The 72,089-nt window shown below is 46.7% G+C and overlaps 1 long non-coding RNA gene across 2 annotated transcripts; it reads left to right on the top strand.

Annotated features, from left to right (window-relative positions):
• Positions 1 to 25,381: 25,381 nt before the first annotated feature.
• On the top strand, positions 25,382 to 56,250 carry LOC146059542 (uncharacterized). 2 transcript variants are annotated; one of them, XR_014470269.1, is made up of 6 exons: positions 25,382 to 25,655; positions 26,849 to 26,977; positions 42,602 to 42,890; positions 50,523 to 50,740; positions 53,026 to 53,334; positions 54,567 to 56,250. It is a non-coding gene; the product is annotated as an uncharacterized LOC146059542 (long non-coding RNA). The 2 variants fall into 2 exon arrangements; XR_014470270.1 differs by lacking the exon at positions 53,026 to 53,334 and having other exon boundaries at positions 25,384 to 25,655.
• The last annotated feature ends 15,839 nt before the right edge of the window (positions 56,251 to 72,089 follow it).

The raw sequence follows: 72,089 nt of genomic DNA, 5'->3' as shown, positions 1-72,089 counted from the left end.
CACTAATAGGCACTGTAATATGGTTAGGGTTAGGTAATAGGTTATGATAATGTAGTATACCTCCGAACATTTCCATTTAAGAAATCGGGATGCTCGAAAAAAGGGGCCTGACCTTTGACATAGTGGCATGGCCTAGCGGGGGATGCAGCGGCCGTAGGCCACACCCCCCTTTTCCACCACTATGGGGCATGACTGGCACTGAGTAAGCTGCTGACCATGCTCCCAGACCCTCTGCCTCTCTAATTAGACGATGTAAGCATGCACACAGCGTCTATTCCCCACTCTTCAGCACTGGGCTGGGGGGACCCCAAATGTCCCCTCCCACCGTGGGACTCTGCCAGCCCCGGGCAGGATGCGGGACCTTCTCAAAAAGCAGGACAGTCCTGGTCTTCACCTACCATTGAGATATTTCTGATTTCTCCAACTTCCCATTCCCCCTTACTGACCATCACCTTCTCTCCTATGCCACTCTGCTTCTCCATCTCCACCTTCCAAAACTACAATCACTAAGTGTAACGTTGAAACCGCCTCCCTATCCTCCCTCTTCGACTCACTTCTCTCTCCTATTATCTCTCTCTCATGTCCTGAACAAGCCACTTCCGTATATAATGCTTTTCTTACTTCTGCTCTTGATTCTGTTGCTCCACCAACCACTATTTCGAACACTTCAACCCTGGCACACCAAATGCACAAGATACCTTTAAAAATGCTCACGTACTACTGAATGACATTGGAGGTAATTGTGCTCTAAGGCAGACTTCCTCAAACATATGCTTTCATCCTTCAGTGCTGCCCTTTCCCTTGCTAAACAGTGATACTTCAAGAACCTCATCTCCTCTCAGTCTAAAAACACCTGGCACCTCTTTGCCACTGTCATCCCCTCCTCTACCCATCACCTCCTCCCCTCTTCACTCTCTGCTCTTAACTTTGCCACTTACTTTCTATCCAAAATTGACTCCATATGTCAGGACATCAAATCCCACCAGGATATCTGCAACCAACCACTTTCTCTCCCTGACAATCCCACCTCCTCCACTCTGACATCCTTCTCCTATGTATCTGGTGTGTAAAGTCAAGGCTCTCCTCCCTCACCACCTCCCCATATGACCCTATCAACTCCCACCTCGTCTCCTTCCATTCTCCCACTGCCTGTTCCGTTCTTGCAAACCTCTTCAATATATCTCTTATCGGGTACTCCCCCCCTCTGCCTCAAAGCATGCTCTTGTCTCTCCTATCCTTATTCTCTCTCTAACTACTGCCCCATTTCTCTCCTCCCTTTTGCCTCCAAACTCCTTCAGCGTATTGTCTACAACCGCCTTACTGCGTTTCTTTCCTTCCACTCCCTGCTTGATCCATTCCAGTCTGGCTTCCATCCCCTCCACTCCACTGGAACTGCTCTCACTAAAGTCTGCAATGATCTTCATGCTGCCAAATATAAAGGGCACTACTCTCTACTTATTCTTCTTGACCTTTCTGCTGCTTTTTACACTGTTGACCACGTTCTCCTTCTCCAAATCCTTCACTCCCTTGGCCTGCTCTCTCCTGGCTATCTTCCTACCTCTCTGACTGCTCCTTCTCTGTCTCTTGTGATGACTCCACCTCCCCTGCTCTTCCACTGACAGTAGTTGTCCGCCAAGGCTATGTTCCCAAAACTTTAACCGGGCCCTCAAGACTCACTTCTTCATTACATCTAACTATTTCTCATCCTAACTCTCTGTTTATGATCACTTCTATCCCTGCTGTGTCACCCCTAGTTTGTCTGCCACTTCCCTTTAGAATGTAAGCACTAACAAGCAGGGCCCTCTCGTAGAAAATATCTCCACCACTGTTATAATTGCGTCAGTGTCCGCTGCTGCAATTGTCATCTATTTACCATTTACTTGTCCTAATTTGCATTTGTACTGTAAATCACTATTTTCTTGTGTTTTTTTTTTGTGCACATCTATGTATTATATAAATTATAATAATGATAATAATAATAATAATATAAAAAAATGTGGTATAGCAATGTAGGCGTTCCACCTTTTGTGGAGGCATTTCCAGAGTTTTTTTTTCTTGAGAATCCTTAACTACTTAGGGGTTAAATAATTCATAATATTTCATGAGAATCAAGGCTGAATTTTGTACGTGCCCTGCTATAACGCCCACCCATCTTAGGCTCCGCCCGGAACTTCTGGTGCAGCCAAAAATCTCACGCCACAAATGAGCTGGACCCCCGGATGAAATGAGAGCATTTTGTCCATGCAGGTTACTTTCCTCTTAGTAAGTTCCACCCATGTGTTAATTACTAAGAACAAAAGAAATAGGCGTTGGACACATTAACATATTGGCATTAATGAAGTGGTGAGTTTATAATATTCTTATTTGAACAGAGAGATTTTCAGCTGCTGATCCTAACTCCGTTGGGTTTTTCCCTCAGGAAGTGTCTCTGCGCTGTGCCAGGGAAGGGAAAGGAAACTCTGCCCTATCCTCCTAGTGACTCATTATATAACCAAGGAAAAGATTAAAAAGCCCAGCAGCCGGGGGAACGTGGAGGATTTGTCATTGTTCTAAAGTCTGCTTCACATATGAACGGACCTGTGGGAACGTTCTGCCGCAAGCCTCATATCAACAAATCAATAGTCATTTTCATTGAAAATTTTGTCAGTTCCTTAAGGCTACGACCCAGCATTTATTGCAGAGTCACAAAAGGCAATGTACTGTATTGCATAATGTAGCAGCAGCAGAGGCAGGCATATAATGGGTGCAGGGTGTGCGGTGGCCTAATCTCAAATCCACTAACACTGGTGGCACAGAAATAACTGGATCCTGTAACATCCCTGGAGATCACATTACAGTGCTCTAACCTACTCTACAAATGTGGAGGTGAGAGAAGATAGGGGGGGGAGATTTTGGCGCCCCCCTAAAGTAAAGTTAGGAACCCCCCTGCTTTACCCCTCCGCATCTGTGGGCGGGACCCGCAGATCTACTTGTCTGCATCCCGTCACTCCTCCTGGCTCCTAGATCTGCAGGTCTCGACTCCCGGCCACAGAGGCGACAGCAAGTGGTGGGAAAAGGGAGGTCCCGGCAGGTGGCAGAGTAACAATAGCCCCCACAGATCCCTGGCGCCCACACTTACTCACCGCCTTCCTGCCACCGCAGGGTCTGCGGCACTTTTGTTATGCCACTGGGGGAAGGGAGGGGGGGCTGGAGAGGGCCACACGGTCCCCTACCTAAACCTTTATTGCAGTAATATCCCTTGATACAAATCTCCCACCGGTAAGGCATGGAGATGTCTCTCTGGGTGGACACTTCCAGTCTGCTTACAGACATACACACTCATTCCTTAATTATATTATGGGGGTCATTCTAGTTAGCACACTCCCCAGCATGTTCGCACAGGGGAGCAAAGTTTTCTTTCTGTGAATGCGCATAATATTTTATGCGCAAGTGCAGGGTCCCTGGGTAAATGGACTTGTCCATTCACGAAGGGCAGTGTGGGCGGGGGGCATGAGGAGGCAAGCTCAGGTGTCACACATGAGAACACACTGCATTTCACGGGCATCCCCATGGGTGTTCACATAGGAATTCGGGTGGGAGGAGGTGTGCCAGGGGCGGGCGGCTGCTGTCTCCTGAGCCGCCCTGTCTCAACTAACTTGTGTGGCCTGAAGAAATCTTTAGATTGTCGGCGACCATCAAATTATTTCTCGGTAAGCTGTGACCTTCGCAGATAGACCTGGTATATTCGGAGATAACGCTAGGGGCGTGGCCTAACGTTATCTCCAACTGCGGCAGCCTGCGCCGGGGAGATCCGCGGACTACCGCGGCTGAAAACCGAGTGCAACCGCTCCATCAATTGGTGTGTGTGAGACACCTATTTCTTGCAAAACATCTGCAGTGTTTATACCGCCACTGGGGGTATGTTCATTCTTGCCTGACAGTGTTTTATGTGTGTGTTGTGAATAAAACTTTTAAAAACTTTTTCATGCACTATGGAGCGCCTTCTCTCATTATTGTTATATATATATATATATATATATATACAGTGGTCGAAGTGGGGCGGTATACGGGGGTATGCCATACCGCCACTTTAATCTGAAGATAAAAAAAAAACTTTTTTCCCCCCCTCAGGATGCTCTCTGATCACTCAGCAGCGCATATTGTGCTTTTGTAATACCCCTGTACAACGGGGCAGTCTGGCAGGGGATATATATATTAGTAAGCCCGTTCAAAGCAAATGCTTCGCAAGCTACTCCACTTCCTTGTTATTGCCTCTGTGTTTGTGCATGTGTGAGAGAGATATATAGTTTCACTCTCTGCCAACAGATGGCAGACACACAAACAGACACTATACATATGTATATATATATATATATATATATATATATATATATATATATATATATAGATGGTAGTGACAGCTTTCTCAGCATCGGTCATCATCATAAACCCCCCCAGACAATCTTCCCAATAGTTCCCCCTCCGAGTCTGACAGGCAAATTACTCCCCCTCTTTGCCTTTAAAATGAAGCTCTTCACTGCTGCTCTGTTTGATTAATCCCATGCTCTCAGAGTTGCCCCAGTCTAAAGAGGATCTAGGGAGATATTTTCTGTGCTGAACGGGGCAGAAAACAGAAATCTTGGCTTTTGGGGTACTCAATCCCTTCTCAACAGGTAAATGCCGGACAGCCTTTACTTCATAGTTATCTCTCCAGCATCATCCCCACCCATGTCTCCCAGATACAGTATATCCACCAGTGACTCTTTAGCCTCAAGCCTAGCCTCTCCCTGAAGCAGAGACAGGCAGGAAAACCATTTCCCGTCACCGTGCTGACGGGTAAGTGCGTGCGTGTGAGATGCTCGGGCATCCCCGTCAGATGGACCGCCTGTCCACCATCCTGCACCAGCTCAGGTAATCTGGTGAATCCTCAGGCTGGCTGGGAGGCGCTCCATCTAGAACTCCCATTGACACATAATGACACACCCATAAGACCCCGAGTGTTCCCCTGCTTCCTCCCCCTGACTGCCCCTTTCCCCCCCTCACCGTGCAAACACCTTGCGAGTGTGAAACCTGCCAAACGCATTCGCACATGGGGGTTGCACATACGCAGACAACTACCATTGGCTGGGGGGGGGGCAGGTTCAGTCCAGCCCACAACAAGTGGATCTGAATCTCCCAGATAGGGCTGATGCGACTTGTAAAAAACGTAAATTTCAACTCCCCTATCTCCAAAGGGGATCCCCCCTCCAGCACTGTGTCAGTATCATTTTAGCAGATTTCACTCTATTTTTTTTTTTTTTTTAAAGATGAGATTTCCCGTGTCTTCTCCCAAGGTGGCCACTGTCACTCAAAAAGCACTGAATGGCGCAATCAGACACTGATGGACTTTGACCTTGGAGTTCAGCTTGTATCTCTGCGGAGGTCATTCTTGGCTCTTGTCTACAATTCTCACTATTATTCTGTTTAATCTGAGCTCTATTTTCCCCTTGTGACCGTGTCCAGCGTGATTGGCTACAGTCCCACGGACTTCTTATTAATTTTTGCAGCTGTAGTAACAGGAACATCAGGCTGCCTGAATATGGTCTTAAACTCCTTACCTTTCACGTGCTTGTCTATCATTTTCTCACTGATTTTCGATGTGGTGCATATGATAATACCAAACATCGGAGTGACTGCTTTTCCCCATTGGAATTGGCTGAATGACTGGTTAGAATAACTGGCTTCAATGTGACCGGCAGTGACTTCCTATTGGAAGTCTGACCTGCCAGTCACTCAAGGCAGTCCCATTGGGAGGTGTTCCCTCCCTCCGGGATGCCTCTCTGTGCGCAACTGTGGGGCAGCCCCAAAAACGGGTTCTGCGCATGTCTTTTTTAAATGAATTAATTGTTTGGTATCACACTATGCACTTTAGAAATAGCAGACAGACTTCTATTGGGCAGTATGTAATCACTTTTGCTGTGTTATTATTATTTTTTTCTCTCCAGGCATCAGTGCAGCAGGACACTTCCGGTTGCCTAGCACCTGTCTGACAGCATTTGCCGGCTGGATCATGTGACTTCCCGCTGACTGAGGCTCCATCTTTTGCACCTCTTAGGGGGTCATTTACTAAGATGGGAATTCTATTAGCATAGCATGGATGGTGTAATGGTTAGCATTGCTGCCTCACAGCGCTGGGGTAATGGGTTCGATTCCCACCATTGGCTCCCTACAAAAGCAACCCTAGATTTAATGTGTGTGCAAGGTAGGGAATATTGGGGCAGATGGGGAGCGCTTCCTAAAAAAAACCGCCACCACTGTCTCTCCCAGGGCCGGGCAGCGACGCTGAGCACTACTGTGGCAGCGACGCTGAGCACTACTGTATATCAGCCGCTGCCCGGCCCTGCTCCAGCCAGCACCCTGGCTGTGTGCGGTGTGACTCTAGCAAGCCACGCCCCACACAATCGGATGGTAGGAGGCGGGGCCAGGCACTAAACAGCGCAGACAGTGGTAATCCCGAGAATTTTTCAGGGCTTGCCAGTCTGGGCACTGGAGCATAGCCCGGAAAATTCTCGGGAGTACCACTGAAGGGGTTAATACACCCAGACACGATGACAGGGTTGCACCTTGATGAAGGTTTCATCATAATTCTGTACGTTGTAGGAAGGTATCCTGGCATTCTAGCTTCATACACAGTGCCAGACCATACGCACCATGCAGAGCCTCTTTCCTGCAGAGATTCTGTTTCAGGAGCATTCGTCTGTGAGCGGGAACAACACTTGGCTGTCACTGGACTCTCAACCACAAATAAACACACAGGCACAGGAGGCCATTGTATAACATTACATAGCAGACCAGTCACTTCCCCGAGAGCTGCCAGTTTGCCTCCACATTGGTGTTATCTTACATGCAAGTGAAGTCATAGGAGGGAATACCACGGGATTTTCTCACCGCTCGCTGCGCATTTCACGTCACACCTCATACATGTGTCACGATGATTCTAGTGTTAACATTTAATCCTGTCCTTGTCTTTTAATGGCAAATGTTACAAAATACAATTATAGTGTTGCACACGTTTGTCTGTGCCCAAAGTCAGTGTCAGTGCTAGGAAAAGTATACACAGAGGGATCCATCCAATTTATACCTCCCAATAGACAGTGTTGCTGAATCAGGACTTCTGCGCTGGTAAGGGGGTGTGACCACTTCCAAATGGGGCGTGGCTTTGAGGTAATGCTATGATCTCTGTGATGTCACTGTGGAGGTGTGCCCAGAGCTCTTGGAGCTGCTGGTATTGCTCCATCCCCCTCTGTCCCCTGTGACTAGGCGATGTGTCTTTTCACTGCTGAGCAGATCAGCTGAGTGGCAGCTTCTCTAACAGCCGCAGGCAGTGCTTGATTTACATACATTAGGTTGATGAATAAAGGGCAATAGGGCTTAGGTTGACACATAAAATAGGTCGACATGGCTAAGGTCGACAGGGTTGGACAGTCGTCACAAACATTAGGTCGATAAAGGCCGAAAGTCAAAAGGCCGACATGAGTCTTTCTAGTTTTTTTCCCCCAAAACAGGTGGGACTTCATACCCTACCATCCACTAGGGTGTGGAGGGAGAATATAATAGTTTGCCAAGCACAGCAAGGCACCGTGCCCGAAGCATGGCAACCGCAGCGATCTATGCGAGGGGACTCCGTACACTTATACGGTGTCCATTTTGCCTAATGTTGAAATTCGGGACAATGAGCATTACAATTTGTGGTAAAATATGTAATGGGGATTATGACATGTGGTATAATATGTAATGGGCATTACAGTGTGTGCTATAATATGTAATAGGCATTACAGTGTGTGGTAAAATATGTAATGGGCATTATTGCATGTGGTATAATATGTGATGGGCATTTCAGTCCGTGGCATAATGTGTAATGGGCATTACGGTGTGTGGTACAATATGAAATGGGCATTACAGTGTGTGGTATAATGTGTGGTAGGCAATATTGAGTGTGGCATACTGTGTAGTAGGCATTACGTGTCAATTTTTGCCCGCAGTGCCTGTCTGACAGCGGGTGGCAGTATGGAGAGGCTGAGCAGCTCCCTACACTGCGCACACACTGTCCTCCTCCTGCGACCTGCCCCCTTTTCCTCACGGACACTTGCGCTGAGGTATGTAGCGCTGTCTGTGAATGCCTGGATGATATGTCATGTCCAGATCCGCCCCCTACCCATTGCTCCCTGCGCCTGTCAGCTGTCAATCAAATGATCACTGAGATACTCTATGCATACATGTACATGCACCAGAGATCCTCCATAGGATCGCATGTTGCATACGCTCCCACAATTGGGCTGCAGCTTGCTGCAATGGCAATGTGAAAGGGCGCAAAATTTATGGTTTGCAGGAGGGCTCCGGACACCCTAGCACCGGCCCTGCTCACAGCAGTGAGATGTGAAATGTCAGCCACATGCGATGTGAGAGAAGTGCAAGAAAAATGTTGTTAGCAGAATCATACAGAAGGATGTAAGTGGGCAAAGTTAAATAAGAGATGCTTTTAAAAGGGGTCAAATCCCTGATTGTACTGTCAAAAAAAAAAACTAATAAAAAGAAAAAATGTAAAAAGCTTATGAATTTTTTTAATTACAAAAGAATTAAACAAAAAAATGCAAAAAAAAAGTGCCTGTGGGATAATTTGAGGCCATTTCAAATAAAAAAAAAGATTTTTTAATTGGATTGCAAAATACAATGCAAATTTGTGGAGAAAACATCACCTTGCAACTCACACTGTATAACTTATTATTCCACTCCAGTAGAGGGGACAATAACACTCCCCCTCGACTTGAGTGTTTTTTCACCGCTCTAAACATTTTGGGGGCGTGTACTAATCGGTGGCCACTCCTCCCACCATTAGTCTACACCCTCCAAATCTTACCAAGGCCCGGCATACCTCTCGGCGGCCTTGGCCATGATGATGCGATTTGCAGCGAATGGCACCTTTACCTCTGCTCTCAGCACCATGTGGGAGGGTGACCTGCTCTACCAGGAGTCCAGGAGTCTGAATTTGCTGGGCACAAATTATATCTTTGTCGACATGGAATAGGTCGACACATAAACATTAAACAAAACTTTTTCACATTTATTTGGTGTCACTGAGCACGTGGACCCATAATTAGTGCACCACGTATCCTCGCATGGCTAGTGAGCCACATTAGCATTCCCAATCGGAGCCCAAATTGAAAAAACAACAACAATTGTAACAATTGTGACCTTTTTATGTGTCGACATCTACCTTGTGCATGTCGACCTTATGATGATGACCTATTGACTGTCACACGCCGGACCCGCCACGCCTCTGACTCCCCCATCGGTGGGCCCTTACCATCCCTGTCTGACGCTGGATAATATCTCCCTCTCTGTACCTGTACCGATGTGTTACTTTAGGATGGTTTCTGCAGTAGAACGTACGTCAAACAAATTAAAAATGAAACCATGAGTCTTTTCTGTGCTATAACTTGTCTCTAAAAGGCTGAAACAAAATATCACAACCCGGGGAATAATTCATACAGTATATTTATGTAGATGATAAGGGACAGTTTAGCTTAGCGAGTACATTACGGTGGGGAACGAAACAGTGGCCAATGTTCTTTACAGTAGCTGCACGTTCCGTCGCTCTGCGGTTACCCAGTAAGCCAGGCGGCTCTCATTTCCTCATCGCATTCATTCATGTACTTAAATTGACATCACTCTGTTGCCTGATGACACCAGATCGGGTTTCCTACCAAACGTCAGCCGTGTACTACGCTTAATGCAGATTACCAGAATCGTCCCAGTGTATGATGTAAATCTCTCTGCACTAGCCGGTAACAGGAGACTAATGGAAACATAATGATGGTACGGCAGGATGTGATAAATGTAAAGGGACACTACAATTTACTGAGGTGGTGAGGTAGAGCCGGGGTTCTAGGTCGCTATGGTTGTTGTGTATGCTGGGGCTGGGACAGTGATGAGGCGCGAGGAAGGTCATAGACAGGGTAGTTCTGTAACATAGGGGCAAATTCTGCAAAATAAATGCACTTACGCAGATATAACGCCGGATACGCAGCCCCCAGCTTCACCAGAGTAGGAACCTAGGGGGTGATTCAGGTTTGATCGGTACCCAGCATATACGCATGCGCAGACCCGCCCCCTTTTCGCCAATCTCAATTAAGACGGTCGGCGACCATTGGATGATTTTTTTGCCTGTACTGCCACATGCGAATGGAGGTGTAATCGTACATATCCATCTGCATGCAGGTGCGGATATTCGTTAGGCAAAGTGGGGCGGGCGTTCGGTCCCCCGGCGGGCAGCGTTTACCTGCTTGCTAGGCAGCGAAAGAACGCTGCTTATCGAGCAGCTCTGAATCAGACCCTTTGTTTATGGCAAGTCACATCGTCATCATCAGTGTGCATGGGCAAATGATTATAGCAAGTGCACTATGCGTAACTAGATACATGTGGGCCCCATAGCAAAAGCTTGTATGGGCCCCTATTCACACCTAATGCTGAAACATGTATATAGCCAGTGGCGGCCTGTACCTTTTCGGGGGAGGGGGGCTGCCTCTGGCCACAGCCGGGATACCGCGATGCAGGCACCTCACTCCCCCCCCCCCCTCAGTCGTGGCCGCCGCTGGTCCTTACAGAGTGCCCGGCGTCTGTTCTATGGTGACAGGCGCCGGGACTGGCGCATGCTCAGTACAACCATATGTACTGCGAATGTGGCCAGCGTCTATGGGCTGCTTTGGCAACAGCCCATAGAAGGAATCATGGTCCCGGCGCCTGCACAATACAAATGACAGGCACCGGGACCAGCACGTGCGCAGTACCGATATAGGTACTGCGCATGTGCAGTCGGCAATTCCCTCCCTCCGGGACGCCTTTCACCTCCCAATGGGACTGGCTTGGTGACTGGCAGCTCAGACTTGACTGCATCCGGCTTCACTACAGTGTCCGATTTTACCTGGGGGGCTGCAGCCCATAGGTAAAAACCGCAACTGTATATAGCACATAATTTGACAGGCAAAGTGGGCCCCTCAGCCCTGGGCCCCATATCAGCTGCACCCCCTGCACCTATGGTAGTACGCCCTTACATCATCATCATCCCATCACTCTCCTCTGGACAAAATAGGAATTGCAGGGGGAAAGGGGCACGATGATGCAATCATGGCTATGATGGTTTTCACTTCAGGAATCTTCCGGAGGGTGCTTAGCAAAACTGTCCAATATCTAGTTCATCTTCTCTCAAAAAAGTTTGGCATTGTTCCAAAGAGTAACTTTAGGTCCACACTGGTGTCCCATGAGTAATATGGTCTTCTGTGACCAGGGAGGTCAACTGCTGCCACAATCAATGGTTTTACTAACAAAATTAATGTTGGACACTCCCAATTAACCCTATGGGGTATATTCAATGCGGCCGGCGAGGGGGTTTGTATGGCGAGGACCCCCATAGAGGGAGAACCGTGACTGCAAGGGGCTTCATTGCGCTCCCCCCGCTGTGCAGTCAGGATTCCGACGTCTGAGTAATGACTGTCGGAATCCCGACTGTCGGAGTATTATACCACACCCCCGTATTCTATGTTCCGGGAAAATCCTCGCCGTCAGAGGGCGGCAAGGATTCCCTGAAATGACAAGGTTTGCCGCAAATGCAGAGAGCCCGCTGCATCTAGCCAAGAACCTTGCTGTATTGACGACCGCACTCGCAGTTTCCACCTCGCTTTCGAAACAGCAAGGTGGACACAGAGAGTGAAGGTGGGTGGGTTGATGATGGCTATGATGGCAAGCAATAGGCACTGCTCGTCTAAATGGCATTGAATATACCCCTTTGAGTGCCAAGTGAAAATTGCCAAGCAAACCTTTTTTATTCATCATAATGACCTGTAATGTTACCTTATATAGGAAATATAATCTTTTTTTACACAACATTCTTTAAATTTGAATTTATATAACAAATGTGAGCTATACAGGCTTCTTTAGCGGATATTTTGCACATCTCTCACAGAGATGTTGGCACTCGAAGAGTTAAATAGTCTGGTGCGTTTTATTGGGTGCAACCTCTACGGCAGGCATGTCCAACGTTGGCCCTCCCGATGTTGTGAAACTACACATCCCAGCATGCTTTGCCACAGTTTTGCTATTAGAGAATGCTAAAACTATTGCAAAGCATAATGGGATGTGTAGTTTCACAACATCTGGAGGGCCAAAGTTGGACATGCCTGCTTTACGGAATCATGAGAGAAAAACCAATGCCTTTCTATAGAGTTCACTGCCAAGTACGTGTGATTCATTTAATCTCCCAGAAGAAGATTGGGACCAATTCAGCTTCAGCATCAAATCTGCAAAAATCAGTGCGCAAGGCCTTAAACTGCGGGTGCTTTGTGAAAAATACAACCGCAGTCTAGGGGATGACAGGGGGTGTCAACAAGGCAGTGACGAGGCAGGGACCAAGCATTTTTGGGCATGGTCACTGGAGGGCGGCACTGAGCCCCCGAGGAGGAGAGGTACCATAGAGTACCATAGAAATCAGGATGCGCCACGGGGACTGGGAGCACGCCGCAGTGTCGCCCGCACCCCCACTCCGTGGTGCAGTATCGTCCGCACCCCCCGCCCACCCGCCGTCTGCCGTCCGCTGAAATCTCCCCTGCAGCGGGGACTGGGAGCAGGGGAGAAAGGTAGCTTCCCTCTCTCCCCCTGGACACGGGGGTTGTGGGTGCACGCCGCAGTGTCACCCACACCCCCACCCTGTGGTACAGTATCGTCCGCTGCCCGCTGAAATCTCCCCAGCAGCGGGCGGCGAGCGAGCGGGCAGGCGGGCGTTGGGATTTGCCTGGGGCAGGGGGGGGCTTGCTTCGGCCCTGGGCATGGTCCTGTCAAGAGAGGAGTATCCGGACCGGTTGGGGCATGGGGTGCGGAGCTCACTTGCTGCAGCATTGGATGCAGCTGATGTAACACAAAAAATGTCTGTGCAGCCGCAGCACAGCCCGGATTCTACCGGTAATGTGCATTTGCAACCAATCAGCTGCTCTGTATAATTTTATAACATGCAAATTATAGATGTTACGTCAGTGCTGATTGGTTGCCACGGGCCACTTCTCCTCTGGCTCACTGCTCCTCCCTTATCACTGCTTCATACAGCTAACCCACAGTTTCTACAGCATTGGATGATGAGTGCCCAGGTACTCAGCTGTCACCAGGGATGTGAGGCTTCTGCCACCCTAAAGCAGGATGGTTGTAGTGTGTCCGGTGCACCTCTGCATGAAGTGCGGTTCACATCTCCATACTGTACCCCTGCGCTGTTGTTTTAACACAAAGGGCCTTATTGTGGTTTCTTTGAAACCAGAATGCGCTCACACGGGGACCGATGGTGGCGCATACTCATTTCTGGGCATGTGTATATGCAGGGTGCGTGCACTCACGGCAAACACCCAGGACAGTGGGGGGGGGGGGGGGATGCAGAGAGGGGTGTGGGGCAGCTGGCGGCCCCATTAGCATATGGAAACCGTTCCCATGAGAATGCTGGGCGTTCTCATGTTAATGAGGCCGCGGCGCGGGCGCGGCGGGTGGGCATCACCGGATGTCAGCTGCCCGCCCCATTTCCTTCCCAGCATGCACGCATATGTAAGTGACTTGAAAGTCACTTTTATACACGTGCACCGTCCACATCTTTCGATGGCCGGCGACCATCAAAAGAAGTGGGAGGTTCCCTCTTCCCTGTGAATGGATTCGCAAACCCCTGTGAATAACCCCCAAAATATGAAGAGAAATCGGACTCTGCGGCTGTTTTATTGCATTTAACAAGAAAAGGGAGGCGAGCTGCGGAACTGTGTCACCAGCAATCACACGGTGGCATCCATCTCTCTCTCGCAATGTTATTGTAAGCTAGAGTGACAAAACCTCACCAAGACCGGGACACAAAATATTTACTTTGCCGTTCCCGGGAACAGATTACTTGTGCTTTGGTGCATTTTCTGTGCAGAAGGCGAAATGTTAAGTGTTCTCAGATGCAATATCTAATCACAAGTTACAATGTAAAAATGTACGTCCTATGCCAGTGACACAGCACATGCTGTACTCACCAGCGGGACACGGAACAGCACTGGATGAAAAGAGTTATTATAATGTGACATTTGTCCAACTTATACCCCTGACTCTGCTGAGCATTCCTCTGTTTCCATTTCCTTAGCCGGTAACATATGTTCTCATAAAACGCCTACCGAGAAGTACGTCTGCTGTTGGTTTACAATACTGTACGTGAACCAGGGTTTGTTCAAGTGCATTCCTGGAGCTCGGATCTCTGCAAAAACTATTAAGGCTTTGGGTCTCAATTTGCGCACCTCAGTAACGCAGTTTGTGGATATGCTATGGGAATATTTCTCACCCTGTTCAGTCTCGGAAGTACATCTAGCATGGCAAAGATATTCTACATTTGGGAGTGAGGTGCAGCGGGCTTCCTACGTCCAACAGTAGCTTATACATATTGGAAAGCAAGCATCTACAAAATCCCGACAGGGTCAAAATCCCGACATATAGAATGTACAGGTGAAAAATTCAACATGACTTTCAGGCGACAGGTCGCGAGGTCGACATGGGGTTTTTTCACTGTTTTTTTTTACCAGAATGTCGACACAGTCGACATGGACACAGTTGGAAGTGAACCGCAGCCCCTCGCATCGCTCGCTATGCTTCGGGCACGGTGCCTCGCTGCGCTCGGCACACTATTTTATTCTCCAACCACGCCCTAGTGGATGGTAGGGCATGAAATACCGCCTGCCGGCACATGTCGGGTAAAAAAAAAGTGAAAAAACCCATGTCGACCTCGCGACCTGTCCATCGAAAGTCATGTTGACTGTATCACATAAGAGGCTATGGCTCTTGGCTTGTAATCCAGAGGACTGTCTGTACTTCTATGAATTGGGCACTACTCTGGGAAGTCACATCATAGAAACTGGAACGCTTGTTCCGGATCAGTGATCAGCAATGTTGCAGTGAAGATTCTATTATGTGATTGTTTGTTAAGCACTTTGATTACCTCTTTTCAGTCCGCATTATGTTTTCAAATGCGTGTGCCTGTATATGTTTGTAATATACTTTTAAAATCACAAATTGTGGGACCCAGTACAAATAAAAATATAGGATCTTCCCTAACCCAGTTTTAGCTGCTGCGGCCAGGCACCGGCTCTCTCCTTCAGCAGTGCTCCCCTTTTCTCTGTTCCCAAGTGCTGCTGGTTCCCGGCATGAGTCTGGGCCATCGCATAGCATCAAGCCGGCTGCTCAGAGAGGGGGGCTGTCTATTGCCAGGTAACTGGGACACGGGTTGCTCCATGTCTTTGGCTGTCTGCCTACCTAATCTTTCCTGCTGCTATGTGCACTTGTTGCCTGTTCCAATTAATTGCCTGTTAATGGATCTCCTGTGATTAGATGGACCGTGTTTTAAATTCATTCCTGGCCAGCACCTTCCCATCAGTGATAGTTAGTAGCTTGTGTCTGCAAACTACCCTCTTGCTGGTTCTGGTCCATTCTGGACAATTGGATTGAATCCTGGATATCTTGCCTGTTTGATCCTTGTCTTGGATTTTTTTTGCCCACTTTGTCCTGCACATCTGAAGAGCTGACCTGCAATCTCTCAGCTCCTGCACATCTAAATGCCTGCAATACTCCAGCTCCTGCACATCTAAATAGCTGGCCTGCAATTACCTCAGCTCATGCACATCTGAATAGCTGCCCTGCAATACCCCAGCTCCTGCACATCTGAAGGGCTGACCTGCAATCTCTCAGCTCCTACACATCTAAATAGCTGACCTGTAATTACCTTAGATCCTGCACATCTTAATTCACAGGCCTGCAGTACTCCAGCTCCTGCACATCTGAATAACTGGCCTGCAATATCCTACGGCAAGGACAACTACATTATGTTCAAGTGTTGCCGAGGGTGCTGTACTGTACTGTAAGCCCTGACTGTACTTGCTTTGTGTTTATTGTGCTGGAAGTCGCAAGTCTTGGATATGTAAAGTTCCATATAGTGGTGCAAGTTTTTATAATACGCAACGGGACAAATTTAATGCAATGTGGATACTTAGCATGCACAAATTGACTTGTGTCCAACATTAAATGTTTGAATGATACTAGTGGATCACCAGGCGCTGTTAATTAGCTGCTGTTCACGAGTGGTGTGTGAAGTCTCTCTGGAAATATGGCTATAAGAGAAACGGGGTTTGAACAGTGCTGGGTTTCGCTGTGTAATGGTACAAATACAGATATATTGTCACATCAATATTTATTCTATACATAAAAACATGAGGTATCCTCATAAATTAATAAAAATGGTATGTGTACACATATATATAACAATGAAAAATACAATGATGAAGTGCACAATTTCTGGTAGGTGTTGGTAAGAATATTGGGTGTAACACCAGCAGGGGCGTCAAAAGCTAGGCCGGAACCTGGTAAATTAAGGAGGGGGGTGGCTACCAGAGGGGGCATGGCCTCTGGAGGGGGCGTGGCCACCCCCCCATGAAAAAAATTACACAAGAGGTAGAGAAATAGCAAGCTGCTACTGCATTTGTCCCTCCCCAGCTCACCACACTGCTCTGAGCAGTCATGGTCAATTTCCCAGCAAGAGGTGAATGATAGCCCTAGAGTAGGGTCCGTCTGGTAATGTTTAGCAAGATGTCCTCGCAGTGATGAGTGTACTGTTGCACAGAGACGGTCATGGATGTAGCAAAGACCTCTTGAATGATGCTGGTCCGGAACCAATTGGGTGTGAAAAGGCTTAACGCGTTTCGGTGTGGCAAGCTCACACCTTCTTCAGGCGCTGAATGATCTGAGAGTCTCTTGGATCCCTTTAGGTCAATCATTGATTCATAGGTTTGTGTGTGTGTGTAATTACGAACATATAAATAACAATCACAATAAGACAGTGGGAAAGATGTATTATTAAGCCTGTTAAAGTGATAAATGCACAAATCAGCTGTGTTTAAAAAATGACAGTTAGGAGTTGATTGGCTGGTGCATTTTCACCTTCCACTTTATCACCTCTTTATCACTACTTTATCACTTTACCAGGCTTAATACATCTGCCTCCGTGTTGGCTATTTACAGTGTATAAATCTATTCATAAATTCTAAAATCAGAGTAAAAATGTATAAAAAAAAAATGAAAAAGAAGATTCCTTTATCTTATAGCCATTAAATGTATGAATACTTTATTAATAAATAAAACTCAGTTTTCAGAATCTGCCACCAGACTCTCCTAAAGGAGCCCACACACGCACCGTTGCCGGCGGTGCGATGCTGTACGATGGGGTGCGGCACCTCATCGTACAGTACAAAAAGTATGATTTTCATAAATTCTAAAATCAGAGTAAAAATGTATAAAAAAAAAAAAATGAAAAAGAAGATTCCTTTATCTTATAGCCATTAAATGTATGAATACTTTATTAATAAATAAAACTCAGTTTTCAGAATATGCCACCAGACTCTCCTAAAGGAGCCCACACACGCACCGTTGCCGGCGGTGCGATGCTGTACGATGGGGTGCGGCACCTCATCGTACAGTACAAAAAGTATGTGCTGCACATACTTTTTGTACTAGCTTTTTCTAGCATAGCATCGCATCGCATGCACATCGTATGCACAAGGCATATGATGCGATGCTATGTGTGCTAGTTAAGCCCACAACGCACTCCGGGATCGGTGCGTGTGTGGGCTCCATTAGAAATGAGACAGTCATCAATCACAGAATATTGCAGTAGAGCGTGTTGCCTGTTAGTGGATGGATCATGTATGTTTTACTCATTAAAATGCTGCTGTTATCATCGTATGGGACTGAAAGGTTTTCTTTCTACAGTTACAAGTAAAAGTCAGGATTTCTGTGAATCCGCCCACATGTATATCACTCCAGTGTAATTGATATTAGTGGTGAACTTTCCTTCCACTCTTGTTGTCTAATATCTTTTCAAGACGTGTGAAATTCTAATTGAAAGGCTTAAGCTGACTTTCGGCAGCGATGTACTCGTCTGTCATCTCACGTGCAGGAGCGCAATGATTTTGGAATCATTCAATTCAGTTTATTGCCCTGACATACAAACGCAAAGCACACGGTTGCGCATACCTCCCAATGTGGGGACTTTAGAATTCGGGAAGCTTGCATGCAGTCTTTGTCACAGGGGGCGTGGCCTCATGGAGATGCCACGACCGCAGACCACGCCCACATTTTTGTAACTACTTACACAGCGCTGGCCATGCCCCCCAGTCCCTCTGCCATCTCTGAATAGACGCTGTATGCATGCACACAACATCTATTCACCAGTCTGCAGTGCCAGGTAGGGTAGACTCCCAACTGCCACTAGCTCACCACGAGACACTGCCGACCCTAGATCGTCCCCAAAAAAACAGGATGCATACAACCCAGCAGCCCCGATTAACAACAGGACAGTCCTGGAATTTGGAGACTGTCCCCCTGTCCCTCCCACAGGTGGGGGGTAGTTGGGGGTAGCAGGAGATCACCAATGCTCTGCAGCCTCGTCGGTACGAAAGTTCTGGGCACGCCCTGAAAATGATAAAAAAATGGGGGTCGCAGCAATAGGTCGTGCCCTTTACAGAGGCCCTGCCCTCTACCCACTTAGCCCCACCCATTTTGGGACCAACTGCGTCTTTGAAGATTACTTACATTGGGAGGTATGAGGATGGTCCCGAGAAAAGAGGGACAGTTGGGTATACTGTTGTGGTTATATTATATCTCAAAGGACTCATTTTGTCAGCTGTAGTCGTATGTTGTCTTCAGTAAAGCGTTTACTTAAATACTTGCACATAAGGCGGCCAATCCCAGAATTGGTGGAACCCCAAAATTGCCGGGCTTTCAATCCCGTGATTGGAGTTTCCAATCTTGAGATTTCGGGATAAGACTGTACATATATCGCCAGAGGTCACCCTGCGCAGGTCGCTTTCTGCATCGCCCGCCATGCTGCATTCCCAGCCACATGGTGACAAAGGGATCTAGCTGGTACCCAGACCCACAGTGGCAAATGGGATCTGGCTGCTGCCCGGCCACACCGTCCGCCTCGTTGCTGGCCAGTGGCGTTACTATGGGGGGGGGGGGGGGGGTGTAAGAGGTTTATTTGTGTAAGAGGCACTAGTAGGGGCGTTAGGTGTGTAAGCAACACTAGTGGGGGCATTAGGTGTGTAAGTGCACTAGTGGGGACATTAGGTGTGTAAGCGCATTAGTGGGGCCATTAGGTGTGTAACATAGTAATTGAAACATGGAATGTGACGGCAGATAAGAACCACTTGGCCCATTTAGTCTGCCCCTTTTAAGCACACTAGTGGGGGCATTAGGTGTGTAAGCACACTAGTGGGGCATTAGATGTGTAAGCGGAGGCATTAGGTGTGTCATTGGCAAAAGTGGGAGCATTTTGTGTGTAAACAGCACTAAAGGGAGCACTATGTGTGTGGCACTAGTGGGGGCATTATGTGTGTAAGCCGAACTACAGGGGTATTAGACTCACCCAAGGTTATCCTAATAAGGGGAGGGGGGTGACCCCGTGAGTCACCACACCGGGAGCGAGGGAGCAGGAGGCCTGGTAGTGGGCGTGGGAGCAGGAGGAATGGTGGTGGAGGGGAGCAGGAGGTCCAGTGGTAGTGGTGAGCAAGTCTCCTCTGAAGGCGCTGATGAGGAAACCTAACATTGACGGTGCTCAGCTCTTTCTTTAGGGGGAGGGGACAGAGCGAGGTACCTGGTGGTGGGTGGGTGCAGAAGGAGTAAATTGGAAAGTACAAGATACCTGTCACAGCCTGGCTCTCCCTCCCCTGCTCCCCCACCCCCTCCCTCTCTACCCTGCGATGCCTCCCTCTCCTGTCTTCTTCTCCCTCCCACTCTCTGATGTGCTCCCTCGTTCTCTCCTCTCTTTTTCTCTTTTCTTTGCTCCACTCCTCTCTCACTCCTTTCTCTCTTTCACTCATTCCCTCTTTTTCAATGAAGCCCTCTCTCTCTTTCTCAGTCCTCTCTTTCTCTCTCTCTCTCTCTTTCTCTCTCTCTCGCAGAAATTTCGCTATGGGGCCCACAAAGTTCTAGTTACACCACTGATGCTGTCCATCAACATTGAAAATATGTATATCACCAGATTTCTGGGCGACAATCTACTAAGATGGGAGATCTGTTTCAGATGGGATGTTGCTACGGGCAAGCAATCAGATAATGGGGGATATTCAATCCTGGACGCTATTTCTGACAGTGGAAATAACGCCCGCCACCTATTAAATGCTCAACAGCATTGAAGGTGGATCTCGACAGGTGGAATTGTCGAATTCACGTGCGTATCTCAACAATTCATGGGCATTGTTGCTGGCATGCCCCCTTTTTGACACTCGACAGACGGAACATTGAATTCCGCCTGTCGAGAATGTGTTGAGTCGGGGCAAAAACAGGCCAGTATTCGGACTGTCAGAACGCTCCGACAGTTAGAATCCAGAATTAGGTACCCCCCACTATCTATTATCTTCTAAGAAGTACAGATGGAGCCGGCTTTATCTTTGCCCGGCGCTCCCCAGAGACTCCTCTCTGGCGTGCGCGGGGATAGACACTGGAGCACGCGTGCGGCTCACGTGCACGCGCGTCCCAGTATCACAGCGGCTGGGCAGCATCTCCCTGCCTGTCCCCGCTTCAGGGAGACACTGCCCAGTTCAAGAAGGGGGGGGGGGTCGTGGTGGAGAGAGGGATCGGTGGCGACAGCGGGGGAGGCAGCGGGGACCCCCGCCAAGTGTCTCGTGCGTGCACGCCCCTGGCGGTAGCCGGCCGCTGGTGGGGGATGGCCATAGAATCGCCATCCCTTGCAAGGATGGAGCCGGCTCCATCTGAAGATTCTGATTGGTTTCCCATAGCAACATCCCATGTGAAATAGAACTCCCATCTTAGTAAATTTCCCCCACGGTTTCTGCTTGCCGGTATAGATATATAAGAATTGGCAGGCAGAGCGTCTTCCCTGAATATGATTTTGTTTTCCATTTTTGTTTCCCAGATTGCAATGTTCCGTGTCTGATAAATACACAATGCTGCCTTAAAATAATTTCTGAACTTTGGAGCTATTACATAAAGATTATGACTTTCTAAACCTAATAATTACCGAGGGCTCCTGTCTCTCACAAGGGTTTCGAACCTTGTTATTTACATTAAAGAATCCAGAAATCAAAATGTTTAATACTATAATTATCCGAAGACTTATCATTGACACACCCAAATTCAGGCGAAGGGTTCCTTCCTCTGTGAACATTAACATAACGTAGAGACAGAAGTTATTCTCTGTATATTTGAGTCTATGAATAAGAATGGGATGAGTAGCCTTTTACTTAAAGGATTTCCAGCATGTCACTTGCGGGCGCCTTATCATACACTGATATAGCCGCGCTCAGCAGGGCCGCCATTAGGGGGGTGTTATGGGGACAACCGTCCCAGGCCTTGCCACTCTGACAGAGGCTAGGGCCTGGGCTGCTCCTCCTGAAGTCACCACGGCTGCCAGTACCCCCTTCACTACGCAGCCTCCGACCTGGAGTATATCCGTTTTGGAAGCATTCAGGCGGCACAGTGTAAGTGAACACAGTTGGGAGGTATGAGCTTCTCCCATTGCAGTAAACAGTTCCCAGATCGGATGCCCCAGGTTATCCGTTTACAATGCCCTCCAACACAGGTCCTACCCGTGTCCAACCCTGCTCGAATCCCAAGCTGGATTGCTTGGTCACCAGGGTTATTTTTTTGGGAGCAGTTTCAATTGAGTCCCAACTCGGGTTGAACCGGCAATAATCCAGGATTTTAAGTCAGTGTAAAAGAGATTTTAGGTGACCATGATACATTTACAATTTACTCAAACCCCCATCCCCAATGAACTGCCCCTAGCCCAGTTAGCCACAAGACTGGCAATCTCAATTAAAGAAAACATCTCCCACTGGTGTTGACAGAGAAAGCTTTCAGTTTGAAGCTTTAACCTTGTTTTACTTGGAAGCTGAGTTAAGGATTTGAATTTGATTGGCCGAATTTCCCACAGTGTGATTGGTAAGCTCCCTCATGGACAAAGAAGGAAGGTGGCGGCCCATATGTTTGGTACTTATGGCACTCAAAAGGGGGTAAAAATACACTTGGTGGGGGTAGAGGTTGCCAGCCTGCCACACCGGGCCCAGTAAGCTGTACCCACCATCCAGCATTATATAGGTGGGCACCTGTTTGCTCCTTACTTCTTCAACCTGACATGCTGTTTTTAGGTTGAATGACCCCAGTGAGCTGGTTGTAAATAGACCTGGTGCAAATTATACTATTATTGAGCTGGATGCTATCTAAGCCATCTCAAAATATGCACACAAACGTACTTGTTGTATTGGGAATATTTTCATAAGGACATTCAAAGCGCAAATGCATCCAAATAGATAAGACTCCTAGGATGGGATGTACTAAATTAGAAATGCGGTAAAAATGCAATTTTTGTTTTTTTTACCGCATTTCTGAATGTGGGGCTCCGATGCGGAGGGTAACTCCAGCTGTGAAAGCCTACGGGCTTCTCTTTGCCGCACTGTTGTGTTAGGGATCCAACATAGAACCCTCCCAGCATGCCCCCCGCAACCATTGGCCTCACTCTTTACAGCCATTACAGATTTCTTCAGTGGCAAAATAATGGTCACGCTCTATATAGAGATTCAAAATTTTCATTCAAAATCATTTAGAAAAATAATAGAGAAAAGCAATGATACTGTATGCTTAAAATCTAACATTGTGTATTAAACAATTAAGGAGAAGATTAAAGAAGCACGTTCCTCCTGTCTTGTCATTTGTAGCTGTGAGAATCACTTTCATGGGTTACATATGGAATTAATCGCTCCCAACTTCCTCTCCCCAACTGCAGGGAGCAGGAACATCAAAAGCCTCATCATCTCTTTTCAAGGACGTGAGCCATATGGAATTAAGGCATAATTGAGTTTAATTATGTTAACAATTAAACTCCACTATCTCTAAATTTGCAGGGACATTGTGTATTACAATGAATTGAAAAGTTAATAGAAGTGGCCAGATTGATTAATCGGAATCCAACACGTGTTGAGTTTAAGATTACGATCAACTTTTTCTTAACCACAGCGACTTGCTCAGACGCCCATTTATTGCGCTGTCTGGGTGGATACGGCTAAGAAAGTTGCATAGACTCTACAGTATCATATTCTGGAGAATACTCCAGAACCTGCTGTTTGCTAATGTAAGGTTTAATTCATACTTGCCTACTCTTCCGATTTGTTTTTTTTTTTGGGGGGGGGGGGGGCAGTCCCCCACAGCCACTGGGGGGACTGGCCCCGGTTTGGATAGATTGAAGAAATTATACCTGGGATTTGCAGCTCCTTGTAGGGGGAGGCGGAGGTAAATTACCTGTCATTTAGCCCCACCCAATCAACACGGACCAGCCAATTTACAGCATTGTGTCACAACAGGAGCGATGTTTACTGATGAGGCAGCCCTGCCCCCTATATTGAGTTGAGTAGATCTTGTTTGATATAAAATGAACAGCAATGCTGCTGTTGCACACAAGGGACCCGCATCATAGGAGTGTATTGGGAGTATTGTGGGCGTGTCGCTATACTGAGTCTTGCAGGTAATGGTAGTATTGTGGGCGTGTAGCTAGCTACACTGAGTTGTGCGGGTAATAGGAGTATTGTTGATGTGCCGCTATACTGAGTCTTTGCACTATACTGGGTCATGCAGGTACTGGGATTCTTGCGGTCATGTCGCTATACTGAGTATAGCAGATAATGGTAATATTGTGGGCGGGTAGCTATACTGAGTTGTGCATGTAATGGGAGTATTGTGGGCGTGTAGCTACAGTATAGTGAGTTGTGTGTGTAATGGGAGTATTGGGGGCGTATAGCTACAGTATACTGAATTGTGTGTGTAATGGTAGTATTGTGGGCATGTAGCTCTACTAGATGTGCGTGTAATGGGAGTATTTGGGGCGTGTAGCTATACTGAGTTGTGCATGTAATGGGAGTATTGTGGGCGTGTAGCTATACTGAGTTGTGCATGTAATGGGAGTGTTGTGGGCGTGTAGCTATACTGAGTTGTGCATGTAATGGGAGTATTGTGGGCATGTAGCTATACTGAGTTGTGCATGCAATAGGAGTGTTGTGGGCGTGTAGCTATACTGAGTCGTACAGGTAATGTTAGTATTGTTGGCGTGTACCTATACTGAGTTGTGCGTGTAATGGGAGTAGTGTGGGCGTGTAGCTATACTGAGTTGTGCGTGTAATGGGAGTATTGTGGGCGTGTAGCTATACTGTTGTATGTGTAATGGTAGTATTGTGGCTGTACTGAGCTCACATATTTAAAATGGGTACTTGTGTATTATCACGGCACCCACTAAAGCAATTTGCTTAGAGGGCTATTCTGCATAGGAAAATCGCATTACATCGCATGGCATGGGCCATTTTCCTATGTAATTTATTCACTGCTCTCTTAGCCCCGGGGGATCGCATCTCATCGCATCACATCTCCTGCAGAAATGCATTTTATAGGGTGTGCGATGCCATTACATTAGCTATACAATAATATAACTGTATGACATACAATGATGTTTTTGCCCCCCCTCCCACTATCCACGCCACCCGGAAGCATGGCGAGAGCGTCCTCCTTGGCGAGCCCAAAGCGTGGCTAGCGCAGAGAGCCCCGCGAGGGGACGTGGAATACAGGTAAAGTAATCCACGTCCCCTCGCGGGGCTCGCTGCGCTCGACACATTCAGGCTCAGTGATTTTCCTACGGTGCCGTACGTAAGAAATTTGGGCGCCGTGATAATACACAAGTACCTTACAATGTTTATTGCAGCTTTTATATTTTAGATGTTCTTTTAAATTCTGTTTCCCATTGCCAGGGCCGCCGAGAGGGGAGGGGGGCGGGTACATTTTACCTGGGCCCGGGCCTATCAGGGGGCCCGGGTCCGAGGACACACAAAAAAAAAACTTTTATTTTTTTTGTTATTTTAGCAACGGCTGCCGCTGCACAGCGCGATTCTGTGTAGAGGGAGCGCGGGCGGCAGTAGATCGAAGCAGGAGAGGGGAGCGGGTGCTTACTGTTTGCTGACTGTCACTTCACTTCATTGTAAGTGCGTGCAGTCAGCGTACAGACGCGGCGCTCCACCGCTGCGGAGCTTCCGTGTAGAGACTCTGGCAAGATGATGATTACATCATCTTGCAGGTCTCCTGTGCGTGTGCGTGTGACCACCATGCAGGGCAGGCTATGCACACAGTGTGATAAGGCTGCCAATGCGCGGACTTATCACAGACTGCTGGTAATACGGAAGCTGTGATACGGCCGCGCATAGGCAGCCTTACCAAACTGTGTGGACGGAGACTGTGCGCGCCTGTGCTCAGTCAGCTCTGTGTGCCAGAGCTGGGCTGACAGTGACTGTGTGTCCAAGCCAGGGCAGCAGCAGCACCGACTGTCAGTCAGACAAGTTCAACTTGACAGCCGGACGAGTTCCCTCCTAAGGCCCCCAGCAGCTGAGCTCAGCTTCCTGCCCGGGCTCTGCAGTAGCCCCGCCCCCAACTCTCTTCCTGTCTTCTACTGACCTCCTCTGGTCCTTGCTTCCTCCTACTACACCGCACAGGATGGACTGGAGAAGGCTGGAGTGGACCTGTGATCAACTGCAGATCGTAACTACAAGGTACCACTACTCCCTGACCCCTGCAGTCTACCTCTACCTTTCCCCTGCTGCAGTTTATTTCAATATCTTCCCTGCGGTCCCTCCCACTCTCTCCCTCATCCCTGCTGTCTCTCACTAACTCCCCTGTGGTCTCTCTCACTCTCTCCATCTACTCTGCTGTCTCTTTCATTATCTCTCCTGCTGTCTCTCTCTCTCCCATGCTGTCTCATTAACTATATCCCTAGTGGTCTCTCTCCCTCTCCCCTGCTGTCTCTTTTACTATCTCCCCTGCTGTCTCTTTTACTATCTCCCCTGCTGTCTCTTTCACTTTCTCTCCTGTGGTCTCTCATTCTCTCCCCTGCTGTCTCTTTCACTCTTTCCCTGTGGACTCTCTCCCTATCTTCCACCCTGTGCTTTTTCTCTCTATTTCTGTCTCCCCTGCGCTCTCACGCTATCTCTCTCCTGCGCTCTCTCTCTTGCTATCGCATTCTACCCAGTGCTCTCTCTCAGACTCTCACTATCTCACTCTTCCCTGCGCTCTCTCTTTCTATCTCCCCCTCCACTGTGCTCTCTCCCACTATCTCCCCCCCCCCCCTCTCTTTCTCTCGCTATCTATCTCTCTCCCACATGTGTTTTCCCTTTCCGGAGTGGGCTGCTCCCACAGCACTGCTGTGTGAGGGATTCAAAACGGATCCCTCCCAGGAAGCCCTGTGGCCACCTGGGTCTGTGCGCATGCGCAGGGGGACTTCTAGGTAAGAAACCCGGGAGTCCAGGCAATGTTGTGGATCACAGTTGCCAGTGCTTATCACTTTGTGTTGCTTATCGCATACAGATGGGGCAGGTCCCATCTTTGCAGGGGATGGCGACGCCAGCCCCCATCCCCCACCAGCGCCATCTTTATAGTGAGAAGGGGACGCACACGCACGAGAGGCGCGCACGTCCCCTTCTGATGGCGCTTCCCCCGGAATTGAGATTGAGACGCGTGTGCGCGTGAGACACACGCGCGTCTCAATCAGATGGTGAGGCAGGCTGCTGGTGGATCGCCAGCGCTGACGTTCTGGGGATTTGCCAGCAAAGAAGAGGCCTGCCCCATCTGTATGTCAGTAGATATGCGATGAGCATTGTGACGATGGGCGGCAGGATGTACCATTACTGCTTGGTGCATCCCGCCCTCTATCGGAGTGATGGGCCACTCTCTTATGTTTTCCCCCCAGGCTAAAAGTTGCCAGCCAGCCCCTGGTGGTGGGACTCCGGAGTCGTGCACCAGGAGGAAGGCGAAGGTGCAGTCACAGTGGAGCCGGCCCGAAGGAGCTTACAGCTGAGCTCACTATAAACTGCCAATTGTAAGTGCATTTGTCTCCTCTGCCTGGGCTGGCTTAGTAGCTATGATTTATTTGCATAAATAAATGACAATATAATATTAATATTTTATGTACACACACACATATATGTATATATTTGGAAGACAGTTAACCGGCACTCTAAGCTTGCATCCACAGCTTGCACCCGTTGCATATCATCCCAGCGTGTCCTGGATATACAATGTCCAAACCGACTGCACACAAGGGTTATCCACAAATAAACTGCTCCTTTTCATGCATCATAGCTGCTAAACGAGCAGTTTATTTGTGGATAACCCTTGTGTGCAGTCGGTTTGGACTATATATATATATATATATATATATATATATATATATATATATATATATAGCGGGCTGGTGGGATATATATATATATATATATATATATATAGCGGGCTGGTGGGGCGGCACTCACAGACTGCACATTAGGACTTGAAACGGTGTAACAAGTGCATTTAATGATAACGTTTCGAGGAGCTAGTCCCCTTCCATCTCCGTCCAGCGCCTGTCATGCAGACTTCCGGCAGAAGTGATGTGTTGGAGGTGGCTGCCTCCAACTGCCGGAAGTCTGCGTGACAGGAGCTGGACGGAGGCGGACGGCGCATACGGGACCGCGACGCGCCCGGCATGGATTGGTAAGTGTCCCTATTTATTATTGTTTTTATCATTCTGTCAGCGATCTGATGAAGGGGACTAGCTCCCCGAAACATTATCATTAAACGCACTTGTTACACCGTTTCAAGTCCTAATGTGCAGTCTGTGAGTGCCGCCCCACCAGCCCGCTATCTGTAAGGGACTAGTTCTCCCAGAGGAAGGCACCCCAGCAAGTTGCCCCGGGAGGGGTCCAGAGTGCCGGAGAATCAGAATCTATATGTGTATATATATATATGTGTATATATATATATATATATATGGGTTTCTTAGGAAGGCAACCAGGCAGTAAACCTCATCTTCAGAGTGCCAGACAATACAGACTGTATATATATATATATATATATATATATATATATATCTTTGTTGGGGGGGGGGGGTGTTCTGGCTCTCTCTGTTTTGAAGCTGCTGTGCTGGGTGCATGAAAATTGTACAATAGATGGGTGAGGAGCGGCACTCCTAGCAGCTTGTCCAAAAAAAAATCACTTAATGCAGCATCTTGTGACAACGTTTCATTGCCTTTATTACGGCAATTTCTTCAGGTGATATACACCTTCAGGTGATATGCCCTTACTTTGTGCTGTAATATGCGCCTTTCCAGAACCCACCACATCGCTGACAGGACTTTGTTATCTGCAGCTCTTCCTGCTGCCTGCTGCGCTGAATGGCCTGCCCCTCTCAGCCCTCCGGTGTTCCCCAGCGCCTCTGCCGCTGCAGCTGCGAGTGTATGAGAGCGGAGCTTGGTGGGCAGCACCCTACCCTAAAAAATCCTAGAGTGAACACTATATTTATATGTCTATATTTGTATGTCTTAAATATACAGTATGATTTAATCAGGTGAAAGCCCCTCCACTATAGTGAAATCCCACCTTGTGAATTAATGTGCATGCTGTGTTAATAGCATGCACAATTCCATTAGGTACAAAATACTCTATTCCTGGACTTCCCTGCCAGTGGCAGTTACAGAGGTTGGACTCCAGCACAGTAAAAAATTCAAAGAGGGAGGTCACATCAACTGCCAGTGAGTCCAGGACAGTGATGTTTGGGGTGGCAGTATATGTGGCTCCCCTTTTAGAATTTTGGACTGTGTTGCAGCCCCACCTCTGCAACTGCCACCGGCAGGGAAGTCCAGGAACAGAGCATTTTGTACCTAATGGAATGGGCCATGTTGGAGGGTATGTGTAAATCATTTGCAAAGAGCATGTAACCCCTGGCAGAGCAGGTTAATCCCATGGCAAAGAGCATATTATTCCCTGGCAGAGAATGTTAACCCCTGGCAGAGCATGTAACGCCTGGCAGAGCATGTTAACCCCTGGCAGAGCAGGTTAATCCGATGGCAAAGCGCATGTTAACCCCTGGCAGAGAATGTTAACCTCTGGCAGAGCAGGTTAATCCCATGGCAATGAGCATGTTAACCCCCTAATATGCAATGATCATTACGGTGTGTGGCATAACGTGTAATGAGCATTATGGAATGTGGTATAATATGTAATGGGTGTGTGACATGTGTAATAGTCATTACAGTGTACATTTTTGTCCCTGTATCCACCTTGGAAGCAGTGGCGTAACAACGGGTCCGCAGAGTGTGCGGGGAGCTCCGTCCATGGGGGCCCCAGGAAGTTCTTGTACCGGGGCCCAGGATTTCTCTTGGCGGCCCTGCCCATTGCCTCTAGGTTTATTCACAGTATATTCCATTTGTAAGAAATGATCTAAATATTAGGACAGTATAAAGCATACAGAGAAGATACGGAGAAAACCAAACCACCATGCACTTTGCTTAGACCACAGCTAAGCACTAACACATGATTATATTCCTGTGAGCAGAAACAGCATCAGCAATTGATTTATGCTCACACAAACACCCAGGACACAAACTCAGCTATATTTTGCTTTTGGATGTCTGGGATTAAAAAGGAAAACAGCGAGTTTTTCAATTCAGCAACTTCTAAACACCACTGAATCATGGAGTTAAAAGTAAAAAAAAAAAATATATATATATATATATATATATTATATAAATGACAGTGACACTAATACCCCTTTCGGACTGCAAATATCGGGTCGCACCAGGGGTCAGGACACGGGTACTTCCCAGTAGAAACCCGGCATTTGCGGTATGAAAGCTCATGCAGCAAACCGGGTCACTGAGATCACATGGGGGAGGGGAGGGGTGTAGTGGTGGCGCATAATCAGTGGTTGGGGGAGGAGGTTGCGGCACTTTCATACCACAGATCAACCTGGGTTAACATGGAAACACGGACCTGGGTTGATTTGGAAAGCGGTAACAACAAAATCATAAAATGGAATGCAGATGGGATGCCTGAGCTCAGAATACCTACATTGGTTTCGGTCTTGGATTTGTATCTCCTTCTGATTTTTAGATCTGTATTTGGTTTTTCCAAAAGCAACCTTGCTGGTTTTGGATCTGTAGTTTTATATATAAAAAAAGAAAAGTCATAAAAAAACACTAAACTTACAGAATTATGGCCTGTTTTTGTTCCTATGCTATTATTTACCTCAATAACATTAATTTCCACTCATTTCCAGTCGATTTTGACCACCTCACAGCTTACAACAATATTGTTTTCATTCAGACAGGAAGGCAGTTTAATAAACTATGAAGCAATGCATAATGCAAAGAAAAGAGGTGCAAGGTGGAAATGTTCTTGGGCTGTCCCACCCACCTTTTTGTTGTTTATATTAAACAGGACATGCATAGTTTAACAAATCAATCATTTCAATGAAAGAGACTGCTACACTTGTGGCTGAAGTGATTGGTTTGTTTGGGCCTCCACAAAACAAGCTGCCAATGAACAATGGACATTGTTGACAAAGTTCTCTCTGTGCACAAACTGGCTCTACATAGTCAAGACGTAATCATCATCATCATCATCATCACACCATGATGGTATTTGCTAGCGGGACACAGGACCTCAATTAACTGTGTAAAACCCACTGCATCAAAGATGGATACTGGATGCACATCTAATACCAGCATAGCTGATATGGCATCAGTAATCCACTTTGAAACTGGGTGACAGCTGTCATACTTGGGTCCCCTTGCAAAGGATGGATTAATAGTCAATTGTTTTGTTAAATGAATACAAGTTTTCTTCCTGGTCCCCTTCTGGGATGAAGATCCACTTTTATCAGCAGCAGCAGTATTAGCAGAAGGTATAGAGCTCAAGGATCCTTCTGAGGAAGCACGGATAGGAGAGGAGTCAGTCCTGCTTATGGAATTGGTTGCAGGACTACTTCTGAACATGACTAAGCATAATGACGATGAAGGTGTTGGTGGTGGAGATTGCAAGTGCTTGGCTCTAACAGAGAACAGAGATAGGTGACAGTGGATTGGTTGTTACGTTTTTAGCCAAAGTTTCTGAATCTGTCAAAACCTTTTGATGATTGTGCTGCAAGTGACCTAACAGGCGGTTTCTAGATGGTGAAGTTCCTCACCCCTACTACCTCTACGACTTTACAAAAGGTGCATATGGCTTGACAGTTGTTGTCTGGATTTGGGTAGAAATAATTCAACACACAAGGTGGTAGACTTTTTTGTATATATAGAGCATATCCCAGAGCTTACAGATGCTTTCCACGAAAAAAAAGATGCCTGTGAAAAAAAGTAGAAAGATTAAATGTGTATTTGTGCATATTGCAGGCAGTACAAAATTCAATACATATGTGCGCATGTCACAGACAGTACAAAGATTACATTTAGTATTTGCGCATATCACAGGCAGTAAAAAAGATTAAATATATATATATTTGTGCATATGGCAGGTCTTCCAAGGAATCCGAACCAATCATCTCTACCGATTTCCCGATAAAGGCCCGGTCCGGGACTAGAAATCAGTCCCGTTCCCCACGATTTCTAATGGCTGTCCCAGACAGAATGAACCCCCCCCCCCCCCACTTCTCTAGCAAATCTGAAAGTGAATTGCAAAAACGATCACTATTCGCTATCTACCTGCAAATCCATATGCAATTCACGAACCAGCAAATCATTTTTTACAATCTGTGCAAATGTGACACCACCTGTCATCTGCGAATGAGACATCTGTCTGTCTATCTATATTATAGAAGGATAGGATAGGGAACCATTTTAAATGGTTTTTAAAAACTGAAAAGTGGAGCTAAGCAAAAAATATATTCCACCAGAATCTGGTCATTTTATTAATAATAATGATCTGCAAACCAGTAAACTAATAATGCGTTAATTAGAAAAAGCATGAGTGGTGTTCCCCTTTAATTGATCAATAATGATCATTGTTTAAGTGACCCAGGGGTAGATTTATTACCTGTCGATCAGGGGAATCTGCGCTATCCCCGTGCGTTATTGCAGGGCATAGCGCTTCCCCTGATCTAAGACACCCGCCGAGCGGGTGTCTATCGTGCGGCGGTGCGGGGCAGGAGGCAAAGCGCAGCTACGATATTTCATAGTGCACGCCTGCCTCCTGCCTAATTTATGAACTATCGACTTTGACAGCTGCAGGCAGCGATGCACTATGCCCACAGCAGGGACAGCGCTGTCCCTGCTGCTGGCTCTGAGCTGTGCTGAGGATCTCGCGAGAGTAGCGAGATCCCGTGCATGCGCAGTCCAGCCGGCCGGGAGAAGCAGACAGCGCGTCTGTGTTAACCGATGCGCTGTCAGCTGGAGGAGGCATCGCCGGAGGGTTATAGCGGCGCTTTTAGCGCCACTATAATAAATCTAACCCTCAATTCCTTACCAGGATTCCAAACTAGCCAAATGTTGTTCATCTCGGACAAAATAAACAAACATCTTATTAGTTTGTTTTCTTCTAAAACTGAAACAATAACAACTTAGTTATTTCTTCACTTAAGCAAATCAAAAGTGATTAATATCAGCGGGAACTATTTGTGTATAATGGCAAATTACATTGGGTTAAATTCAGCTCAGCGAGCCCAGCTGACGTCTTTGTGGTTACATTGTATACAATGTCTAAGGCAATTAGAAAAGCAAATGTATTAGATTTAGTGGATATTTATTTAATATTATAATTTAACTGTAAATACAGTAGTTAGGTTTGAATTGGCATACAAATATATGGTAAAGGTAAGTGAGGTAAGGTCTCTGTGAGAGGTAAGTGAGGTAAGGTCTCTGTGAGAGATGTTCAAAAAATCTACAAAAAATTTCCAGCGCCGCTCACATTTGTTATATAAATTCAAATTAAAAAAATGTGTCAAAGATTATACTTCCTATATTATTATATTATACTTCCTATATTAGTTCAACATTACAGGTCATTATAATGAATACAAATGTTTGCTCGGCAATTTTCACATCTATTTTGACAAATTCAATTGCCACTTAAAGGGGTTAATAAAGATTTTTATGAAATGACTTCAAAATGAAATCGATAGAAAATTATTTAAGGCGGGATTCTCCAATAACCCCCGCAGCATATCGCCGGCACTCGCATTGTTAATAATTGCATATGCAGTAACATATGCGATTAATAACGCAAAGGCGATAGCCGGCGATATGCTGCGGGTCCCCCCTCCCTCTCTGAACCCTCAGCCGGCTGTGAGAGGCTCCTTTTCCTCCTCCCTGCACCCAGAAGCGGTGCAGGCAGGAGGAGATCATTAGTCTAGGCAGCACAGCAGGAGGCTGCCCGGACACAGGTAAGTGGGATGCAGCGCGGATTGGCGGGGGACGCGAAGGGAAGCCCATCGCCCTTACTCGGGAGCAGAAAATTTAAACTGTAAATAAGTAATAATATAATAAATCTATAATTCACAATTATTGAAAGACTGAACCAGCGTTTGGGGGGGTGACCGTTTTCTGGGAGAGTCAGGGAAAACGCCGGCAAGCCCAGGCGTTTTTTTAGGGATGGTGTGCAACGTCAGCTCCGGCCTTGATTAGTCTGATTCTATTGCACCGGCCGAATAAATTCTCGACTGATCAGTCCTAAATAACCCCTGTAATGAAGAGCAATTAGTACAAAATCTGCAAATTTCACAACTCATTATCATTTCCCCAACTTGGTATAGAAACTGCACCATCAGCCAAATGCAGACTGAGGCCAGAGTCTGAGTCTGAGTTGGTACAAAATGCAGCTTCCAAATTATTAACCAAGCCGCCCTGTTCCAGCCACATAACACCCATTCTCTACTCTCTACTCCACTGGCTGCCTATAATGATGATACATCTATTTCATGATTGGCTTACTGACTTTTAAAGCCCTACATAACCTGGACCCAGGCTTCTAATCCCTTACTGTCCCGCTCACCTACTGCGATCTGTAGATGAAGAACTTTTAACTAGAATCTCCCAAAATTCATGTTGCCCTGTGGTTCCAACTCATGGAACTGTATGGAGCACAGTTCGAGAGGCCCCCACTTTAGAATCATTCAAAAACAGAATCAAGACTTTCTTATTTTCTCAGCATTTGCTTATTATCCATTTAAAAAAATATTATTATTAATAATAATAATAATAATAATTTTCAAACCCAGCCTGTGGCAGTTAGGGGCTGATTGGCTGGTACTCTGCCACTCTACATTTTATCCCTTTTCAAGCTTAGTACATCTGGCCCACACACTGCTAACTGAAACATTCTGCATGTGTTTTGAAATGGGGTCGATTTATGGCAAAGTGTTTTCCACCTGTGCGCTGCTATTAACATATGTGACCTTTGTACTATAGTACAATGTATTTTAACAAAGTACTGTATGTTTTTGTGATGCTTATCCTTGACGTGAACTGCTGCCAGTAAGTGAGGTGGTTTCCCTGCACAGATGGAGGAGCTGGGACTTTCAAGAAACTGTATAAAGACTAGGCAAGACTTATTGATGGGGCCCATGTCCCAAAGAGTCTGGAGAGACCCCTTTCCCGCAGAATTTGTTATTTTATGACCCATAACAGTTCCTTAGTTCCAGAGGCACTGTGTTCATGCTCTGATTGGTCACCCTCTCCTCCAATGGCGAAGCAGAGTTAGGCATTGTGCCAGAGGTCTCTGGGAACATGGCACCTGTGTCCTGGGGACATCTCTAGTAATGCAGCAATTTTCTCAGTGATACTTGCAGCTCTGCAACAAGCACCGGGCCGATGTAGCAGTGAGCATAATTAAATGGGTGCAGATTGTGCGGTGTGTGGCCCCCCGGACCCAGAGGCCCATGTGCACCACACAGCTTGCACTCATTATAGATATGCTAGTGCCTAGTTTATTTTGTGAACCATTGTGGTTCCCTAGTTTACATGATGTCATATTGTACGGCAGTGAGTACACAATATACCACAAAGTACTCCCTATTCACATTACAGTAGGAGCCAGTTTCATCTTTGTTCCTTTGGCCATGGCTCGCCATGGCTATTCTATTGTTCTCAACTGCAATACAATACAATACATAGAACAATAGAGTAGGGGATTAGCAGAGTAATCCAATTACTCACTAAATCCTATTATGGACATAGATGGCAGTGGCTCCCACTGTATGCCATACAGTGTCCTCCCCAGTTCATATTATGCCACTTTGCACTGCCCACTGTTCATACTATGCCACATTAAAATGTCCTCCAACTATCAAACCATACCACGTTACATTTCCGTAGCTTGTATTATGCCATATTATAGGGGCTAATTCACACGAGTCTTTTCCTGCTGCCACTGTTTCTATCTTTTGCTGAATGCAATTGCAATTATTTGCACATTTATCTCAGAAGCTATCGCGTCATTTCCACCCAACTGTGTATAATTGCTGATACATTAGTACCATTGTCTTATGTCCGAATGTACAGTATATGTAAACGCACTGACTAAGCTGCTCTTCCAAGACACAGAGGTTTCTCCCATAGCAAGTAAGATCGCAACTGCTAATTTATGTATGCCGGGAAAATGCCGCATGAACCGCCATGACACTCTGCATTTGGCCATCCACTTCCTGTTACCCCCCACAAACTCTGTCTACTTGTCGCTCACATTGTATCTGATTCCTTGGTGTGATCCCAACCACTATTCAATTGCTATGCATGCGCACTGTGGCTCAGATGAATGGACAGTAAGAAAATATTGACGGGACCTGATTGACCCTCATAGTGCCTCCATTTCCTACTGTGCCACATTACAGCGCCCTTATTACGTAACATTATAGTGCCCTCAACATTACCATGAGCAGATGACGACACATTACAGTGACATCCAGTTCATACTGTGTCCCTTATCATTATAACATACATCTGTCACTGAAAATGTAATGTCACACAATCCAGGCTGAGCAATGTATCAGAACCAATCGCTTAGTGGGCAAATAAGGGATATTGGTGTGCAACTTTGTCACCTGAGTCCAGGCCCCATAGAAATGTCACTACTTGCACTCACTATAGTTATGCCCATGGGCAAATGTACTAAGCCTATACTTACCTACTTCCAGTTTTTGGGAGACACGCCCATGAAACGCTGGGCGGACCCCAGCAACCCCCATCCCCCCAGCTGCCAATCATTTTGTGAACGCCCTGACGAGGGAAACTCTCGCCGAAGGTGTTCGATCCAGGGGCATCAGCGACTATGTGCATGCGCACACCCCCAGCATTGGAGACGATGCTGAATTCGGACCTGTCCAAAGCGTTCTGAATCGGCCCAATTGGTGCGTCAAACGGGCCATAGCAGCTGAGTTGTGTGTAGCTACATCTGTATAGGTTTATTATCACTGACGAATGCACAGGGCAATCCTCAGCCATTAGGAGGTTTATAGACAACAATAGCAACAGCAACATCTAGAGGCTTACAGGAATTTCTACAGTGGGGTTTTGTTTTTTTTGTTCATAATATGACACTCATCAACTTAATCCAGCCTCACTATGGAATAAAGCAATATAGAAGGAAGCAAAGAACATGAAATGACCGTGGTTACGTAGGTAGCAGAGTTGTGTACTTTAGGCATTATTCGGTTATAATGAGAATACCACGCAGTGTCACTCAGATGCTGAGTCAGACAGCAGCCGGGACAGACACGATGGGAATTGCAAAACTGTAAAATGATCATAGGCTGAAGCTTGGGGTATGACGAACCCTGTAATTGGGAACATTCAACTGAATACAATAGGAGATGCGGCACAATCTACCTAACATAAACTAACAGCAAATGACAATGGTTTCCAGTGTAAAGAAATACACTTGACCTTTAAAATATATTTTGCAAACGTTGCGCCATTTCGGTCAAGAAAAAGGAATTCATTCACTCGGACAAATGCAGATTCAAACCTTGTGTTTTAAAATTGCATTACTGCCAACGAATGGAGATAAAACGTTATAATCAGGGTTGCCTACCTGCCAGGAATGGCCGGGAGGGTCCCTGAAATTGGGTCCCCCTCCCGGAATGCGGGCAGTCTCTCGCGACCTTCCCTCGGCGAGAGGGAGGGGGTCTGTGGGAGCAAATTACATAAATCGTAGCCCCGCCCCACACCCTGCCCAATCAGTGATCCCGTCACCCCACCTCACTGAACTGGCGCTGCCCTCTCTCAGAGCTTTGAAAGCTTGTCTGCTACCTAGTGAATGCCTCTGTGTTTCTGTATGTGTGAAAGAGAAAGAGCTGTAATTTCACTCACTGTCAGCAGATGGCAGTGTTTCAGTTATACACGGACACTAGCCTTATGTTTTTTTCTACTCACAATATTTCCCAGTTGCCCCCAATTTAATTGTGCCTTGTAAAATACATATGATTATTGATAATAAGCTGGAAACATGACACCCCAGCACCATATGCAAGTAATTATGCACTGCTAGCATATATTCAAAAAAAGCCATGATGCTTTGTGGTTTATGCCTCAAAGCAGATACAGGAAGTTTCATTAACCCCTGGTGTCAAGGAAATATTAAAATAAGTGTCTGGCCTTTCAGCAGTTTAGGTGACAGATCACCTTGAAGTGATTAGTAAGCGCTGGATTTAAGTAATGTCAGGTTCTGTTCAATGTATTTCATTCTGCATTTATTACACTGTGGTTCACATACAAATCTTTTCATTTACAGAGTGATCGCTAGCAAATGTTAGCTGCGAGGGCTTGCGGCTCTCTGCTTCCCATTAGCTCCCACTCCCAACAGCATGAAGATGCACTCAGTGAGCTGGTGAGACAACATACAGATGCAGCGAGTGTCCACTTCAATCAGCGCTGCCACTAGGAATTTTGGGGCCCGAGACTGATTTACAGTACGGGCCCCTCCGGGCCACTCCCATCTCCCTCCCTATCTCCCTCCCTTCACTTACCGCCTGACTCCTGCTCCCTCATCCTCTCCTGCTGAACGCAGCAGGTCCTGAAGCACATGCTTCTTCAATGCAGGATGCCTGCATCCAATTAAAATGCAGCACCGACTGGTGAGCCAATCAGAGCTTGTGTACCGGCAGCCGCCCTGATAGGCTAACGGTGCACAAGCTCTGATTAGGTCTAAGGCCGGTGCAGCATTTTAATTGGCCGCCGGTGTCCTGCATTGAAGAAGCCTGTGGGGGGGGGGGGGGGTTGTGGTGGGCAAAATGTGCTGCCCGGGCCCTTCCAGAGGCCGGAGCCGGGGAAAGCTGTACCTACAGCACCCCCCTATCGTCGGCCCTGACTTCAATTACATCTTTACCATTCAAGAATTACCAAAGAGTAAATATATACAATGTACTGTGTGTTTCCTGTGTGACAGCTTAAGTTGAAAAATTAGTGGAAGACTAGGAAGTAATAATGGGTCGATTCAGGCCAGCTCAGAGAATTAAGCCCCATTCCCCTGCCTGCTCGAAGTGGGTAGATGATGTCACATGGGGTAAATTTACTAAGGCAAATGCACCTAATACATTCGTACAGTATTTGCATAGTTAAATACGAAGGGGGAAATTTACTAACAAAAATTTGTGAAAAAAAATCGTATTTTCATATGAAAATACAATTTTTTTGGGTGTATACTGTACGTATTTTTGGCATTTACTATGCCAAAAATAAGATTTTTCCTATTCTTATTGATGGGACATTCGTATTTGTATTTACAAATATGAATAAATACACCATCGATAGAATACGACAGAAATCACCATTCAAAATAATGGTGGTTCCTGATTTACTAAGCAGCCGTATTGAAAATACGGCCGCTAATTAGTGTGAAACGGCCGCGAAAGGCATGCCAAATTAGGCAGGAAAATACACTTTATTTTCCTGTCGTATTTGGCTTCAGCCTGCACGGATCAGTCAGATCTGTGCAGGCTTCAGTGTGTAAAAAATAGAGAAATAAATAAATATTAAAAAAAAAACAGCGTGGGGTCCTCCCCACAGCCGTAACCAGCACCAGGCTGAAAAAGCCGGGGCTGGTAATAAAAATCAGGGAACCCGGCAAATAGGGGTTCCCTGATTTTTAAAAACCAACCTGAGGCCAAACCAGCCAGCAGGGTAATGTCACAGCCGGGGGACACTTATTATATAAGGTCCCGCTGCCAAAACATTCATCCCTACAGACCAGTCAGCCTGGTCAGGGGTCCTGGGGCCAGGTTTGGCCTGGGGCTGGTTCTTAAAATACGGGGGGCCCCTATTAATTTTGTCCCCCGTATTTTGGGAACCAGCCCCAGACCTGGAGCCCGGGGCTGGTTGTAAAAAATCGGGGAACCCCTATTTGATGGGTTTCCGGATTTTTTATTACCGGCCCCGGCTCTTTCAGCCTGGTGCTGGTTACGGCTGTGGGGGGGGACCCCACGCCAATTTTTTTATTTATTTATTTTTCTATTTTTTTACACTCTGCAGCCTGCATGGATCTGACTGATCCGTGCAGACTGCCTGCATGAATTCGTATTAGCGGCCGTATATACGACTGCTAATACGAATCAATACAACATCGGAGGGTTACAAAGCAGTCTTATTTGACTGCTTTGTAAATTCCCCTCCGGAACACGACTTTGCATACGGCTGAAACAGCCGTATGCAGTCGTAGTCATTCGTATTAAGAATACAAATACGATTTTTTGTATTCGTATTCTTAGTAAATTTCCCCCTGTTGGTAGCTGAGAAGGGTTGGAACCACATTAGCACAAACCTTTGTCCTGTTGGATCTTAATGCCAAACTTGCCTAAGAGTTTCTTTGTTGATGTTACCATTTTTGCTGCTGCGTCGATGGTATATTTGAACAAATTTAGATTTAAAAAAAAAAAACATTTTCATTTATTTTTTATGTCCAAGGCCTTCATCATCATCATAATCATCAACACCTTCACGACCATCGCTGTGGGCCAGATGTGTCAAGCTTCAAAAAGTGATAAAACAGAGTAATAAACAGCCAACCAAACCGTTCCTAACTGCCATGTTACAGTCTGGGTTTGGAATATGACAGTTGGGGGTTGATGTTTTTTTTTAATCACTCTCCACTTTATTCCTCTTTGAAGCTTGATAAATCTGGCCCTAATTAAATCTTTTGAGCCATGCAAAGACACGTTCACGTGACATAATGGGGCAGATGTATTAAGCTTTAGCAAGAGATAAAGTATGATAAAGAGAGATAAACATCCAGCCAATTACCTGCTAGCTGCCATGTTACAGGCTGTGTTTGAAAAAAGTCAGTAAGGAGCTGATTGGCTGGACTTTTATCTCTCCTTATCACCCTTGCATTTATCTCTTGTTAAGGCTTAATACATCTGCCTCAACGTGCACTTTGTCCCGTAAGCCTTGGCTAGTATTTTGGATGTTTTATTAAATTTAGTTTAACACCTTGCTCTACTTTTGAACTAAGCATTTTTATGACGCAGAGGTCAGAGGTCAATGTTCCCACACTTCCTTTTAACTCACACAGTGGGGGAAATTTACTAAGATGTGAGTTAAATTTCAGATGGGATGTTGCTATGGGCAACCAATCAGTATCTACTTATTCTTTATTTAGCACCTTCTAGAAGATAAAAGATAGTATCTGATTGGTTGCCCAGAGCAACATCCCATCTGAAATCTAATTCACATCTTAGTAAATTTCAACAGCTGTCAGTCAAGTTCCCTATACACAGGGTTGCCTACCCTCCCGGAACTGGCCGGGAGGCTCCCGAAATTCGGGTCCCCCGGTAAGGTAGGCAACCCTCCTGGATACCACCTATACCCCCCATTTAGCCCCGCCCTTCTTGAATACCCACAAATTGCGTTATTTGCTTACTGGGGGCGGGGCTTGATGACATCTACATCAGGCCCCACCCCTCAAAGTGCTGCTGACATTCTCCTCTCCGGGCTTCTCATGGGCAAACTTGGTTATACAACACATTAATATTTAGCAATTATCTTTTTAAACTACGTTTATTTTGCATGCACAAACTTTAAGTGACTGTAAATAATTATTTTGTCACTGTATTTCTTACCTTCTAATAACCACGCATAAATATATAATGTGTTATTAATACACAGCTGCTCACAGACAAACATGGATTCTGCTTCTTTATTTAAATGCCTTAAGCTACGCTGCGAATAACTTCCTAGCAGCCTGGTATTCCCTGGGCTGTGTTACGCAATTTGTGGCCACCTGTTCACAGCTGCATGGTAATGGCCTGCCTGCTATAGACGCAGAGGGATGGTCATAAATGGGTGATGTTTATTTGATATAACTGGAGCATTGCCAGCAGGTACAGTTAAGTAAAAAGTGTTTTATAATTAATTTAATATACAGAGCTCTGCACTGACCTCCTGTATTCCACGGTCATGTTTAACCCAGAGTTAATCTGGTTTGCGGTCGACAGATTCATAGTAAATAGGTCGACATTCAATAGGTCGAATACTATTGGTCGACAGGCAAAATGTCGACAGATGAAAGTCGACACTCATGTTGAACTTTTTCATGTTGACCTTTTCCATGTGAGCCTATTGATCGTGTCAACATTTTGACCACGTCGACCTAATGAATGTTGACCTTTTCTATTTTTTTTTTTTTTATAAATTCTTTATTGCAAATGCAATCAGGGTGAACATCATATCTGGAATTTTAAGGGCCCCATACACCTGCGATCACAATTAATTGCTTCTCAGATCCAGTGATTTTGTTTACCCGAGATAAATTGTTTCTTCAATCTATCTGACTTGCCCACACACTACAGATTTGTTTCAGTGATCGGCAGATTTTTCCTGTCATAAGATTGCATCTTCATATCTGGAAAGCGCCCATACATCATGAAGAATCAATCTTCTTGTCATAATTTAAATAATGGGCGATACTATAAAACTATAAGGGGTAAAAACAACAGAGCCAGGGTTCCCCCATGTTTTACGAACCAATACTGTGTTCTTGAGCTGGTGCAGGTTCCCAAAATATGGGGGATGAAACAAGTAGGGGTACTCCATATTTCAGGAACCAGCACCGGGCTCCACTAGCCAGGGAGGTAATGCCACAGTCAGGGGACACGTCATTGGTCCTGTGACCGAAGCATTCAGCCACCCTAGCTAGTCAGCCCATGCCGGGGATTCCTGGGGAGGTGGGGACCCCCTCAAAGAGCGGGGTCTCCCCTCTCTAGTGTACCCCAGTCATGTGCTGTATCCTGGGGCTATCCCCCGCACCCCTGGGTGGTGGGTGCAGGGTTGACAGCTGAAATAATATTGTTCATTACAACAGCACTACAAGTCCCAGCAGTTTCATACCTCCCAACATAACCCTCTCCAGTAGGGACACAATGCTCTGCTCCTGCACATCCCTCTTAATGTATGATTACCATCACCTGTGTTGAAGCACCTTTAGCGTCAATTAACCTGTTCAACACAGATGGAGGTAACCATATATTAAGAAGAAAGCCCAGGAGCAGAGCAATGTGTCCCTCCTGGAGGGGGTCATGTTGGGAGGTATGCAGTTCAGTCCCAGCATGGTGGCATTTGGAGCACCACAAATGCCACTTTGCCTGGACTTTAAATTCCTGCAGGAACCTATAAGCCCCCTGTATTGAAAATATTAAAATAATACACACAATACTGTACATGTTTTGAAAAATCATTTTATTAAACCGCAGTCTCTCTTCACCTAGGGGAACAGCAGCCTTTTTCCTTTTGAGGGAAAGGAGGAGCCGCCGCCTGCCCGCTCCAAAAACATTTAAATAAACGGAGAGTCCTGGAGCCCAACCACCGCACCCTCCCCTCACTGACCACAGGCCACCCTGAGCCACGAAGCCGCTTATGGGGGAAATTAGGAGCACAGGAGACATGCCACGTGTTCTGTGCTCCTGAGCCCAGCCTCCGACCCAACTCATGAACGCCACGGATCACAGGCCACCCGAAGCCCTGCCAACGCACATTCCCCGTGCCAAAGGATGACAGGTAAGCACAATTTACTTAGGGAATGCCCACACATACAAAAATGAAACTCCAATAAAACCAGATTTTTAAACATGTTTAAAAATCTGATTCAGCAATCGATTGGCGATCCCAATCAATTTTTGATCGGGATCGCCAAAAGGGGGAGCCCACACATTAAAGATTGATTGTCACAATCATCTTTAGAACGGAGGATTGTCACAATTAATTGCTGATGTATGGGGCCCATTACTGTTGTGTGAGAAAAGAGAAATTGGTAGTGGGCAGTCATCAACATTTTATATTTTACAACAATAAACAAATAGTCTAACAACAACTACAAATAGCAACTACAACGGGGAAAGACAATAGGGGAGGGGAGTTACAGAAGTGCAAGCACAATTGTGAATCAGTGGTCAGTTTTCAAATGTCTCAGATTGGTGGTATCTTACGTTGTACTTGTGGGTACCAAGGATGTATAGGACCTTGTTTTTTAAAGTCCATCCAACCAAACCAGGTAGCTACGTAATCCGAATGTTTATCCGGGCTCCGTAGAAAAGGTCTTTCATGTACATGTAAAAATCTATGCGCTGGAACCACTCCCAGGGGGTAGGAGGTGCCACTGAGCGCCAGCGTACAGGTACGATGGCTCTGGCCGCATTATTTAAATGTTTAAGAAGAGACTTTTTAAAGCCACAGGAATGTCGGAGTGAGAAAGCAGCCAAAAATCCGGGCCCTTTGGGACTGGATAGCCTACAACTTCAGTGGATAACTCTATAACCTTATTCCAGAAGGGGATTATCAAAGGACAATCCCACCAGACATAGGCATGCACCCGGGGGGGGGGGGTGCAAAATGCGCAGCAGCAGCGGTCAGGTCACGCTTACTTGCCTGTGGCCACCGCCGATCTCAGCCTGCAGTGCAAACATAACACGGCGGCCGGGTGACTAGGAAGCGCTGGCTGGGCTGTGTGTGGGCTGCTCCATTCAAGTTAGCCCCCGGCCCCGCCTCTATAGAGATCACAAGCTAGCGTGACGTGGTGACGTCACAGCACACACCCGTCCTCCTGCCCGCGCTCCTGTCCTCCTGCCCACGCTCTCCTGCTCCCTCAGAGAGCCAGCCCAACAGCACACGCCCTTGCAGAGGCAGTGAATGATATCCACGCTGAGCAGGAGCCAGAGTGAGTTGTGATCTGGCTGCCTCCAGTGTCCCCCCTAGGAGGAAGAAAACTGGATTAGGTATTTATTCATTGGAAAAAAATGACCAATTAACCCCTTGAGCCTTGGGTTTGTCCTGCCCCAGCAAAACCCACCACAGATATTAGGTAGCCGCCGCTCCCCCCCCTCATCTCCACTCCACTCCACCACACCTCCCCTTTGGGGTTAGTACGCCTGAGCTAGCTCCCCTGTCACCGCTTCCCCCTGCCACCTGTCAGTTATCACACAGGTGGCAGGCTCGGGGATGTTTTGCGGCGGCTCGGGAGGACTCAGGTGCCTGAACTCTCCTGAGTCCTCCGGAACCGGACCGACCATGCCGCCTACGTCACAGTGAATGGCGGCTGGCGGCAGGGGAGCTCCGGGTATGATCGCCGGAGGGGGGGGGGCGACAGGAGGGGGGGCCCTAAAGGTAGTGGAGGCACCACTGGTGCGCACCTAATGTAAAGTGGTATGCCAGTGGTGCTGGAGGCTCCACTGGCGCGCACCCTATGTAAAGTGGTATTACATAGACATGCACATAGAGTTTACTGCTGTGGTGAGTAGGAGCTGCTGCAGCAGTCACTGAGAGAGGGCCAAGGGTAAAATATATAACGGAATCTTCTACGCTATATAAGACACTGTAACGGAATCTGCTGCTCTATATAAGAAACTGTAAAAAAAATAAAAAAATAAATACATTGAATTGTGATGATTAAAGTTACATGCACATTTCTAGCTATAACATTACTTTGGAGGTACTAAATGTGCGGTGCCCATACATTGAACGATATCCTCTAGAATACATCTAGTTCAAAAAGCATGTGATACACTACAACAGCATGCGTTTTGTACTAGGTGCGATGCGATCTAGTACAAAAAGTATGCATCACACCATGTATGGGCATCATTAATCACTACACTGCTGTGCAAATAAGTATTATTGGTGATCTTAGAAATTGGCAGTTTTCATTTTAAATTTCGGTTAATGGGAAAGTGTATTTTTTCCCCTGCTACTGCTGCACTATCGTTAGAGGCCATTCAATTTATTACTGTCTGTACAACCCATTCCCCATATGCTTCAACACAACAAGGAGGGTACTCTGGGTGTGGGTTAGGATTACTGTTACACACTTAGAAATTATGTGTATTTCTTTTTTATTCCAAGCATGGTTTAAACTGTGTGAAGTTTGTATATTCTCGCCGTGCTTGTATGTATGTATGTATGTGTGTATATATATATATATATATATATATATATATATATAAAACAAACAATATGGTCAGGAATTGCGCTAGACACGGTCTTTCGACCAGCTGCACCTCTGGAGCGACTCTCCTGTTAGTGAGAGACAAAAGATAGAATACACGGATGGGGGGTGTCCAGAGTGCGCTCAAGTGATACCACTTAGCCACAAACTACAAGTCCCAAATAGATGTGATTATTGCAATAAATGAGGCCACTCACGGCAACACTGTATTTAATATAATTTAGTTTGCATTGACGCCCAGTAGGCGGTGATAGACACACCCAGTAGGCGGTGATAGACACGCCCAGTAGGCGGTGATAGACACGCCTAGTAGGTGGTGATAGACACGCCCAGTAGGCGGTGATAGACACGCCCCTCCAATTGTGCACCCACTAATAAAATGGGCTGCGCACGCCTATGCCACCAGATGTGAAGCAATGTGCCTCTGGAACTACAGCATCGCCAACACAGAGAGGACACTGTGGGGTAGAATTTATCTGTACCATCTTGTGAATAACTTGTACTGCATCTCAACAACTTCTAAATTTGTAGAGCATTGCGTCATAACTGCACAGTGTTTTTCCCAGTTAATTTGGATTCCCTTGTATGTCAAGTCCTTATCCCAGGCTTCACAGAAAGAGGGGTTGTCAGGGAAATAATCATGTATCAGGATCTTATGGATACCTGATGCTATATGTGTGGGAACCAGGGACTGATTGCACATAGACTCAAAGGGTGTGAGGTCTCTTTGAAATTTAGTTATTCCCCCTGTGAGGATATGAAGTGACGCAGTTGAAGATAGAACCAGTTGTCCCTAACAGCTATCTCTACCCTATCACAGAGTTCCGAAAAGGATTTGAGTATGCCCCCTGCCCGAACGTGGTTCACCCTTGTCACACCCGCCCTCTTCCATCTTGTGGCTACTCCTCCTGACAATCCAGGGGGGAACATTGGGTTGTCAAAAATAGGGAAAAGCGGAGATAACTCTGACGAAATTCCCGTTTTTAAATGAAGTTTTGTCCATTGGTCTAAAGTGGGTCCCACACAGTGGCGGAACTTGTGCGTGGTTGGCCCAGGTGCAAAAATATAATTTAGGCCTCCCGGTGAATGTCTGATCGCAGGGATCCACGGTATGGCCTGTAAATTGAGGTTTGTAGAAGTCCCTTCTAAGCTAACACATTGTTTTCTATCGGAGCCTGGGCGGAACCAGTCCATAATCCTACAGTATGTAGAATTGTGGCCTGATAGTATGCTGAGATCATAGGGAGCGGCTGTCCACCCTGGGTCCTCCGCCTGAACAAGTGATTGTGCTTGAACCTAGGTTTTCGGCCCCCACATACAAAGTGGCTGATCGCTTTGTGAGCCTCTGATAGAAATTGTGGAGGGAGCTTCAGTGGAATTGCCTGGAAGAGGTATAGCAGTCTGGGGAAGCAATTCATTTGTACTATATTTATACGGCCAAGCCAGCAAAACGTCTGCGTGAGCCATGTTGTCATCAGAGATCAGCTGACAATCAGAGGAAACTCCACCAGGGCAGGGTCTGTGTGAACCAGTACCCCAGGCTGAGGAGAACAGGACTGATCTAGCTAAAGGTAGGGGTGATGCTGCAGATTACTGAGATTATTATTTGAGGGTGCTGACTTCAAGAGACTGCTGGAGGATCTATGCTACCAATTATCCTGTACCATGTGAGCATCTTAAGGTGTTGTGATGTCATAAGAAAGACGTATTTTTTATATAGTTTTGGCTGCCCGAGTAGGGTTACCACCCGTCCGGGATTACTCCAGACAGTCCAGTAATTAGACCGGGTGTCCGGAGTCCGGACGGGTGGCGTTCCCGGACTATTCAATGTCCGGGAACTGGAGCTGGTGGCGGGCATCCCTACAGCGGCCCCGGAGGAGGAGGCAGTCGGCACGGCGGCAGAGGACATGTCAGCACCTTGCTGCCGCCCGCCAGCGATCGCGCCCCCCAAGCCGCCTCCTCTTCTTCTGTCCCCCGCTGGCCTGGGCTGCTGCTGCGACTCTCCGCCCCTCCACTTCCCTCTCACCTGGGCGCTGGGTGAGCATGCACTGTGAAGTGCCTCCTCCTCCCAGCCGTCTCTTGGGGTCACCTGACCTTGCGTTGTCCCAGCGGAGTCTGGCAGTGGTTGGGTGCTTCCTGACCATCATCTTGGGGGCGGAGCTGTGTTCCATCTGGCTGCCACTAGTCCGCTGTCACTGTGCCTGCTCCTCCTCCTGCCCATGTGCGTGGCTGTTGCTGAACCCCCGCTCCGCACTGCAGTGTCTACTTCACTGGGCTCTTTGAGTGCAGGCGGGACCCGAGAAGCGGCAGGGTTGGCTAACTGATCCTGGGGCAGGTAGGCATCTCACCTCGGGCGCTTTCTCTGGTGCCTGTACACTGTGCATGTTGTGCCTGCTTGTATCCAGGCATCTGCTCTTTATTTCTGCTGCAAACTTCCCTTCCCTCCCACACTACCTGGCTGTGTCCTAATCCCCCTGTACCTCTGCTGTCAAACCTTGAGGCAGTGTTACATATTTATGTTCATACTGATTATAGTAATTGGTTTTTATAACACTATTATTGTTTATTCATCTGTAACCCTGTGTGTGCCCCCATCACCCTGTGTGTGCCCCCGTCACCATGTGTGCCCCCGTCACCCTGTGTATGCATCTCTGTCACCCCATGTGTGTGTGTGTGTGTGGGCATCACGGTGTGTCGCATAATGTGTAATGGGCATTAGAGTGTGTGATGTAATGGGCATCATGTGAGGCGTAACATGTAATGGGCATCACGGTGTGTGGTGCAATGTGCAATGGGCATTACGGTGTTTGGGATACCGTGTAATGGGCATTATGGTGTTTAATATAATGTGTAATGGGCTTTATGGTGTTTGGTATAACATGTAATGGGCATTACGGTGTGTGGCATAACATGTAATGGGCATTATGGCATGTGGTTTACTATGTAATGGGTGTGTGATATGTAATCGGCATTACGGTGTCCGTGTTGTCCCTAATTTAGAAAAAATTTCTGGCATAAAAAGTAATAAGCATAATGTGTAATGGGCATCACGGTGTGTGGCATAACATGTAATGGGCATTATGGCATGTGGTATACTATGGCATTTTGTATACTATGTAATGGGTGTGTGACGTGTAATCAGCATTATGTTGAAAATTTTTGCCGGCGCGCACTGTCCATATTGTCCCTCCTTTACAAAAAACGTTTTGAGTCCTGGCATAACATGTAATGGGCATTGCAGTATATGGTGTAACATGTACTGGACATCACATGTAATGGGCATTACTGTGTGTGATGTAACATGTAACTGGCATTATGGTATGCAAAATCAATTGAAGCAAATGTTAAAAAAATCAACATAAGGCGGGTCAAAAGGGCGGGGCTTGGGGTGGGGCAATGGGTGTGTCAAGGGGCGGGTCATTGTCTGGGAATCTCTCAACAAAAAGGTGGTAACCCTATGCCCGAGTGATTTGAATCCCACCAACGGTAACCACCTTCTCAGCTAAGGGTGGTTTCCTCAAAATCGCATATGGATTTAGGTGCATAAATGTGTGGGGGAGAATTGTTTTTGTAATACTAATATATTCAATCCTGTGTCAGTGGTTTTATTTAACAGCATTACTTACTGCAGATGCCAGCTGGACTTGGATGCTGCTGGATGTAGTTTACAAATGACAATAAAATATGCCGTTTGGGACAGCCAAGGCTGGCTGGGATAATTAGTGTATCATAAAAATCTAGTGTTTTCCTATTTATTACCCCAGAAACAAAGGAACATAGAATTTGACAGCAGATAAGAACCACTTGGCCCATCTAGTCTGCCCAGTGTTGTGGAGAGGAGCTCTAGTGCTTTTGCATGCTGTGACTGAATATACTGTGCCATTGGCAGCATTTAAAGTGTGGTGACTGCACATGGACCCACCAAATAGGTAATATACTGTAAAGGCCCCCCATACACTTGTCCAATTTGACTATGTTTTACTCGTTTCTGATGCATCGGCCTAGAAACCGGGTACAAAGTGGCCAAATGGGATGTGCTTGACATCTGATCTGATGTGCAGTTCCGTGTGCATCAGATTGGAGGTTGGACCCGCTGCATATCTGACCTCCCGGCAATGGAGAACAGGATAGCATATGATATACAGTAAGTAGAAGAACCGCATATTATATACGGTATGTGTCTCTGACGCCCAGAAAGCTCCTGGGTGGTTCAAGGGCATTGTAATTGATTTCTCTGGTCGGACACACAGGGCCTGATTCTGGTTCACTTGGAAAAGCAAATTCTCTCTCTATTGGACAAAGCCATGGGCACTTCAGGTGGGGCAGATGTAACATGTGCAGAGAGAGTTAGAATTGGTTGGGGTTTGTACTTCAAACTGATATCTATATTGCACTGCAAAAATAAAGCAGCCAGTATTTACCCTGCACAGAAACAAAATATCCTAGGTCTGGCAGATATTAAGACACGGCGACCAGTGTTATAGTGTCTTCAGCAAAACTTGTCATAGCCTAGTGCCGATAGTGCTGTAGCAGGTGGACCCTGATGTGCGCTATTAGCCCCACCACAATTGCTTTGAGAGATGGTGCTCGATTTTTTTTAACAATGCCAAGGTCCACAGACATACTGTGTGAAGGTTGTGTACTTGTTTGTCACTCAGGCATCCTCAAGCTATGTCCTAAGTGCCTTTTCATCATATCTCAGCTGGCTCGGAGGCAATAGGCAGCCTTTTTTTGAATCAAAGATGGCTGATGTGTCTGGATCAGCCATTTTGGATTCAAAATAGCTAGCTGAGGAGACAGAGTCAATCAGGTGAGCAATCAATGTCCAAGTAGCGGGGTTTTGGTAGTCTACAGTATGTCCCTCTACTGTATGTCCTGCGGTCCCACCACCTGTGCAAACTTTTGACCTCAGGTAATAAAGTCAGCCCTCCATCCACCACAAAAGTACAGATCCTGACAGACATATCAGAGGTTGTGCCATGGTCTGACATTATTACATTAATAGTCACACTCACAATTAGCTAGTTACAATTAACAGCAATAGTTGTAGAAAACTGCAGTAGAGCGTGTGTGATGTAGTCCCACTGCCCCAAAGTGGATGCAGGAAAGACATTGGCAACTACAAGTGCTCTTGTACTGTATATCTTTGTGGGTAACATTATTAATTCTATTCCTCTATTTCTCTGAGGAAGCCACTGAGGCCTACAGCAGGCTGGGAAATGACTAAGAGCGTCAACTATCTCACTTATTTATGCGCAAGAAGATTGACTCTCATATACCTGCAGAAGTTACAGTATTCCTACTAATGCACACTCTGGGAGGCACAGAAACAACCTAACTCCTCATGAATCTGTAAGGTATCTCTTTTATTGTCTGGCCAGACATGAATTGGAAATGACCACACATCAAGGTAACCATATGGCATGCCATTAAAATATATGTGCACTAATCCTGCTTCATCATAATATTACAGTACCAACAAAGCTTAATAGAAACTAGTCAACTGTTCATATGATAGTACGGGACTGCATACCACTGTATTAAAAACCAATGACTGTTTAAGTACAGGTTGAGTATCCCTTATCCAAAATGCTCAGGACCACGAGCATTTCGAATAAGGGATTTTTCCATTTTTTGGAATATTTTTTTTAACATACTGTACTTACCTGGTCTCCTGGTAGTGCTCCGATCGTTCCCCGGCGTCCACGGTGTCCCCCGGCATCCAAGGCGGCATTCAGTATCCTCTTCAGCGGTCGCAGGGATGCATTGCGTGAGTTTTCAGGTGCGGCAGTGACATCACCAGTGCACCTGAGCACTCGCGCAATGCACCCCTGGGACCGGAGATGCCACAGAAGAGGACCCTCGAAGCCCGCCGTGGATGACCGGGGATGTGGTGAGTATCAAAAAAAGGGGGGCGGGTATTCTGAAAAACCACGGTTTTTGGAATATCTCGGTTTTTGGATATTCGGATACAGGATATTACTCAACCTGTAATACTCTAGCTTTGCACAGTTTTATTCTCCTTTTTGTATTTACCTTATTTGGGAAATTTGAGCAGTACCAAACTAAATAGTGGCATTGATCTAGAGTTAATCATAGTAAAATTTATGGTCCAGTATTATCACTGTAATTACTACGTGGTAGAGTCGTCAGGTGTATAGCCATAGACTTTCCCTACTATCTAACAGCAATAGTTGTAGAGAACTACAATAGAGCATGTGTGCTGTAGCTCCACTGCCCCAAAGTGGATGCAGGGAAGACTTTGGCAATTACAAGTGCTCTTCTATATCTTTGTGGGTAACATTATTAATTCTATAAGTATATATGTAAGTAAAGGCAAACCAGTATGCAGCTGCTGTACTAGTATTCTGATAAATATTAGCAGAAATCCCTTTAGCCTTGATGAGGTTAATAAGGAAGGAAATGTTTGGGATGGATGAAATGAGCCACACAGTTTGTGTGGTACAGTGTGATTTATGCAGTGGTGGCATAAGTTACATCGGGGGATTTCCGCAGTGGTGCCAACAATTATCATCACACCAAGGACAAGGTTCTTTTGAAGACCTACTGAATTACAATCTCTGATCATCTCCACTGAGATTTACTGTCCTTGCTGCTGACTCTCATTGCAGTTTCTATCTCGTCTTCCAGTTCTCTCCTCTGCCTTCCTGGTATCCTCAAACGTAGGGAACATCGTTCCTGGCCCATTTTCCGGCACCGTGAGCATATTACTAGACGAGAACACTTCACAGTTACTCCAATCACACTACTGTGTGGACTGAGTCATTGAGCAAGTCTAGGTTTTTCATTGTAATGGTAGGGAAACCCAGGAATATAGGACCTCCCTGGTAGCCTCTGGAACTTTCTCACGTAGAGTAATGACTTCAGTCTGTGGAGTTAAATCTTGTCAAATTCTCTAAAAGCAACCCAAGGTTATTAACTAACATTACATTGGCCCTTGAAATGGTTGATCCATTTACGTGTGAACCTACGAAAGCTATGTGAAATGTTTTTCCATTGGGGTTGAGGGCCATTGCAAAGGCTGTAACAGAGCTGATGGAGGTCAGAGGCGGATATAAGTGTTAGACCGCCCATAGGCATCACATTTCTTGTTGCCCCTCCCCCCCCTGCCTGTAACGCCAGCACCTTTCCCTCCATGTTTAAGCCATGCCGGGGATGTTCATTATACACGCGTGTGCCGTGGCCTCTGCCCTCTCACTTCCTCCTGCATCTAGGCGCCAAGCCACTTCCTTTCTCCCACGTCACCGGGTGTACACTTCATCTCGCCCCCCCCCCCCCCAATGGCCAAATCTGGGCACTTGATCCTGACAGGATTGCAAGACGGACAAGAGAGTACATTATGGGAAGAGCTCCAGCCCACCACATGGTGTCACCAGGAGGTCACGTTTAAAGAGAGAAAACAAGTTGTCTATAGTGTGGTGCACCTAAAGGATCTCCTAAGATAAAATATAACCTTTATTGGTAAATCTAAAATTAGCGAAATATATAAAACACACACACACAAAACACAGTACTTGATAGAGTGACTACAAAGAAAGAATAAAGTGTTAAAATCTGGTGGATTCTTGGCACACCTTTAGTTTATAAATATGTAAGTATGCTATTTACAGGTATTTTATTGACACTTTTTAATAAATGAGTATATGATAAATATTGATATCGTTGTGTCACCAGGAGGTCAGCCACCATCTTTGTCCACCTATGCTGGGGCATAGCAGAATATGTTGCGGACTCTGAGGTTGTAGGAGAAAGATGGCGGCCATCCTTAGAGGAATGGACAGGACTCTGATGCTCCGTCTTTAGTAAGGACTGCGTAACCTGCATCATTGGCTGGCCGGCCCTGCCCATCCCTCCCTTCTGTGATTTGCGACCTCCCCGTTACGGGGAATTGCAACCCATGAGGCGTGGTGCCCCACAAGCCACCTCCAGCAGTTGCCGCCCATAGGCCCGTGCCTCACAGGACTAGTGAGAAATCTGGCCCAGGTGAGGTGCAGTTTGAGGGGGAGATTTATCAAGCCTTGGAAAGAGTCCTAATAAATTGTCTTCTCTCATTTTAAAGGCTGTGTTTGGAAAGTGACAGAGCTGGCTGGTTGCTGCTTTATCTCTCTCCAAGTATGGGACACACATACGTGTGAGATGCTCACATACCCCTTTACTGTGAATGGGGCATGCGAGCGTCTCACACGCATTCTCAGAGATTGGCACACCTATCGGCTTAGGCTAAAATTAGGGCTTAGTTTAGGGTTGGTTAGCTAGTTAGTTATTACTGTTAGACTAACATCCAATGGCGTAGCTATAGCGCCGCAGACCCCGTGACGACGGGTAGGTGCTGACCAAGTGTAGGCACCCGGCTCCGGGGGTCTGTGGGAGCTACTGCTACGCTGCCGCCTGCGCTGCATTCTGCTGTGGCAGGGAGTGGACCCGCATATTTTCTAGCCTGGTCCGATGCTCCTCCTGGCTCAGCCTCCGGCGGCTCCTTATGAAAAATATACCTTACAAAATGGCCGCCCCCTTAAAGCAGACAGTTTTTGATGATGCTAGAGGAGGCTGCGGCCTCCTCTAGCATCCCTAAAAATGGTCTGCTGTTAGGGGGCTGCCATTTTGTGAGGGATATCTTCATAAGGAGCCAGGAGGAGTGCTGGGACCAGGCTAAATCTGCAGGTCCCGGGTCCTGACTCAATGCCACAGCAGATGCAGCAGATCGGTGAGGTAAGGCAGGGTGGGGTGGGGTGGCAAGTGCTGTCCTTTGCCATAAGTAACGCATATGTTAGAGCATATGCGATAATTATGTCGCCGATGAGCGGTGAAGGGCGGCGGTGCTGGGCTGCCGATGTTAGAACATCCCACCCACAGTCTCAAACTGGTTCTGCACATGCTCAGTAGTAGCCTCGGCGGCCATCTTGGCACAGGGCATGACATTTCCTGAGCATTAGCTACATGGAGCCTGTGCTGTAGCACACTCCACTTTCAGCATTGTCTTATTATACAGTATTTTTTTTTTAAATTAAATATACAATATGTGATATACTGCTCAGTATACAAAGAGTACAAAGATGCCATATGTGAAGTATATATCTTTGTTTGTTTTGCCATTTATCTGTTGACTCGTTTCATTTCATTCTTGACTAAAAGTTTGTTTCTGAACGATGCACTTCTTGACCACATGAAAGCAATCAAACTGTTTATTGTTGTTGTATTGTCTTGTCTCTGTTTAGATACATGTATCCCGAAACCGAGACTCGTGCAAACCAAACATTTTATGCAGATTGTGCTTGTTACAGAGAGAAAGCCCAGCTCCGAGCTTGTTCCTGAGACTCATATGTTCTACAGTTTGAAGAAGTGGCTCTTGGAAAAATGGCAATTATGAGCTTAGAGGACGCGCCTGTCCTCATATGCTCTCTTCATTGTACGTAGCTTAGTGACGATAGCTCCAGTTGTCTCAGACAAAGAGCAAAGTTCAGGAAAGGAACAGGTTCTACTTGAACTTCTGAGTTATCCACACCTCCCAACTTTCTACAGCACCCAGTCAGGACTACCGTGCAGCAGAGTTCCTGGAAAGGGATGTGGTCTTGGACAAAGGAGGTGTGGTTTCGCAGGAGGGTCTGCAATTGTTAAGCCACGTCCCCATTTTTGCAGCTGTGTGGGCATGGCCAGAGCTGTATGAGCTGCTGGCCATGCCCCCAGCCCCTCCCTGAATAGATGCACTGAGATGTTATCACTCAGATCTATCTGGTGTCGTAGATATGCATGCAGCCTGTACGGAAAGAGGGCGGGCAGCTGACATCCACTGACGTCAGCTGCCTGCCCCTCCCCCTCTCCCGCATCACGCCCACATTAGCATTGAACATAAGGCCCTAAGTGTATGTGTGGGTGTTTGTGCTGGATTCCCTGGTAACTGGATTCTGGTTATTTTTTCAACTGAGCCGTGAACCGTGTAGACACCGCAATGGGTATGGGTCATTGGGTTGACCCTGTTTAGGTCGACATGCATTGAGTCATCCACTAAAGGTTGACAGGGCTTAGGTCAACATCTGAAATACAGTAGGTTGACATGACTAAGATGGACAGGGTTTCAAGGTCGACACAAGCATTAGGTTGACAATGGGAAGATTGACAATCAAAAGGTCAACATGAAAAACTCATGTCGACATTTTGATTGTCATCCTTCCCATTGTCATCCTAATGTCGACAAAGCCAACATGGACACTATCAAAGTTCAATATATTTGACAAGTGTCAACATAAAAAGTGTCTTTTCAGTGCTATATGAAAAAGAGCCGCACTTCTTTATTTGTGTGTGTGGGGGAGGGGCATACTACTTTTACTGTTACTGTAAAGATTGTGTCATATTCTGTAAAGGGGTGTTACGGTGTGTGTCATAATGTGTAATGGGCATAGTCTGTCATGGGCATCACCGTCTGTGCCATAATGTGTAATGGGCATTACGGTGTGTGTCATAATATGTAATGGGCAATACAGTGTGCGGCAATGTGTAATGGGCATAACGGTGTGTTCGATAATGTGTAATGCCTCCTTTTTGTGATGCCACGCCTCCTTTTCACGAGACCACGCCCCCTTTTTGCACGCGGCTTCGCCGCGCAAGGGTCCCGCCTGCTTTAGGTGGGCCTGTCTGCTCAAAATGCCAGGGCCGATTTCTTGTCCCAGTCCGGCCCTGACAGGAGGTAATTGTATCTACCCCATCATAACGGAATCTGCCTCATAATCAGCCATCGCTCCAACGTACAATAATATGGGAAGTATAATAATGTTCCCAGATCCTACATTTATAAACATTTGTTACACATCAAGTTGGAAATAGTAAGTTACTATTTTTGATGCATAAAATGTTTTGCATTGGTTTTATTATTTTACATAATGCATTAGATCTCTAGATGACACAATTACGCCTGACTCAATTTGACATTTAATTAAATATTTACACTATTGCATCATTAGCATTTTTTCCTGTGTGTGCTGCATTTAGCGGTGGTCTAATTGTCCCTATTTTCCGTATTATGTGAAATGATTAAAAAATAAGATCAGGTGGCGATCAGAATATGGAGCAACAATTGTTATTAAACCATCTCAAGTGATTATAACCATTTGATTAATGGAAAATATGATTGGAGCCTGAAACTCGTCAGCACAAAGTGTAACCGCGTCATTTTCCAAGTTTCCATGAACTGCAAAACCACAGAGTCGGCGAGATCATTGCCGCCTTTCATAATGTAGTCAGGGCGACCTTTAAGCTGTTTTCAGCTCTATTTTGTAGAGAGATGTTTAAAACCGTGTTTTGATTGGTTGATGGGACCCCAAAAATTGACAGTCAAGAGCGATCGAAAAAAATTGGCATAACATAAAACTTCAAGGTCTAGATGTATCACAAAAAAAGTGTGCCTCACTTTGGTCCTAATTCAGACCTGCTCGCTAAGTGGCCTATTTTCGGTGCCTAGCAAGCAGATAAACGCCACCTGCCCACCTTCCGAACTAGAGATGTGCAGGTCGGGATTAACCCAGATCTCAAAATGGGATCTTATTGGCTATCCAGTTGTCACATGTTTTGGAGCATGTGGCAGCATATAGCCAATAAGATCCCATTTTGAGATCCGGGTAAATCCGGACCTGAACATCTCTAGTCCGAATGTACGCCCCCAACCATGCGAATCCCTGCATTTGCATGGAAGAGGATGTGTACGCTTACACATCCTCCTCGCATACGGTCGCACACAACAAAATCACTCAATGGTCAGGGACCATCAAATTATTTTTCCCTAAACTGACTTTTATTTACGATGTAGATGGCCGAAAAAGGGGTGGGCCCTGACGTCATCTGGCCGCCCCAAGCAGGCATTGACCCGGCTGCATTCCCAGAGAAACGCCCAGCATTTTCATGGGGACGCCCATAAGACGCTGGGCGTTCCCCCAGTTTAGTCATTAAAGGGCCGAAAGCCCCCCTAGCTGCCAAACTTAGAATATATAATGTTATCAGTAAACTAAAACATATTATAATAATTATTATTATATTACTAGTTATTTATATAGCGGACACATATTCCGCAGCGCTGTACAGAGATCCCTGCCCCAGGGGAGCCAATTAACCTACCAGTATATTTTTTGTGGGAGGAAACCAGAGTACACGGAGTACGGGCAAATTAAGAGAACTCTCAGACCCTACTATGCATGCACCATTTTTCCGTTGATCTTTACAAGCTCCACATACAGTACAGTAGTTAGGGCCATGGTGGGAATAGAACCCATGACCTCAGCGCTGTGAGGCAATAATGCCATTACACCTTCCATACTAAATAACACTGTCAAATTATCAGGGAGCTAGTGGGGAAGGAAAAGTATGGTGGCAGATCCGGAGGGGACACCCAGTGTGCACTCAATATCCCCCTCCCCAAGGGAGGTGTGGTCTCACATACAGTGCCGTCTTTCCCGTTAGACTTAATGGGCCCATGGATTCTAGGGGCTCACCAAAATGGGGAAGATGGCACTGCCTCAGCAAGCAGCTGCGGCGGTGGGTATCTGGGCAGCGGCGGCTTGGAGCTTGTACTATCGCTATTTGCCGGGCAGGAAGCGCTGCTGATATTGAAAAGACTAGCTGGACGCTCAGACAATCAGCATCCGGACAGTCTTTTCAAAATCAGCAGCGCTTCCTGCCCTGCAATTAGCGCTACAGGCTCCTGTGGCGGCTGGGAGCTTGCACTATTGCTATTTGCCGGGCAGGATGCACCGCTTATTTTAAAAAAGACTGTCCGGATGCTGATTGGCTGAGCGTTCAGCCAATCAGTGTCCAGCCACCCGCCAAATAGTGCAAGCTCTCAGCCCCCGCTGCCCAGATTGCCGCCCAGACAGAGGTTTGTGGGGTAGGGGGGTTGTGGTTGGGGGTGGGGGGGCTCAAATTATTTTGCCCAGGGGCCCACACTAGTGTAAAGATGGCCCTGCTCACAGGAAATCCCAATTACATCACTCCCTGGAGATGCTGGGCTGCCACTGCAATGTCAACTCCACAGGAGAATATCACACTGCAGGCCCCAGCTCATCTTTAAAGGAACTTGTATTTTGGTTGCAAGACCCCCTCTGAGTCTTTTCTGGGTGACTTCTTCACTTGCATCGTTTAGGAAGTCTATAGCCTGGAAAAAAAGCTGTGTAGGCTTTAGTGTACATATCAGAAGGAGGCTGACAGTGTTCAATGATGGAAGGAGCAGCTTCCTTGACAGCACCAAGCAGTGATACAGGGTTCCTATCACAGAAGTATTGAGATTTAAAATTCTCTTGATAGATAGAAATCAAAGTACAAAGTACATACGTGCAACTAGATCACTCTGTGGATACATAAAAAACATACTGTAAGCTCCTAAAAAAAAAAAAAAAAAAAAACATTTTTGCAAATGTACCACTGTATATCATCCTCATATTAACATTTTACAGTTTATTCAAATAGAGTATAGAGTTCTCCTAAGGTATTCACATAGTTACCTAATTTATGTGCTTTTACTGAGGGAAATGTGTTTTTGTTTTGTTGTTCAAAAACTTTTTATTCACATCTTTAAATTGTCACTTTTGAGTTATTGGTAAAGTCACTTGGTGACAACACAGTGAGTTTCCATAACGCTGTGGACGTACTTTGAACTTTGTTTTATATTTATGGTTAGTGGGGCCAAGAAACAAACCGAACAGTTCCTGGCCAATCTCTGGCCACCGGCTGTCATAAATATACCGATTCCCGAATGGGAATCATACAGTATGTAGATATCATATTATGCTGAAGGGAGGGGTAGGTCATCACAGAGGTGAACTTATCTGGATGTTATTATGTCTCTAAGGAGGACCAACATATTGATGACGATAATACCCCTTTTACACTGTCGCAAAAACCCGGGTCATCGGCAGGTCAGACCCGGGTCAGCAGTGGTGTAAATGGGTCATACCGTGTGCCTTGCGCTGTTGTAAAAGGGACCAAACACTGGGGGGTGCCGGACGGCTCCCCGACAGTCGGGATTCCAACAGTCATTACTCTGACGTCGGAATCCTGACTGCTCCCTCGTGGGGGTCCACGACCCCCATAGAGGGAGAATAAAATAGGTGGCGAGAGCAGCTCGCCACCGTGCCTGCAGCGTGGCGAGCGTAGCAAGCCCGCAAGGGGCTTCATTGCGCTCCCCCCGCTGTGCAGTCGGGATTCCGAAGTCTGAGTAATGACTGTCAGAATCCCGACTGTCGGTGAAATATACCACACCCACACCGGGTCGCACCCGGCTTGAAGCTGGCGTTTTGGTAAAAAAGGGGTATAAGCAGGGCTATTTTTCAGCAGGGTCCAGCAGGAACTGAGGCCATTATTCTAGTTCACTCTTTCTGACAAAATATTTCTTAGATGGACAAAACCATGTGCACTGCAGAAAAATAGCCCTGGGTATAAGTAATAGTTCAATAGGACCAAACAATTCAGGATCAAGATTGGACGATACTGAGTCAGCATATGGTCCAATGGGACCTTATTGAGGGTGTATCAAACCTTGGATAGTACTGTACCAACCAATCAGCTACTGTTATTATTCAAACAGCCTATAAAATGGCAATTATAGTACATTAATTGCAAGGTATAGTACATCTCCTACAATGGGAGTTAATGGTTTGTCCACATCCTTTCCCCTTTGATTCATCTATGCCAAAATGCCTTTGCTCATGTCCAATCATATAAGCATAAATACAGGTCCCCGACCAGGGGTGCCGAAAGGTTAATAAATCTACCCCTCAGTTCCCTCTCACTTAACCCCTGGGCGTAACTATTAAAATTGCGCTCACCTGCCGAAAATTTTGCCAGCGCCCCCACCCTACCTTACCTCTCCTGCATCATGCCACTTCCGCAGCTGGTCTTGTCTGCTGTCCCAGCGCTCCTCAAACTCGGCTCCTGCTGCTAACGAAAACTGACAAAATGGCTGCCCCCATACAGCAGACCATTTTTAAGGATGCTAGAGGAGGCCACCGCCTCATTTCTTATTTTCGGACACTGAACTTACTGTACAGTAGCTGCAACATTTGCATTTCAAACAAACTAACCAATTAGACAAACGCTTTAATTGTCAGACTCACTATGAACAGATAAAAGCTCATCGCTGATTGGTTGCCAAGCTCAAGTGCAATCATTGCTGTAAACCTCTTTGATAAACGGACGGTTGTTTGAAATGTTCAGTAAACTCTTGATTTATTATCTCAGTGTCTTACACCAGGTCTCTCAGAGCTTCCCTTTACACTTTAGGACTATTACCAGAAACTGCAAAAAGTGCCGCGTCTCCCTCCACCTGCAAGTAATTCTCCGTCGCTAAGTTCGGTCGTTTGGCTTTGACATCCTCATAATTGAACATTACTCTTCTCTTTGATATTTCCCAGAACATCTCCCCGAGGGAAGTCTTTAATGTCCACATTTGTTGAAAACACATCTTGTTAAGGATACAAACATGTAGGTGTAATGGCGACGCTTAGGCCAGCATTTATGCAAATGGCAGGATGAATGAGCCAATGTTTAACATGTGTATTGTATTAGTGTACCATGCGGAATACGCGGTGATAAGGTCTCCGAACGGTCTTTCGGTACAATCCCTGTAAAGGCCACGTTTTCAGGTTGCTATGAAAATGTTAATAAACGTCCAATATAAAATGTAATCCAAACCAAATGTATAGACTGGGGAGAATAGTTATGAATCAAGCAACAGGGTGTAACAAATGTATTACCAGTATGCTGTGCAAGGTGATACTTAAATAGAACAACCCATGTTAAACTGAAAATCAACTAATAAAAACGCTTCTCTGGTCCCTACGGAGACCGCATTGTATTTTTAACTTTGTTGCTTGGCTTTGTACATTCAGCATTGCCTCCTACTGGGTTCCAGACTATAATAACTGAAATCCTCCTCTGAATGCCAAACACTTGCCTGATATAAAATAGGTAACAGTCCTACAGCAGTTGACATCTCTCCTGTTATGCATATAGGGGGATATTCCGGTTGATTCGCAAGCCTGCGAGACCACCAAACCCCGCCTTGCATATGGTTGGCTGCTGCCAGCCATTCTCAAGCGCGATTCGCACGTTGGGAATGTGGATGGATGTTACACGGTAACATCCATTCGCAGGCCAGGGGGATCCAACCGCATCTTTCGATAGTTGCCGACCTTCGAAAGATGTGGAAGGTGCACGCATATGTAAATGCTCTGAGCAAGCTTACATATGTGTGCACACTGGGAAGGAAATGGGCTGGCAGCTGACATCCCCACGCCCCTCTCCGCCCCATGCGCGCTGTCATGGGTGCAGTCTGTTCGCCATGGGTGCACGCACCCTGCATATGCGCATACGCAGTAGGACAACATCGGCCCCCGTGTGAACGCAGCCCTGCTTACCATTAGGCAGCTGTCTAGGGGCTCCGGAAGCTGAGGGGCACCCCGGAGTCTGACCATCATAAAATGAAAAGCGAGACATCTGGCCGGGCGCCGGGCATTGTTTATGGTGCGCACTAGGCAGCAAACGCCGCTGCATAGTGAGCCTTGTTGAATTAGGCCCATAATGCAACCAGCAGATGTTGAACTTTTGTGATGCCTCCTCCAGCAGTGCAGTCACTAAAAATTGCTCCCCTGCAAGTACATGGGTGCCAGTAAACTAGAATTTGGTCCTTGATTCGTAGGTTTTGAAAAAAATATCGGGGCTGTATTTGGTTGCTTCTTTTAGGGGTTATGTGACAAAATGTGAACTCTCCCTGGAACATGTGACCTGATGGGTGGTCTGGAAACTGTGAGAGTTATTTGAAGCCACTCTCTAAAGAAGGATTTTTGGTACTTGTGTATAATCACGGCGCCCATTACGCAGTCTGCGTAGTGGTGTATTGAGAATACCAATACACCACTATGCTGGCTATGTAAACTAGGTAATGTGATAATACACAATGCTTCATATCCCCACTATCCACGTCATACCCCCAGTATCCACGTGGGCATGGAGTTAATTTTATAAAGTGTGGCGAGCGCAGTGAGCCACCGAGCCCGAAGCGTGGCAAGGGGCCGGGAATATGCTTCCCCTCACGGGGCTCACTGCGCTTGCCACGCTTTATAGAATTAACTCCATGCCCACGTGGATACTGGGGGTATGACATGGATAGTGGGGATATGATGTTGTTAGTGGGGGAAATGTGTGTTGTGTGTGTGTTGTGCTTTATACTTACCCTCCTCCAGGCCGGCCACCTCTCCATCACGATCCCCGCTGACTCCCCGCGATCCACCGATGCACGGTTACTCCCCGGCACCAGCGTTCAGTCCCTCTCCTCCGGCAGTCACTTCCCGGCACCAGCGTTCAGTCCCCCTCCTCCGGCACTCGCAGCGGACAATGTACGCATGTGATGCTCCCCCAGCGGCACCACGCTGAATTACGTACATTGCTGGCGCCGGGGAGTGACTGCCGGAGGAGGGGGACTAAACGCTGCCGCTGGGGACATTGATGCGGGGCTCCTTTGACAACATACCTTAGGCTACATTGTCAGCGTAGCATAGCCGGGCACCGTGATAATACACAAGTACCGGATTTTTCAAACTGTGATTCCTATGGGGTTTAAAAGTGGTAAAATATTCTGCCTAGCAAACCTTTGCCCGGATGGAACCACTCATATCAGCTACTTGTTATTATTAGCACTATATGTTACTGCAGAGGCAGCTGTGTTAGCCATGCTCAGTAGCAGTACTGTATAATTATTGACATCTGTCCCCCCAACCCATCCCTTCCACATACACATTAGAGTACTTCTTTATCGGAAGCTATGTAATCTGTGATAATGTTTCGGGCCTGTCTATCATAAACCTTGTTGCGCTGTCCTGTCTCTTGTGCTATTTTTGACACACGTTTCTGAAACATTACGTCGTGTTGTGTTGTAACCTCTTTGCTTTTAGTATGCAATAACATTGTCATCTGTAGGGCAGATTTGTAAATTATTTTCTATGATGTCACCGTTGTCTGTTTACCATGTACACATTGTCGGTGCTTAAGGATTTCCTGTAAGTCTCTCCCTGGATCAATTAAGATCATTAGCTCCAGAAAGCCATTTCATAACGATGACATTATTCACCATAGATTGAAATCATCACCTATAAGATAAAAGATCCTAATAATAGGAAATGCACAGTGGGCAACAATTAAATAGAAAGCAAAACATTCCAATATAATGTTGGCCTAGCAGGGAACATTAGTCAGGCATGGCGAGAACATTTGAATCAATGCCAACATACCCCAAGTGATTGGCTGGGAATCTAAAGGCCCCCATACACTAAGCAATTTGGGCCCGATTTCACCCAATTCCGGCGGATCGGGCCATGAAATCAGCCCAAATCGCATGTGTATGACATCTGATGCATGGTCCTGTGCGCACCGGATTGGAGTCGGAGGTTGGACAGGCTGCAGCTGTCAACGGTACATCGTGGGTGCATCCGCAAAGTATTGCATCCGATATGGTGAGCGGGGTATAGGGAGCATGTTGCGGTGAGCGGGTACGGCGGAGAGAATTGAAAAATCCTATTCAATAGACTGGGCGGCCGCTGACTGGCCGAGAGAGCTCTCTCAGCCAATCAGCGGCCACCCAAATAGGAGGACAATGATTGGCTAACAGAGCTCTCTCAGCCAATCGGCAGACGCCTAGTCTTTTGAATAGGATTTTTCAACTCTGCCGCTTGCAGCTCCCTGGGTGTAATTTGGCCTCAACAATTCCGGATGATGCATTGTCGTGGTGGAAAAAAAAAACTAGCCTATGAATCAATCTGAAATTGCGTATGGCGTTGTTTGAAAGATCGTAGTACACGATAGTAATATCAACTTTCCTCAGCAACGCCACCTGTCTTCAAACACATTTACTTATCGATTCACCCTCGTGTGTGTGTGTGTATATATATATATATATATATATATATATTTATTCACCAATCTGCTCTGGCACTCCTGAATCCCCCCTCAGGGGTGAGGTGCTCTGGTGCCTTCCTTGCACAAACAAAGTCCAAACATACAGCCAAAGAAATGAGGCGGCACACAGAGAGAGACTTGTATTAAGTTGTATTAAGTTGACAAGTACTTCTACGTTTCGGGGGAGAGCCCTCCCCTTCATCAGAATACAGTGACCACTATTTACACCATCACTGTATATTACACAGGCCCCTGATGAAGGGGAGGGCTCTCCCCGAAACGTAGAAGTACTTGTCAACTTAATACAACCCTGGGCTTATGAGCGTATAAAAATACCCATTGTGACTGTACATCATTTGGAAAAATTGTTACTTTTTATTGGTGATTCGCTGTAATTGTAGTGATTAGAACCTTTACTGTACACTGCTATGCCCTCTGGGCAATTTTTATTAAATTGTTTCATTATATTTGAATGATTTCGTTCAATCAGCACCCTGAAACCCCCCTTTTCTTCTTTCCATTTCTATACTGGGTCTCACCTAACAGGGGACCCTATCAGGGTAGCAGCTCTTGTAATTTGTATTGTGCGCATGGTGTGGTTCTTTTCGATATATATATATATATATATATATATACAATTGCCGGCGGCGGCACTCCGACGATAAATAAACACACCAAAGGCGATGCAAGTTCAAGCCGACGTTTCAAGGCTGTTTAGCCCTTTTATCAAGGTGCAAAAGAGAGACTCTCTTTTGCACCTTGATAAAAGGGCTAAACAGCCTTGAAACGTCGGCTTGAACTTGCATCGCCTTTGGTGTGTTTATTTATCGTCGGAGTGCCGCCGCCGGCAATTGTATGTAGAGCAAGCCCTTGCTGCTCACGGAAGGCACCCCAGTCCATTGACTTGTTTTATATCACTACCACGGCGCAGCAGTCCGAGTGCCGCCTCGAGGACTCTATATATATATATATATATATATATATATATATATATATATATATATATATATATATATATATATATATATATATGGCATTTCCTGGAACCAATCCACAGTGTGAACAGATATAACAAATCTTAAACCCAGTTGTGTAAGTTTGTCCCAGTTGGCCGGAGGCAAGATAAATATTGGTGACACACACACACACACACACACATACACAGCACCTTATATAAATATATGTATGCCAGTGTATGTTTAAAAGAGTGTGATGTCTATAGTCCTGCTAAGAGGGGGAATCAGCCACATGAGTGATATTGATGACGTTTAATTCTGATTCCAACTTGCTAGGGAGGAGAGGTGCCCCCTTGGGAGCAGAAGCCCGGAGACAGATGACTCCATTGCCTCCCAGAGTTACGCCTCTGCTTAAACTCATCTATGTATATGTATATATAAAGGGCTAACTACTTCACACCTCTCTGATGCAAAGTACTGAAAATGACCACTAGAGGCCACTCAATGGAACAAATTATTCCTTTGTGTGCTAAAAGATCGTAACAGAAAATGAAAGCAATTTTTACAGGGACACTGATCTGTTTCAAACTTGCTGAAAATGGAGAGAGGGAACTCATATTATAGAGATTGGTGGTTAGGTAGAGTGTTTGTCAGCTAAAAACTGTCACAGCTCAAAGTGAAAGTAAAAATGTTCACAGCTCAAAGTGAAAATACATTGCAGAAGCCGGGCGGGCTTTTAACTAGTGCTGTTATAAAGCTGAGGTGGTGATCAACGCATTTCACCACTCTGTGTTGGGCTGTAACACCATGGGCAGTATTCAATGAGGCTGATTCGCCATGTTTTATGGCGATTTTGTGCTATTTTTGTGCTGTACGGCGATTTTTTGACTAAAACGGTGAATCGCCCTATTCAATGACCAGATGGCGAATACATTTCAAGGTTTTTATCGCCATGATTCACCGAGTAGCAATCGCTATCTTTTTATGGTAAAGTGGAATGAGAACTTTTAAAATAAAGTGTTTTGTTTTTTACATTTGGTGTCAAAAAATCTGGAATTTTATTCTGAGGAGGGGCATGCTATTTTTATTCATGTGCTGTAAGCACAGGAATATATATTTAATTAAAAAAAAATATATATATATATATATATATTTTTTACACAGACCAGCCAGCAGGGGGCCGGGAGCCGAGCCGCTCATTAGATATTCATACATTCACTTCACCCGATCATTACATATGCACGATCGGGTGCAGTGAATACCCGGTCCCCTGTTGGCTATCCCGGGGGGCAGCCTGTGCTGCCTGGCTCCCGGGGAGCCCACCACAAACGTTCTGGGGCAGGCAGGGAGACATCCATCTCCCTGCCTGCCGCCGTCCTCAGGCTCCCTGCGGCATCGCCGCAGGAGTTAAAATTCGCCGGTCAGGGGCAGTCAGCCCCCCTGACTCGTTGAATACTGGAGCCGGCGAGGCTCCGGAACGCGGCGGGCAGTGGCGAATGTGCAGCGAATCCTAAACAGGATTCGCTGCACATCGTCAAAATTCTCATTGAATACTGCCTCATGTGTTGCTGTGTGTGATGTCCCCTGCCATTATATACCATGTTGTACTCCTATTGACATGATAGCATTTTCTCCTATTGTCCATTAACCTATTTGACTCGGTGGTGTCTGTGATCCAGACGCTGCATTACAAATGACATTTTCTGAATGAATGCAATAATAGCATTACATCCATAAAGATCAATTTAAAATAATATACAGTAGCTCTAAGAGACCTTTGCTGTAAAAATAAACTGACTGAACTATTAGGGCTTCTGAAATTTCATGAAGGCCGTTTCCTGCATACACATCCATAGTAAAACATGTCTTACTTGCTGCACTACATGCGCAGTTGTTCATATTCTCTGACAGTGGAATCACAGCACAGTGGATGGCTATAATGTATCATTAAGCAGCCAGTTAAGCAAATATGTTTGTGTGAGTATAGCCTGGTTACATCTGGTCATAATTACACAACGTACAACGGAGCAGTCATTGTTCTCATTAAACTCAGTGTGTGTGGGGCCTTGCTAATTTGGCAAGAAGAGGCATGATTTACTTCTAAATGGGAAAAACAAGACCCTATGGTATGTCTGCCTCGAGCGAGGTGTAAAGTCTATACTTGCCCAGAGGTTCAAAACCAGTGACAGTAGTTTTTTTGACCAATAATTTAAGAATACGGTACTCTTTACCTAGAACGGCGCCCATCGCGACCATCGCGACCATCGAATGCACTAAAAAACGGGTGCGATGCGATGCCCGCGATGGCCGCGATTTCCCATAGGGACCAATGTTAAAAGTCAGATTGGACGTGATTTTAGTGTTCAATGCCTCAATGCCCGCGATTTTTCCATAGGAAACAATGTTAAATGGGCCACAGAGCCCTAATAGTCCCCCTGAAGTCTGAAATGGCCCCCACAATTTTTAACGGCACCCCACGATCAACGTCAACCCGAAGCGTGGCGAGCGCAGCGAGCCCGCGAGGGGCGGCGGTACGCGTCCTCCGACCTTTTCATACCCCCACTATCCACGTCGGCGTGGAGTTGAGAATAGAATAGTGTGGCGAGCGCAGCGAGCCACCGAGCCCGAAGCGTGGCGAGCGCAGCGAGCCCCGCGAGGGGACGCGGATACCTTCACAGGTAAACGCATCCCCTCTCGGGCTTCACAGGTGTCCGCGTCGCCACGGACACCTGTGAAGCCCGCGAGGGGACGCGTATAACTGTGAAGGTATCCGCGTCCGCTCGCCACGCTTCGGGCTCGGTGGCTCGCTGCGCTCGCCACACTATTCTATTCTCAACTCCACGCCGACGTGGATAGTGGGGGTATGAAAAGGTCGGAGGACGCGTACCGCCGCCCCTCGCGGGCTCGCTGCGCTCGCCACGCTTCGGGTTCACGTTGATCGTGGGGTGGCGTTAAAAATTGTGGGGGCCATTTAAGACTTCAGGGGGACTATTAGGGCTCGGTGGCCCATTTAACATTGTTTTCTATGTAAAAATCGCGGGCATTGAGGCATTTAACACTAAAATCGCGACCAATCTGACTTTTCAAATTGATCCCTATGGGAAAATCGCGGGCATCGCGGCCATCGCGTCGCACCCGTTTTTTATGTACCCGCGATGCCCGCGATTTTTTACCCCCGACGCCCGCGATTCTAATCGCGGGCGCCGTTCTAGGTAAAGAGTACCAAGAATACTATGATTTTCAGTAGTGACGATCGGTCCGGATTCATGCAAATCCGAACTGCTCCGAACAGTGGGGATCCGAGTCTGGCTCAGCCATTCCCACCAGACTCGGAACCCCCTCGTGAGCCGACGCCATCCTCCCAGCGGTGGCTTCTCGCAAGACTTGGATCTCATACAAGGCGCCGAGCATGCGGCTCGGCACCATTGTATGGGGATCCAAGTGCGTGTACAGCACGCTCCGCTGGCGCGCTCTGCAGATTTCTATTTTATAATAGTACCGGCAGCGGCTTTAGTTTTTTTGGGGGTTTTTAATGCATTTTCATTTGAAGGAAAACCCACACGCCAGCAAAAGCTGGCGGTACCCCATGCGACCACCGGCACCCCGCACAGACCGCCACACAGAGCTGTGCTGCCCGGACCAGTGACCCCTCCTCCCTGCACTGTACATCCTCTTCCGGGTGCAGGGAGAAGGAGGAGAGCCCACCCTGCAGCCCCAGCGACCATCATCATCATCATCATGACTCGCCTAAGGATGGAGGGGGAGCCGCTGGAGAGCCACTGGGGACCCGCTGCACATCGCCGGTGCAACGCAAAGGGCAACTCTTAACGCGAGAGCTGTCCTTTGCAATAATTATCGCATATGTTAGAGCATTTGCGATAAATATCTCTGCGATAGCCGGCGATGTGCGGCAAAGTGGGGGCGCGGTTGTTCGTGTATCCCGACCAATAACTGTTCACATGACATACTAACTCTCCTGTGCCAGCATCTCTCGATAAGCGTCACACATGCAGCACCTGTCAATCACCAAGCAGTCCTCATCCGGCCAGCGCTGCTTAGAGAGGAGCTGTGCACTGCAGCTCCCCCTAAAGGCAGCCCAGGGCCTCACTATAGATGTAGTGTGAACGGCAGCCCAGGGCCTCACTATAGATGTAGTGTGAACGGCAGCCCAGGGCCTCACTATAGAAGTAGTGTGAACGGCAGCCCAGGGCCTCACTATAGATGTAGTGTGAACGGCAGCCCAGGGCCTCACTATAGATGTAGTGTGAACGGCAGCCCAGAGCCTCACTATAGATGTAGTGTGAACGGCAGCCCAGGGCCTCACTATAGATGTAGTGTGAACGGCAGCCCAGGGCCTCACTATAGATGTAGTGTGAACGGCAGCCCAGGGCCTCACTATAGATGTAGTGTGAACGGCAGCCCAGGGCCTCACTATAGATGTAGTGTGAACGGCAGCCCAGGGCCTCACTATAGATGTAGTGTGAACGGCAGCCCAGGGCCTCACTATAGATGTAGTGTGAACGGCAGCCCAGGGCCTCACTATAGAAGTAGTGTGAACGGCAGCCCAGGGCCTCACTATAGAAGTAGTGTGAACGGCAGCCCAGGGCCTCACTATAGATGTAGTGTGAACGGCAGCCCAGGGCCTCACTATAGATGTAGTGTGAACGGCAGCCCAGGGCCTCACTATAGATGTAGTGTGAACGGCAGCCCAGGGCCTCACTATAGATGTAGTGTGAACGGCAGCCCAGGGCCTCACTATAGATGTAGTGTGAACGGCAGCCCAGGGCCTCACTATAGATGTAGTGTGAACGGCAGCCCAGGGCCTCACTATAGATGTAGTGTGAACAGCAGCCCAGGGAACGCTGCAGCTCTGTCACATTATCACTCTGGCCTGCCCTGCTCCATTCCGGTATGAAAACAAGACCCGCTGTTCAACTGTGCTGATTTTTCGACAGGCAGGGGAGGTTTCCAGGTACTCGGAAAGCCACCCTGTGCGCGCGCTTGACTGTGTGCATACACTGACAGTGTACATTTTCAGTGTCACTGTTGTTTTTTTCTTATAAAGGAAGAACATTTTGTTATACGCGTGCAGTTACTGTGAGAGCTTCCCGTACACCCACGTGTGCATAGTACTACTGTACACTGGCTGGCATTGATCCCCACTGTATGCATACTTCTGTAACTAAACAGAGTCCCTACTGTATTGTTACTGCTGTCTGTACCCCATCTGATAATACGGGATTGTCACTGCTGTCCATACCCCATCCGATTATATGGTATTGGGACTGCTGTCCGTACCCCATTTGTTTATACGGCACTGAGACTACTGTCCATACCCCATTTGTTTATACAGTACTGGGACTGCTGTCCGTAACCCATTTGTTTATATGGTACTGGGACTGCTGTCCATACCCCATTTGTTTATACAGTACTGGGACTGCTGTCCGTAACCCATTTGTTTATATGGTACTGGGACTGCTGTCCATACCCCATTTGGTTATACGGTACTGGGACTGCTGTCCATAACCCATTTGTTTATACTGTACTGGGACTGCTGTCCATACCCCATTTGTTTATACGGCACTGAGACTACTGTCCATACCCCATTTGTTTATACAGTACTGGGACTGCTGTCCGTAACCCATTTGTTTATATGGTACTGGGACTGCTGTCCATACCCCATTTGTTTATACAGTACTGGGACTGCTGTCCGTAACCCATTTGTTTATATGGTACTGGGACTGCTGTCCATACCCCATTTGGTTATACGGTACTGGGACTGCTGTCCATAACCCATTTGTTTATACTGTACTGGGACTGCTGTCCATACCCCATTTGTTTACACGGTACTGGGACTGCTGTCCATACCCCATTTGTTTATACGGTAGTGGGACTGCTGTCCATACCCCATTTGTTTATACGGTAGTGGGACTGCTGTCCATACCCCATTTGTTTATACGGTACTGGGACTGCTGTCCGTACCCCAGATAGATATGCTACAAAACTGCCATATGTTTGTCCCGCTGCTGTGTCCCCTAATAGTAAGCAACCAGCTAGCTCGCTGCAGATGGGCCTAAAGTGTGTGAAAACAACATTGCGAGCTGTAATGTGTTCACAATTGTCTGCAAATGACTGGAAATTAATGTTAATGAGGTAAATAATACTCTAGGGACAAAAAACATCCAAATGATGTGATTTTAGCTTTTATTGTCAAACAATTATTTATTAAAAAACAATCCAAATCCAATTCCAGCCATGGTTGTTTCACAAATCCAAAGCCGGACAACGAATCCAAATCCAAATCCAGAACAAATGGTCCATCGCACAGCTATAATTTTTAGTCTATAAGCCACTCTAAAAGGTGAGATGAATTGTGGGTAATTTCTTCAATATCTTCAATTTTCAAAGACAAGGTGGGCGCTGACGTTAAGAAATGTCAGCCGCCCGCCAAGAGCAGACATCAGGCTGCCTTCGTTCCCCGGGGACGCCCAGCGTTTTGATGGGGACTCTGGGCGTTCACCTGCTCTGCGCCAGTGTGCACCCCAGCTCGCCCCGCTTCCTCCCCTACCCGTGCAAACACCTTGGAGAGTGTGATACTCACGAAGGTGTTCACACAGGGGGTATACACATGCCCAAATGTGCGCATACGCAGGCCCACCATCATTATAATGGGGCTGAATTCGGCCCCTTTTAAATGAAGCAGAATCAGCAGTGGTGTAGCTAGGTTCCACGGTGCCCGGAGCAGGGGCCTAACATTATACCACACCGTAATGCCCATTACAGCAAACTTTGTAATACCCATTACACATAAATCCACATGCCGTAATGCCAATTACACATAAGGCCCCACATGAT

Source organism: Crinia signifera, chromosome 2 (assembly GCF_055691185.1).
Source record: "Crinia signifera chromosome 2, ASM5569118v1, whole genome shotgun sequence".
NCBI classification, from domain to species: Eukaryota; Metazoa; Chordata; class Amphibia; order Anura; family Myobatrachidae; genus Crinia; species Crinia signifera.
The sequence above is the reverse complement of the archived record's forward strand: the minus strand, read 5'-3'. Positions and strand labels throughout refer to the sequence as shown.